General features: G+C 37.2%; 2 protein-coding genes across 3 annotated transcripts; both read left to right on the top strand.

Annotated features, from left to right (window-relative positions):
- The first annotated feature begins 12,872 nt into the window (after positions 1–12,872).
- LOC112784471 (probable protein S-acyltransferase 22) lies at positions 12,873–21,378 on the top strand. Of its 2 annotated transcripts, XM_025827695.3 has the most exons (11): positions 12,873–13,264; positions 13,336–13,449; positions 14,673–14,954; positions 15,033–15,101; positions 15,180–15,251; positions 15,706–15,834; positions 16,139–16,219; positions 17,070–17,258; positions 18,280–18,852; positions 20,003–20,011; positions 21,134–21,378. In XM_025827695.3, the coding sequence occupies exons 1-11, from the start codon at positions 13,136–13,138 to the stop codon at positions 21,320–21,322; spliced, it is 1,836 nt and encodes a 611-aa protein (XP_025683480.1). In that variant the 5' UTR covers positions 12,873–13,135; the 3' UTR covers positions 21,323–21,378. The 2 variants fall into 2 exon arrangements, with proteins under 2 accessions (XP_025683480.1, XP_025683479.1); XM_025827694.3 differs by lacking the exons at positions 20,003–20,011; positions 21,134–21,378 and having other exon boundaries at positions 18,268–19,187.
- Positions 21,379–33,976: 12,598 nt separating this feature from the next.
- LOC112785499 (protein argonaute 7-like) lies at positions 33,977–38,525 on the top strand. Its single transcript, XM_072229257.1, is given in 4 exon segments — positions 33,977–34,430; positions 35,542–36,618; positions 36,621–36,777; positions 36,959–38,525. Coding segments are annotated over 3 exon segments (2,670 nt in total). The 5' UTR covers positions 33,977–34,430; positions 35,542–35,567; the 3' UTR covers positions 38,421–38,525.
- Positions 38,526–72,089: the final 33,564 nt, after the last annotated feature.

A 72,089-nucleotide genomic window follows, 5' to 3' on the forward strand; every position in this document is an offset into this window, starting at 1 on the left:
AAACCTAAGACGAGGAAGGCTAAGAAAGGTTCCACATCTCAGGCATTGGCAGTCCTCCCACTGTCACAGTCAGCTCCAACTGATAGTGTAAGATATTTGCTGAAGGAGTAATCTGTCTTATTTCTTTATTGTCAGGGATTTATGTGTCTTATTTCTTAGTGTTTAGCTATATCATGTGTCTGATTCCTGTATGCTAAGGACTGTTTGTGTCTATTTACTCTTCGGACAGGATGCTCCATCTAGTCAGGATCATAACATACCTAGTCAGCAACTTATTCCTGGTGTAAGTTATTGAATTTCAAAGTGAATTGTTGATTAATCAATGACTAATTTATCTAATCTTTATGACTATTTGAAATACATCTCAACCCAGGTCTCAAGTTCTGTCACCCCAGGTCCTTCTATCCCTGTGGCAGCAACACCAGTAGCATCCCAAGTCAGGCCAGGTCCAGTAACTAGAAGGACACCGTTTAGGCCTCCTCTCCAAGTTTTATCTACAACCCACCAAAAAGCTCAAGCAACTGCATCAAAGATGAGGCCCAAGCAAAAGATATTCAGGCCACCAGCTCCACAATGCCCCAGTCCACTCCCACCCCAAAGTCAGCCGAATCCACCTGGCCCACATCCACCTCAAGTCATCCCAGGACCAAGTGCAGTAGCTACCCAGGAGACATTAGCAGCAGCAAGCACGACCATAACTAGCCTATTCAAATTCATCCCTAATCCACCTTCCATCGTGCCAAAGAAGTGTAGAACTGTGTGACTTTGGGCATTCCACTATGCCTTGTAATAGCTTTTAGTAAACTTGGTTTTGCATTTTGGCTAATACTTATTTCTAGACATCCTCGAATTAGGATCTGTAATTTTGTGTTTGAGGCTGACTTTTGTCATGTTAAGCTTCATCAAACTCTGCACTTTAGGAGACTTGTTCATTTTGGGAAGCTTTAGGAAACTCTTTATGTTATCGAACATCAATTTTCATTGTTTATGTATGCTACTATTAAGCCTAGTTCTTCAGCATTTCCATGTTTATGTACATATTCAAAACATAATTTGAACATACTGATATTATAACCAGAGTTGCATTTAGATTACAGGATGCATAACTTGCCAAAATGACATGATTCAATACATAAGAAAAACCTAGAACATCCCATTCTCTATCATGATTTTTATAATTCATCTCTCAAGCAATAGATACATAAAAAGCAACAAAAACAGCACATATAATTACAGTAATACACCAAGCTAATGGGTTGTTCTTCTTCTCCAAAGCAATAATCTTCTCCTCCAAAATAGCCATTCTATGATTTAATTCCTCTTCCTCTTCTACAACTTCAACATGTTTTTCACCCAAATGTTTACTGTCACAGATGCAACAATTGCTTCCTATTCTGGCAAGATGCTCATCGACCCAAACAAAAAATTTGCAATGAGGTACCTTTCCCTGTCAAAATCTCTAAGATCAGATACTGTTTGCAACCATCTCAGATCAAACCAAAGACAAAAAATTTTAACTTACCTTATAGAATGGATAACCCAAGAAGATTCTGTTAGGGTTGCTAATGGTCTTCGACATATACATTATTGTATAAACTCCGCAGAAGCATCTTGGGGTGACGGCGTTATTTAGATCTCCAATATGAACAGCAAATGGAACTGAGCTTCAAGCAGATTTTTCTTGTCTAACTCCACTTACGCTTCTTCTTGAGGTTGATGATGCCCCCTTGGTAGCCATTGTTGAAATACGTAGAACTCTTCTCCTCACCACCAGCCACCACCCTAAACGAATAACCCAAATGAATTTGAAGATTAGGGCAGTGATCTAAACGATGTCGTTTTAAGCGACAGGGACTTCTTTGTCTATTTTCCAAAAGCTCCAATCTCCTAACGTGCCACGTGAGCAGTCGCCATGCCAGGTAAGTAGAAGGGGAGCCACGTCAGACTTTTCTGTTGGGTCTGACGGTGGCTTTTGGACGGAGGGACTGATCCGTCCAACTTTTAAGGACGTTAGGGACTTAAAAGTATTTTCCAATGGTCAGGAACAAAAATGTCCGCGGGATAAAAGTTCATGGACCAATTTGTCCTTTTCTTTTGAAAAAAAAAGTTAGGAAAAAATCCAAATACTGATTTGTTGAGTTAAGAAATTAACTAAATTAATTAGTGATGACAAATATTATTTAATTGGGCAAAATAAATAATTAAATATTGATTGTTTATAATTATATGAAGCTAATTATTTATTGTTGCAATACTGCAGCCCAAATGAAATGGAAAATGAAACAAGGCTGATGGGTTGACAACTCAAACGAAGCCCAAAAGAAAACAAAGAAAGGAACCAACGGGCCAAGCAAATCAAACCCGATCCAAGCCCGTGTCCACAAAGAAAGTTAGGTATTACTTGAAAAATTTGAACTGTGAGCTAACATTTTCCTGCAGGATTTATAATGACATTTTTTGTTGATCTTACTTATTATCCACCCTTGATGACAAAAGAGGGAGTAATAGGTGCAATAGCTGGAATGCTGAATGCTAAATTGATTAAAGTTGATTTTGATTACTATTTTTTGTGGATTTTATTTGACTGCTGCAGATTTTAATAATCTTGATTTGTAAATATTGTGAACTATTGGGAATGAGGTTGGAAAATTGCTTTTATGATATGTTGCTGTCTTGACCCTAACCCTGATGTGTTAATGCCCTATTTTAGCTATTAAAACTATCACTGTTTGCTGCATTTTTGGTTAGTATATAGCATCTGTTTGGTTTTATATAAGCATATGTAAACAGGAAAGAAGAGAAGAGCATAAATCCAGGGGGAGCTAATCTTGAAAAGAAAAGGGGGAGCAACATAAAAGCAAATGACAAAAATCAAAAGGAGTTTCTAAACCTTACTCAAACTCATTCCTTTTGCTTATTGCTTAAATTATATTTGTCATCAAGGGAGAGATTGTTGAGTTAAGAAATTAACTAAATTAATTAGTGATGACAAACATTATTTAATTGGACAAAATAAATAATTAAATGTTGATTGTTTATAATTATATGAAGCTAATTATTTCTTGTTACAATACTGCAGCCCAAATGAAATAGAAAATGAAACAAGGCTGATGGGTTGACAACTCAAACGAAGCCCAAAAGAAAACAAAGAAAGGAACCAACGGGACAAGCAAATCAAACCCGATCCAAGCCCGTGTCCATAAATCCAAGTTAATCCCACAAAGTTTCTCATACAAGATTGAAGTCTTCACTCTCCCTCTCACTTGCTTTCACCAAAGCAACGTTCTTCTCTCCTCTGTCTTAGTTAAATCACAAACTCAGAAAAGTGAGAAAGAGAAAGAGAAAGCTTCTTCCCTAAGGTGATCATCAAAGAAGCAAGAAAGAGAAAGTCCAAGCTTGAAACACAGAAGTCTAATCAGCAAATTCAAACCATATCAAGCTTAGGTTAAAGGTAACCCATTTCCTTTTACATGCAACACACTTTCTTCTCTTCATCTTCAACTCTCTATCACTCCGTTTTGAGCTATATGAAAAAGAGAATTTATGTTCTTCACTGCTGTAAATCCACGGTCTCAAACATGTCTTGGAGACTAAGTTGGTTTTCAAAGGCTCAGATCAAGTTGACCATTGGAAGACTCTTGTGGTTGCTGCTTTATGGCTTTCGGTCAAGATGGAGAAGTCAGAAGCAAAGTTTCTACTCGTTTAATGAGAAAATGTGAGTTTGTGGGTTTGTGAAGCTCAAGGCTCAAGAAGTTGACCTAGGAAGATGAACCCAGCAACATGCAAGGAGATAAAAGAGGTTTGTTATTCATTCAGAAGCCAAGGAGAGATAACCCAGTGTATTGAGGTTTTGTTCTGTGAAGTTGCTCTCTGAAGAAATTCATCTACTTGGACAGTGCTTTCTTTCAAAGAAGCATTTCGCCAAAAATAAAGAACTGAATCAGAGACATGATTAACTGGTTTATCACATAGCAAAGAGGCTGTTGATGAAGTCAATCTCCTTCATGTTTTACAGATTGTAATGTACTTTTCTATGTTTATCTTTCTGTAATTTCTTGTGAGAAAAGGCATTGTGAGAAAGCTCAAGTAAAAGCCATGAGTAGAAAAAGGCTGAGTGATACACTTGAGAGAAAAACCTAGAGTTATTTTCTGATTTCTTTAGGTATGTCTATGTCTTGTATCTTGTACCTATGAGGTATCCCTTTCTTAGTTGGGTTAGCACTAAGAGTGAATAGTTAGGTATTAACATACCCAATGTCAAGTTAGGTTAGAACTTGAGTGTGAAAGGATTGGGTCAATCCTGTGAAATTGGTATATGTAATACTGTTAACTATAGTGAAAATTCTTCCATAGTTGTGGAGGAGACTGGACGTAGGTTGCATAGCACAAGGCAACCGAACCAGGATACATGCTGGTGTTAGCTTTTCTCTTCTCTACTGTGTTCTGTTTTCTGATATTCATGAGACAAAAATAAATTATCTCATAAATTTTCGCTGCTGAGTACAAATAGAATCAGAATTGAAAGTTTGTTTTAAAGGGTCATAACAGCAACTTAAAAAGAAGACATAGATTCAACCCCCCTTCTCTAAACCTACCACAACCTTCATGATTATTTTAAAAGATTTATTTATGTAAAAAGTGGTCTTTCTTTCGATAAGGAAAGTCATTTTTTGCTAAAATAAGCTGAAGCTTATAAATTCATGATAAAGATTGAGTCCATGGATCAAGTGATTAAACACTTATTTTATTTAAATGAAGTCTCTGGGTGAAGAGCTTTACCAATGCCTCAGAAGTGTTATTGAGTTTTCCTTCCCTGTGGCTGATCCATACCTCAGAAGGTCAATAAGGATAGAAACCAATGCTCTGCTGTTCCTTATCTCTTGTAGCCCTTGAGAGCAACCAAGAAGAGAAGCAAGCACAGCCAATGCATCATCAGTGATACCGGCCTTATCATCCATCAGCAACTCAATCAGCTCTATATTGCAAATTTATTTTGTTTTAATTTTTCAGTTAAAATTGTACTTATTTATTTATATGTTTATTTTAATAAGCTGCATTTCATTGCATTGTGGAGTGTTATTTATTTATTTATTTTTTGGTGCTAGAATGGGAGTCTCAGTGTAAAATAGATTCTTTATTTATTTATTTTAAATTTAATTTTCTTGTGAAGCTAGCTGATTCTATTACATTCTATTTTGATTTTTTTTAAAATAACTATTTGCACTCCACTATTATATTACCTCTTTCGTGGTGTTTAAATCCAAAATTTCCATTAAAAAACATGTTATCTGATGAGTGGGATTATTTGCTCTTAGGGACCACTCACATCAAGATGCACAAAACAACTTTTTTTAAAGATTATGCATGAGAATGTGACAAGTGTCCTCACTTGTATTTTGGTTTATTTGAACCGGTTATTATAAAAAAAAACTAAATTTTATAACTAAACCTTATAGATAGAATCGATTCGTTTGGATCATTTTAACCGATTTTTTTACTTTTACATTAAAAATAAAATTTTTGGACAAATACAATTTTGGGCTTGGACAGTTTATGTTAAAAACACAATGAAAAGAGCCAAAAATTGATCCTTACATCTCACAAAAAAAAATCCATTACAAATTATGCATTAGTTTGCAGGTTCCTATTATTTTTCAGTTTGAAGGTGCTGCAAAGTCTCTTGCTGCTGGTGTTGGTAAATCTATGGAATGTCACAAAGGTTGCTGCTTCTATTGGTTATGCATTGGATATGCCAGCTGATGAAAGAAAAAAATGGCATTACAGAACAAAGCAAATTATGATGAAATCGGTAATTGCAGCATAGCAGAGCTTCCTGGAGAAGATGAAATCAGTAGCAGCAGCAAGGAAGAAGAATCGGCACAGAAGAGGAGGAATTATGATGCCGCTGAGAAATTGAGTGTTAACTAGACTCCAAAAACGGTGATGAACCTCGGACAAAACAGCATCACCGCCGGCGAAGATCCAGGCAAAGGCGAGGAAGCAGGCTAACGGAGGCATCAATTGGATGGGAAATGGCGAGGAGGCAAGTCGCATATTAGGAAATGGAGTTCTCTCATCGCATCGCTGGGTCCCTCATCCAAATCGCTGCGTCGCCGGAGCACCAACACGGACAGACCCGTGGGAAGAAGACGAACTGAACTAAGCAAGAGAAGGAGAAGTGGCGCTACAGAAAGGAGGAATGGGACTTGAGACGACCGTTTGGGACACGAGGAGCTGCAAGAGAGTAGAAGTTGGATGGAATCTGCGATAAGGGAGAAGAACCAATCAACGAAACCAGACAACCAGCACCTCTGGCTCGAGGAAGAAGGAGATCGATGCAGATCTTCTGGGTTGGGTTGGGTGGGGCTCAGGAGGATTTTTCGGTTGGTAAAAAAAATTAAGCATGCCAAGGACTGGTTTATTTAAACCGAATGGCGTTGAATTTGGTTTAAAAAATCGAGTTTGGAGAATAATAATTAATCGGTTATTAAAAATTTACTAATCACAGTGTGACACGTTACTAACTTTAAAAAAAGTTGTTTCATGCATCTTGATGTGAGTCTCCCCCTTGCTCTTATTAGAGACATTATTGTTAGACTTTGTTATCTGTATTTGATTCCAACACCTTGGCTTTGTGTCATGTTGAAGTTACTCGCATTGAAGCAAGGAGTGAAAGGTTTGACATGTTTAAGCACCTCGACATCAATTCTGAGTTATATCCATTAAAGGTTGGTCAGAAATTCGCGCTCTTGCTTGTTCCACGCTTAATCCGGATGGAACACCAGACACTGGGTATTATGTTCAGGTAAATTGTTGTCATGTCTAATCTTCTTGTTTAGGTAAATGGTTTGTTCCAAGTTCCAACGCTTATTCATCTGTTTTCTTTGTTCTCATGCTAGTTTTTTTTTTATCTCCCATTATCGGATCTATGTGTTCTATCTTAATTGAAGTCAAATTACAACATAGAACGGAACCCAAAGTTCAAAGTAGTTGTGAATAATTTCTGGTGGAATAATTTATCTGGATAAACCCTAGGATTGTGATTTAATTGGAGGTAAGTTTTTTCTTCTTCAAGCTTTTAATGAATAATATGTTTATTTATGTAATTTTTGGGTTTCTTTTTTTTAATTTACGGTGTATTTGATGGAGTAAATTTAAAAAACAAACTTAAAGTATTCATTTTGCAATGAAAAAATCTAAAAAAAAAATTCTATTTTACCTTACTAACAAATTTATAGACAGATTTTCTGTCTGTATTTAGAGTTTGGAATTATTTTTCAAGGCTCCAATTACCGACGAAAAATCTGTCGAAAAATCTGACGCTAGTTGCCGATAGAAAATCCGTCGAAAAATCTGTCTCTAATTATCGACGAAAAATCTGTCGAAAATCTGTCTCTAATTACCGACGAAAATCCATCAGAAAGTTTGACGTTTTAGGGAAATGGAGGGGAGAATTTATCGAGGGAAAATATGTCGGTAACTGATAAAAATCTGTCGGTAAATTACCGACGAAAAAAATCTATCGATAAATGATTTCCAACGAGACTTTTACAGAGGGACAAAATTCGTTGGTAACAAAAAATTCATCTGTAATAAAGACCAAACCTGTCTGTAAATCTGTCTGTATTAAGCAATTTTCTAGTTGTGACTTAGTGCCACCAAACTAGTAATTCTTGCTAATCACACATAAAAATATTTGATAGATTAAACTATTAAAATGGTACCTGAAAGTTCACATTACTGACAAAAAAAACATAAAAAAGATGCTAACGACAAATGAGTTCTCGAAAGATTTAAAGACGTGATAAAAAGAACTAGATATTAAATATATATTCTAAAAAAAAGATTTTAGAGATCGAATTTTGATGTAAATTTTTGCAATCATTATTAGCGAAATAAAATCTTTTCATCCTTAAATTTTGGTAATTTTATGTCAAGTGATTCTTTTTAAAAGAAAATTGTGAATGATTACATACTTTTGAAAAATAAAAAGAAAAATCTAGAGATCAAATTATGCTTTGAATTTTTTTGTTCCCTTTCTAAATATTTATTCAAATATTGTCACAAAAAATTAGATCAAATGGATAAGTCGTTTGCTAAATATATAAAAATTATTTTGTCACTTACAAAAATATATATATAATATTTATTAATTATTTTTTTTATATTTTAAAATTATTTAGGAGCTGTTTTGTCGATAACATTATTTTTTAAGAACTTTTTATTAGCACCTAAATCTTTCGAGTACCAAATTAGTAGTTAACTTATATTTGATATTATGAAACATGGAAGAACTAAATTTTGTGTGAAAATAAATTTATTTTTTATGGGTATAATAAAGTAGAGTTAGAAATGACAAAAAAAATCCAAATCTACGGTATTCGTAGAAATTATTTGACGGAAGACTAGTAGAGACCTGCAAAATCTTCACGGGGCTCGTCCCTGCAAATAAATGGGAACTGAAGCATGGATTGATGTACCTGCTCCATGGAGACCCCAAAATTTTTGCAAAAAAAATTTACGTCATGCCCGTTTATATATATATATATATATATATATAATAGTTACGGTGACTATAAAGTATTATTAAAACTAAAGTTACACATTTTTTTACATTTTGGTAACACTTTTTTAGCAACACCTTTTAAAAAGTATTGCTAAATAATAAAAAAAATTATTTTAATTTTAGCAATACTTTTAAAACACCATAACTACCGTAACATAGCTCCAATTCATTCAATCTAATCCAAATCGAAAATCGATTAAAATAGCACTAATTTAGATTTGATTGGATTATATTTTTGGCAAATCACATGGATTAAATTAAATTTTAGATTTACTTCTCAAAACCGGTCTAATCCAATCCAAATCGCATGATATGATATAATATTATTTTTTATGATTATATTTAAAATTTTATCTATAATATATTCAATTTGTTATATGTTTTTTATCCTATTCATGTATTATTATTTAGCGAATATTTTATGAATTTAAAAAAATATTTATTTATTTATTTATTTTAATTAATCTATAATTTTATTTCTATTATTATGTTATATTGTTAGTTTTTCAATATACCATTGATACTTGTTATACCATTTTTAGTTATTTAAGATTTGATTTTAAAACTTGTTATGTATATTTTATTTTTTAATCCAAATTCCTTAAAATTGGATTTGATTGGATCGAACTGTCTAGAAAAAAAATCACCCAATCTAAATCGCATGATGTATGAGCATTTTTTAGTAGTTTCCTTAGTTAATTCTCTTAATGAAGTTAGTAGTTTCTCTCTAAATATATTGCATTTTAGTCAAGATACTTTGAGTGCTTTGCTTTCTATGTTTTGTAGAAGATTATTGAAGATTTAGAGAGGAAGCCAACTCAAGAAGGAAGCAAAGTCAGAAAAGTAAAAACAGAAAATAGGCAAAAACAGAAAGGGGGTAAGCAAAGGCATGGCATGTCACTTTCTCACACGCCACCTACACACACTAAGGCTCGAATGCAATGGCGTGCCATGCCATCTACACGCCCAAGTAAGAAAGCACTCCCATGGGCAACCAAGTTCCAGAGGGCCAAATTCAAGCACCCATCGAAGGCATCCCATGCTCAGACACGCCCAAATCACTATGCATTGGCGTGCCATGCCCAACCATTGGTGTATATGCCGGGCCAAACTCCAAGAGACCAAGATGGTGCAACTTTTGAAGGCGTGCCACACCGTGAAATGCTCTCTACACGCCAAGCAAAGTAGCACTCTCAAAGAACACTAAAGAGCTTGGCATGCCACACCCTCTATATGTCTATGCAATCTTGTTCTGGGCCAACTTCCAGTGATCTAAAAAGAGTCTTGGCATGCCACTTCTCCTTCACCAAGTGTCACACCAGTTCACTCAAGTCTAAGATTAAGTTGCAAGCCCATAATTTCAATGAGAAAAACACACCCAACTTTGAATTTCAAGAATGAAGTGAAAATCATCTTTAATTAAGATTATTTATGAAATATTTTATTTTGATTTTATTTTAAATTTGAAAGTAGGTTTAAATTAGAATATAAATAAGTCCAAAGAATTTTTCGGAGGACAGCTTAGCTTATCTGCATTATTTGAAATCCTTATTTTTGTTCTGTACTATGAGTCACTAATCTCCTCTATCAAGGTTAGGAGGTCTGTTCATTATGATGGACTAATGTTATTACTTTTTTACTTTTGATTAATGCATTGATATTTTTCTCAAGAAGCAAATTTTCGTTCTTCATTACAAGGGTTTAAAATTATTGAAAAATAATTCTAATCTGATTGAATTCTGTTATCATCTAGCAAAAGTTGGTTATTGGAATTGAGTTGAAACTTCTTCTCATAATTCTTTAAGTTTCTAAAATTAATTTTGATAAGTGACATAAAATCAATTAGGATTAATATTTAAGAATTGTGTCGCTTGAATCAGAGATTGTGCCTAATCTCTTGTCATAATTAATTGATCAAGAAATTGACAGTTTATTAGGTTAAGAGAAATTGAATTACTGAGGAATTGAAATTTGGTTAATTATGGTTTGCCATGGATACATTTTTACATAATCAAAGTAGATAATAAGAAGCATTTTTTCTGAAATCTAAATATCTCCAAAGCCTTAATATTTTTAATCATATTACTCTCTCTGATCATTATTGCTTGCTTTCTTTTAAATTCTCTGTTTGGATGCTGAATACCTCTTAAACCAAACTTTCAATTTGTCTAATTAAAAAATTAATTAACCATCGCTTTCTCAATCCATTAATCCTCGTAAAAACGATAATTCATTCTCTATGGTATTACTTAATACGATTCGGTGCACTTGCCGAATTTTAAAAATCATCCATAAAATTTTTAGCACTGTTGTCAGGAATTAATAGAGATTGACAATATACCAGTTGATTGATTCTCTAAATTAGACCTTTTTTCTTTTTGTTTTTACCTCACTTAAAATTCCTTTCACTCTAACGTTGAAAATTCTAAATTTCCTTGTTGTTTATGTGTTATATGCAGAGCAATAAGGACAAGGAGCCTCTTTAGCTCGATCCTGAAATAGAGCTAACTCTTTAACGGTTGAGAAAGAAAAATAGAAACTAGAAGGTTGTGGAAGAAGTGGAAGCCATGGCAGTAGAAGCAAAAAATCCTAGGACTTTGGGTGACTACACCACACCCACTTTCAGAAGTTGTAGAAGTAGCATAATGAGGCCTATTATTGAAGCAAACAACTTTGAATTGAAGTCCGCGCTTATTTAATTGGTGCAACAAAATCAATTCAGAAATGGCACATAGCTAGTTTTTTATTGATATGTGACATTGTCAAGAGCAACGAAGTCTCTCCCGACGCCTACAAACTAAGGCTATTCCCATTTTTTATGAGGGATAGAGCCAAGAAGTAGCTCCAAACTCAACCACTGAAAAGTATTTTAACGTGAGAGGATTTGGTCAATAAGTTCTTAACTAAATTTTTTTCACTACAGAAGTTGGCAAAGTTGAGACATGACATTCAAACCTTCACTCAGAAGGATGGAGAGTCTCTATATGAAATCTGGAAGAGATACAAGGTTCATTTGTGAATTAATTGATATTCACTTGATGCTGCTGATAAGTATTGACCAAATTTTTTATTACTTAAGTAATTTTGATTTATTTCTTAGTTTAATTGATGTTCATTTGAATCTAGAAATAAATTGTATATGTTTTTGTTGATGATTTAGTCTTTTGACTGCTTGTTCAAAATTGAACTAATTTCGGTTCATTTGTGTGTTAATTGAAATTCACTTGATGCTGCTGATAAGTATTGACAAAATTTTTTATTCTTTAAGTAATTTCGGTTCATTTCTTAGTTTATTTGAGGTTCATTTGGATCCAGAAATGAATTCGATGTGTTTATATTAATTGAGGTTTATTTGATGCTACTGATAAATAATGACCAAATTTTTTAGTAAAGAATAATGAAATTATTCATTATCACTTTATTCAATTGCATTAAATTCCACTCTATTCCATTTAATTAGTTCGGATTTGAACAAGCAGTAAAAATAACTCAATTATCAACAAAACACACATCAAATTCATTTCTGGATCCAAATGAACCTCAATTAAACTAAGAAATAAACCGAAATTACTTAAGGAATAAAAAATTTGGTTAATACTTATCACCAGTATCAAGAGAACCTCAATTAGCACACAAATGAACCGAAATCAGTTCAAATTTAAACAAATAGTAAAAAAGACTCAATCATTAACAAAAACATATAGAATTTATTTCTGGATCCAAATGAACCTCAATTAAACTAAGAAATGAACTGAAATTACTTAAGGAATAAAAAATTTGGTCAATACTTATCAGCAGCATCAAGTGAACCTTAATTAATACACAAATGAATCGAAATAAATTAAGAAATGAAACAAAATTATTTAATGATAACATCAGAGAAAATCAAAACTAATAAAGATGTTTGTAAAATGTTGGTATTATTGGTTATGACAATAATAAAAGAAGAAAAGAAAAAAAAGAAGACGCAATATTGGAGAAGAAGAAAAAGAATCTGCATACGCGAATTTAGAAGAAAGAGGAGGTAATGTAAAAAGTTGTTATAATAACTTGGTTAGACTTAGTTAAATATTTTATTTGGATGTAGAATTTTATTGTTAGAATTATAGATTATTTTTCTATTATTTGAACTAGTTCATCAGCTATCATCGAGCCAAACTTAAACTTACAAAATAGACTCAATTATTAATAAACTGAGCCATAAACTAAATTTTTGTGAGCTAAACTTAAACTTGGTCTAATTCAACTCGACTCAACTCATTTCCGCCCTCCCCTTTAACCTTAGCCTTTCTCTTCGATGAATGGTGTTAAGATTTGTTTGTCTTTAAGTGAACCAAACAAACCTTGCTTCACTGTATACTCTTCTCAATAACAAGACCTCTCTCTCTCTCTCTCTCTGATCTCTCTCTCTCTCTCTCTCTCTCCCTGTTACATCTTTTTCTGCCAGCATTTCCCTTTGGTTCCTACCAACATGCCACTCCAACAAGTTAAAGTTCTTTTGTTGGTTCCGGAGTAAATCAGTAACTTTTCACTCCTTGGCTACTTGAAAACAAACTTAACGCGAAGCGAATGATAACAGTGCTCTATAGTTCTTTTTGTTTTCTGCATTTTGTGCTCTACATTTCTACATTCTTCATTTTCTTTAAAGAAGAAAAAATGAGGAAGCATGGATGGCAGCTACCTTATCATCCCCTCCAGGTAATCCTAAAGTTTTGATTTTCACTCTTTCTTTTGAAGAATCAATTCATGGTGTGTTTCTAAATGTGAAGGTGGTGGCTGTTGCTGTGTTTTTGGCTCTGGGGTTTGCATTCTATGTGTTCTTTGCACCTTTTGTTGGGAAGAAGATGTATCAGTATATTATTATGGGACTCTACACGCCACTGGTATATTTCAAATCTTTTCAACTTTAACTCCGTGGAAGTGATGAGATCTGTGATTACTGTTGCTGATTAATGTATCTGTGATATTGTCTACAATCTGGTTATTTTCATCATGATGCTGCCATGGACCTGTCTCCTGTCTCTATTCTTAATGGTTAATGGACGGCCTTTTTTGGTTGCTTGACTTCCCCCCCCCCCCCCCCCAAACAGAAATCAATTATCCTCACCCGATTATTAATTTGTTATTTATTACTATAACTTTCTTTTATTATTTATAATTTGAGTTGATCTGACTAGTTGCTTGTGAATCTTGTACTGTGTTTTTGTAAGAACTATGTTGGTGTTCGTATATGTTGGCAAACCTAGCAAAGTAGATATATATGTAAGGAAACTTCAAGATCAAATTAAACATTGTCTGAATTGTGCTTATCATATTCTTCTTTTTTGAATATTGATAATGCTAGCAACCCCACCCATTTTGGTGGGATATTGATGTCCTTTGTTGAAGTGATGTGCCTTAGTGGAAGCTACCTTGAAACTGCAATTTAAAGAAGGTGATGTTAAATTTCCTATAGCGTCATCATTCTGGTCAAATCTACAACTATTTAGTTTCTAAATCTGGACAACAACTCAAAACTTGGTTGACTGCTTGATGTCTGCAACTTGAGCAACTATGGATGATAGCGAAAACTCGATATCTTAGTTGTTACACAAGTTATTACTAATTCTTTAGGATTTTCTTGGACTTCTTTAGGGCTCAATGGTGTCGTTTGATCCCATCTAGTGGGATGAGGCTTTGTTATTGTAGTATTCTTTTTCAATATTTTAGAAGACATGGGAATCAGAAAGACTGAAATGGTTTAAATTATCAATAGTGCTATTTCTTCTGAAACTTAGCATTGACAGCTGCATCTTGCAAATGCTTTTGCTTGGAGGTGGTTGTAGATAATGTATAGGGTGCTCTCTTGGGGGTGTTCGGCATTGGCTTTCTAATATCAGAGGGCAGCTTGTATTGGAGTTCCATGAACATGGCAAACTAATAGAGCTAATTAGTTATAAAGATGTTTGGGGAAACTGATTCCATAATTAATATATATATATATATATATATATATTTGTAGAGCTTCTTGGTTTATCGAATTCTCCTCGAAACATGACTTTTATTGTCTTGTTTAAAATGCATGAAGGGCACTAACATTTTTCAGTAAAATATCATATCTTGCCAGATTACTTGTGTCTTTGGACTGTACACTTGGTGCACAGCAGCTGATCCAGCAGATCCAGGGGTATTTAGATCGAAAAGGTATCTTAAAATAGGAGGGGAATTGACTACGTCAATGCAGGACGCAAATGCTTCAATAGTTATTTCGGAACAGAAGGATGCATCATCACCTTCCTCGTCCTGTATCCTGTTGCTTTACTCTCCTTGTGCTTTTGTCTGCGGTTGCACTTCTGATCAACAAGCAAGTGAGGATGGAATATTCTATTGCAGTTTATGTGAAGTTGAGGTTTGTACAAGCATTTTAATTTTAATAAAAGCCTTGTTCCTCGAAGATTATTGATAATTCGCGAATAATGTTGTGCAGGTCTTCAAGTACAGCAAGCATTGCAGAGTTTGTGACAAATGTGTCGATCGCTTTGATCATCATTGCCGAGTACGATAATCTGATTTCTCTTTTCTTTGCACATCAGCTGATGTATTTCTGAAAATCCCTTGTTTTTGGATTTTGCAGTGGCTTAACAACTGCATTGGGAAAAGGAACTACAGAAAATTCTTCACCCTTATGGTTGCTGCTCTCCTCTTGGTATGAAATATCGTTCAGTCCCCTGCTATCATTTGCATGTTTAAACCTTGCATTATCATCATATAAGCTCCACTACTACTTACTAATCCAACTGCATTCAAATATGATTCTAACAAAGCACTTTAGTCCCTTGTTATTGAAGCTCAAACAGGAGATGTAATGTTAGTAAGCGTCACCACCAGATGAGTCTAACAAAGCACTTTGTATTTCTTGGAAACCAAGGAATTTGCCAACTGAGCTATATATTTGGTTTTGCCAGTTTCCTTTCACATCATTGTTCTCCCTATGTCAAAAGTTGAAATGTCCTGAGTCACTTAGTAATTGTAGGAAACAGCATGCCAGAACTTAAAAGAGAAACTGAAATCTAGCTTTTTTAGTTCCTAGTTATTTTCATTTTGATTAACTATTGACAGGCATATACATGGTTTGTGCTACCTTGGGGTTGAGATTGCAGCTTATTCTTCAGTGGTTGACGGGGATACTTGTGCTTATCTGCTCTTTTGTTGAGAAGAAGAAATTTTCAGTTGATATATCTTTGAAGTTGGGAAGCAGTTTCTCTCTTGTTCCCTTTGTTATTGTGGTGGTAAGCATTCTGCTTCAACCAGTTTTATACTGGTTTATGCATCTTTTGAATGCTGAATAACGGCTTGATTGGTCTCTGTTTTCATTTTGGGATTTTGTAAAGGAAAATATTCAGTATTTTTACTGTTTCCTTCTCAGAATCCTAAAACAAGATTCGCAGAAAAATGAAAACAGAAACCAATCAGCTCTTATAAGTTATTTGAATTCTTCCTTTCTTTGTCCCTTTATATTAGTGAATCTATGGAGCAAATGAACTTGATAAACGGCTGTGATTCTTACGCATGGTGAACTTCCACTTTTCACAGGCTGTTTGCACCATGTTGGCCATGACTGCTACCTTGCCTCTTGCTCAACTTTTCTTTTTTCATATTCTTCTCATAAAAAAGGTAAGCCTGACATTTGTTTGCCACGTGAGAATTCGTTTACGTTTTGCGTGAACCATTTATTTAATTTAAGTTGATAGGGGAGGTAAGATGCCTTCACATGCTATGCATCCCATTAGAGGCTTGAAGCTTGAAAAATACATGTCTATTTTTCACTGTGTTGGAATTAACTTTTATTTACAAGAGTGATGAAAGAAGGATCAAACTCTAGGCCATTCGCTAAAAGAGAATTTCGTACCAATCATGAATTATTTCCGCCCAAAACTTATCATCATTCTTATAATGGGCAGCTTGCATTATAAGGGAAAATAAATTGAAATGAAGATACGAGAAAGAGAGATCTAGATAGGAAATATAGGGGTACCAAGGGAGATTGATAGAACCAGCACTAGCAGAACTTGTAGATTTTATTGCTGCACAGGGATTGCCAATTAGCACTCCCTAGAAGATTCTACACAGTTGGAACTACCAACTCAGGGAGAGGAATTCTCTCCAGTTTCTAACAGAATTCACAGCAGAAAATGCCTAGTAAACTAAGCTAACTATAACCTAGCTATTTATAGGCAGTGAGGAATATGTCCAAATAAACTATCAGCCAGCTGGACCATGCTAACAACTCCTAAAACTGCCACTTAACTGCTACTTACCTCTCTTTTTGTAACACAGCTCAAACCTATTAGTAGTAGGCGCCTCTCTATCAGAGATCAATATATGGTTTTAGAAATAGAGGTGAATCTTGTTGAAATTCACCAAATCTGATGTGACCTGAGTGTGATTTGCCCTAAAATTATACTCCCTGAGCTCAGCGACTTTTATGTATTCTGAATTTTATGATTATTGTGATACAACTCAGGGAATTAGCACATACGATTACATCATAGCTTTGAGGGAGCATGAGCACGAGCAGCAAGGAGTTGGGGAACAGCGTAGTCCCCAAATGTCACCTGTTAGCTCGCTTACTGGACTGAGCAGTGCCAGCTCCTTTACTACTTTCCATCGAGGTGCATGGTGCACACCCCCACAGATGTTCCTTGAAGATCAGGTAACCTTTTTTCCCCACTATATCCCTTTAGTCCTGCTTTATATGTTACTCTATTTTCAAATTATGGTCCATTGTCAAAAACATTTTTCCACAAGTGTGTCTCTATGTAGAAAGTTGAAGGGGAGAGTGAGGAGTAGTGTATTGCAAGGGAGAGAATAAGTGGGAAAGTTGACTAAAGGTAATTTTGTAAAATACGATTTATTTTTGTAACTTCAATATTTCTCCATCATTTTCTTAAGAGTAAAGTATTATTTCCGTTCTCAACGTTTGGGCAAAATCCTAATTTGGTCCCTAACGTTTTAAACGTCCTAGTTCGGTCCCAAAAAATTTTAAATGGATTCAATGTTGTCTCACAGTTAAATTTGACATGAACAATTAGCATATTTAATAGTTAATATAATGTTCAATTTCAGTACGTAAATAAAATCGACCTACCAATAATCACTAATGTAAAAGCTTTTTCATTAATTATTCGAGTCAAATTTAACGGTGGGAAAATCATTTGAAATTTTTCGGTCCTGAAATAGGACGTTTGAAATGTTAGGGATTAAATTAGGATTTGGTTCAAACGTTGATAACCAAAATAATATTTTATCCTTTTCTTAATCTATGTGAACAGTAAAAATTGGATATAACTGAGGGTGCAAATAATTTTCTTTCTGTTTTTTTTTTTTTTTCCAGTAGGACCTCTGTAAAATGCCTTCAGATACTGGTGCTTAGGTATAATGTATGGTTTTGATGTGAAAATTTTGAATGGCATCATCTCACTGAACTTAGTTCTCGAAACTTTATTCTGAAAAAAAAACATCGCATTATAGTGACAAGTGATCAAGGGAAATAAAAAATATTAAAAGAACATGTAATAATACTATGCCAATTTTCGGTTGTTCATGATCAAGATCTGTATAGTTGAAAGCGAGATTCCTTTGATATTTGATTTTGATCAATATTATGTATTGGGAATAGTATAATTTATCGACTTCTCAAAATATATTATGGCATGTGATAGTGTGTTATGCAGTTTGATGTAGTGCCCCCAGAAACAGCTTCTGTAAGTTCACTTGGAAAGAAGACAATCAGAGAAGAGCCGGTTAAGAAAAAGAATCCTGGAGCAGTCAAGATTAGTCCGTGGACATTAGCACGATTAAATAGAGAGGAGGTAACTAAGGCTGCAGCTGAAGCAAGAAAGAAATCGAAAATTCTACAGGCAGTGGCAAGACACAATGACGCATTCAGGCTAGCATCCGACCGCAGTTTTGGTAGCAGTGGGCGACGAATGGTCCCCAGGATCGAGAACAATAGAAGGCGGCCAGGTAAACGGCTCCGCCTTCCGGCTGACTTGCCTTTGGAAGCCCTACCGAAAATCCCTGCCAATAGCATTGATAATGGCTTCAGTGGAACATCTAGTCTGGCGCCGCAGTTTGAAGCCTGGAGCATGTTTCAAGCAAGTCATGCAGTGTCGAGTTCAGCTGGGGTTGTTGCTTCTTCTCCTGAAAGCAGTTTAGACTCGCCTGATATTCACCCCTTTCGAGTGTCTGCATCTAGAGCTGAAGAAGCAAGCTGGACAGGCGGTCTTTCAGCCGCTGCTGCTGCTGTTAGGATTTGGTTGAATTAGTCCCACATTGCTCAGGATAGCAAATGGAGTGGGTGGCCTAGGCTATAAATATGAGGCTAAGTTCTCCATTTGTTTTTGCACCAGTCAGAAACACTTTAAGCTTGTATCTGATTTTTCTTTTCCTCTGTACTTTTTATTAGAGAGTGTTGTGAGGTGTAGTTAGATATTTGCTTTGAGAGAGTGTTGGTGTACTGGGGTGCCGGTGAGAGAAAGAAGTCTATGTGTTGTAACAATTTTCACATAGTGATATTCTCTGGTTGTCATTTGACAACGGCCGTGGTTTTTTCTCCGGTAATTGGAGTTTCCACGTTAAATTCTTGTGTTGTGATTGTGTTTATTTTATTTCTCTGTCAAAGGTGTTTTCTCAAGGGGGAATGGTGTATTATTCCCAACAAGTGGTATCAGAGCTTCGGTTCGGTGGGATTTATTCTTAGTATGCTCTGTGGTTGCAGCCTAGTCTGACCTTCCACATCAGAAAAGAATTTTGTCCTGTGGCTTGAGGTTGATCTTTGGTTGCTGTTGTTGTTGCTGGAAGGCAGTGTGACACTGTGAGAGTGCTGTTTGGAAAGGTTCTGGCTAAGGAAAGACTTGGTATTTAAGTGTGTCCATTGTGACCCACCTCTCTTTCCTGGGGACCCTTCCTAGTGCACGGTTGAGTTATACTATTCCAGTATACGGTTGCAACAATGTCAGGATATTCAAGTGCTGTGAAGCTTGAAATAGAGAAATTTGATGGAAGAATCAATTTTGGCTTGTGGCAAATACAAGTCAAGGATGTGTTGATACAATCAGGTTTGCACAAGGCGTTGAAGGAGAGGATCTCTGGTATGAAGGATGAAGAATGGGAGGAACTAGATTTGAGAGCTGCAAGTGCTATTCGCCTGTGTTTGGCTAAGAATGTTCTTGCAAATGTGCAAGGAATAAAAACAGCCAAGGAACTTTGGGATAAACTCGAAGGGTTGTATCAGTCAAAGGGCATCTCAAATCGGTTGTTATTGAAGGAGCAGTTCCATAATCTACGCATGGATCACAATGTGAAAATCTCCGACCATCTTAGTGCTATCAATGGTATTGTCTCTGAATTAGAGGCAATTGGAGTGAAAATTGATGATGAAGATAAGGCACTAAGGCTCATATTGTCTCTTCCCTCTTCCTATGAGTATATCAAACCTGTTTTAATGTATGGGAAGGAAACTCTGAATTTTGAAGAAGTTGCCAGTAAGCTCATTGCTGAAGAAAGAAGAATGAAAAATGAGGGTAGCACTTCATCAGATTTGGCGCTTGTAGCTAGAAGTGACAATTATGGAAAAGGAAATCGTGGAAGGAGTGTAACATGCTGGAAATGTGGAAAGTCTGGGCATGTAAAGAGAAATTGTCCAGGTAATGCGGTTTCAGAAAAAGACTCTCAATCTGATACTTGTAATATTGCTCTCTCTATGAGAGAAGATGATGTTCTCTAGAAGACAAGAAGTATCCTCATGGTATTACCGCACTGCCATGGATAAGGATAAGTTGTGGCAAGCGGGTCCACAATTGCACACGGGCATTGGTTGGCGTTGAGATGCAAGGTGTGTGGCGGAGTTAGGTCGATGGCTGAAGAACTTCCAGGAAAAGCCAATTTGGAAGTTGCACCATGAATTTTCAGCAAGGTTTCGATCTGTACCAAGGTGAAATGCTTGGAGTGGTCTAATTCCAAGTGAGTATACTTTCATGGTGGAGTATGATAGTTCTCTGAACTATGATTGTCGGTATAGACAATGGCAGCAAAGAATTGTCGGTGTTGACAATGGAAGCTGAAGATGTGTGACTATTTCAATCAAGGTGGAGATTGTTAGGATTTGGTTGAATTAGTCCCACATTGCTCAGGATAGCAAATGGAGTGGGTGGCCTAGGCTATAAATATGAGGCTAAGTTCTCCATTTGTTTTTGCACCAGTCAGAAACACTTTAAGCTTGTATCTGATTTTTCTTTTCCTCTGTACTTTTTATTAGAGAGTGTTGTGAGGTGTAGTTAGATATTTGCTTTGAGAGAGTGTTGGTGTACTGGGGTGCCGGTGAGAGAAAGAAGTCTATGTGTTGTAACAATTTTCACATAGTGATATTCTCTGGTTGTCATTTGACAACGGCCGTGGTTTTTTCTCCGGTAATTGGAGTTTCCACGTTAAATTCTTGTGTTGTGATTGTGTTTATTTTATTTCTCTGTCAAAGGTGTTTTCTCAAGGGGGAATGGTGTATTATTCCCAACAGCTGCTAATCTGAAGGAAATCCCATTCTCAAGGTCAACTAGTGATGGGTACGAGGCATCCGGTGGCGAAGATAGTGACCGAGTTCCCACGAGGTTTGTTCAGAGATCTGCAAATTGGACTAATCTTGTCTGCAGGGCCGATCAAGATGAGAAACCTTTTGAGCTGAAATCCTCATCCACTTTGGTTCATAATAGAAAATTGTGATCAATTTGGATGATACTTGGACAAATATATTGTTTTGATTAATTTGAATGTGAACTGTTCATTTTTTGATTTGTGAGCCCAAAAAGAAAATGTACTAAAATTGAACATCCCTTAAAATTCCTCACTTGAGTTTGAGTTTGTTACCCCTCAATTAAAAAGTTTTGGAGGTGGGCTTTGATGCTGGAGATCAACTCCAGGATCTTTGTACAAAGTTTTAGGTCATAGTAAATTATTGAGGTTGAGCTTCCTATAAAATATTGTTGGTTGTGCTCTTTATTTTTCCCTTGACAAAAGTTCTTAGCACCTGAATTGGTTTGAAGGGAAATGATTTCTGCATCCTCATTTCCAACTTGGGTAGAAACATATACATGTACATACTGAATGTGTCCAATTGCTGACTCAACAGTGGCTGAATGTACATACTAACCGGATTGCATAAATATGAACTAAGCAACTAGTTTGTCAGATCAATATTCTTAAAGTTGGAGAAAAAATGTTAATGATTCCCAACTTGTTTATCAAATTCTTGAACTAGGTAGGTTGTATCGGCTTAGTTAAGACATACTTAATGTGTTGATTTCACATGCACCAATTTCACCGTCCCATCTTGCACCTTTAACGAGAAAACTGGTAATCCATTTCAATATATTTTATGCGGTCGTGGAAAGTAGGATTCTCGGCAATGTGAATGGATGTGTTTCTGTCACAAAAAATTAAGGAAGGATCCACCAGTACCTTAAAATCAGTCAGCAGCCTCATACTCCAAACTACTTTAGCAGTGACAATGGCAGGAGCTCCGTATTCAGCCTCAGTCGTGGATTTGGACACTGTATCCTGCTTCTTCAACTTCCAAGAAATCAAGGAATCTCCAAGAAAAAATGCAGTAAACTATGGTGGAACACCGCGTTTCTGCATAGCTTCCCCAATCAGTATCACCATGTTGCCTTCAAGGACAGGGAAGATGAGGTAGAAAATAATAAGCCTTGTTTAGGTGCACCTTTCAAATACCTCAAGACATGATGGACAACATCCAAATGAGGAGTTCTAGGTGCTAACATATACTGGCTTAATTTGTTCACAACAAAGCATATCAGGTCTAGAGATTGTAAGGTAGAGTAATCTACCAATCAACCTTCGATACTACCCTGAATCTTCAAGTAAATTACCATCAGAAGCATTGAGTTTCACATTCGAGTTTGATAAATCCCTATTTTATGGAAATTTTTTGCTTGAAAAGAGTGGATTTTATCAACTTATCTTGCACTTATTCATTAAAAATGCATAATTTTATAAATTTCTCCTAATTATGGTTGATGGTGAGAAACATGCTTTTATGCTTGAAAATTGCTAAATTTAATTCATTTTTATCCCATTCGATTCCTTGATGTGTTTGTTTGAGTGATTGAAGGTTTACAAGGCAAGAATGATTTGAAGAAATGGAGAAAAAGGCATGCAAAAGTGGAGAATTCATGAAAAAATGAAAATTGGAGATTTTCATAGTTGTGCGTATGCATGGTAGATGCGTACGCATGACCCCAATCTCGTGCCTCATTTAAAATGGCATGTGACTTGCGATTTTGGGCCCAATTTTGGCGCAATCTAACTCATTTCTGATGCATATGGAGGCAAGAATGCAAGGGGATCAATCAAGTAGTGTAGGAAGTAGAGTAGGAAGTTTTTTAGAATCATGTTTTAGGTAGAATTCTAGAGAGAGAAGAATTCTTGTTTAGGATTTAGGATTTTTAGTTAGTTTCTTCTTAGATTTAGGTAGGGTGTACATGGCTCGGCCCGTCCCAAAGACCCGGCCCGGGCTTGAACACTTTAGGGGCTAGTTTAGTGTGACTTCATCGGGTTTAGGGTCGAGTAAGGGTCTCAAAAATAGATCCGGTCATTATTTCGGGTCAGGTCCGAGCCATAGCTCGGGTCACCCGAATTCGGCCCGGTGGCCTGATCATCATAGACAATTAATATTTTGTGTTATTAGTGATAGATTATGGCTATTCTTATGTGGAATTTAAATATTATAAACCTTAATATTTTGTATTATTAGTCATTATAAGATTATAAGTTAATGTTTTATGTTTAAAATGCATAAGACTTTAGACTAATGCATAATATTGTGTTATTTGTATTGATTTAAATACTTAGTGTTATTAGACAATATTAGTATTGATTATGGTTATACTTTAATTTTAGAGAAGGGTTGGTTCTTGTTATATTTTTTTAAGTGAATTTCACTATGTGAATTGTGAAATAATGGTTAGAGATTAGGTGATTTTTACATGCTAAAGACCCGGTTTTCACCCGGTTTTCCCCCAGCCCGAAGGTGCATAGGTTTCATCGGGTCTAGGATCGGGTTAGGGTCTAAAAATTAGGCCTGGTCTATATTTCGAGCCGGGTCTGGGTAAAACCGAACCCGGTGTGGCCCGGCCATGTACACCCCTAGATTTAGGTTTTAATTCTTGTTTTAGTGTAGTTTGCTTTATATTTTCATGTTCTAAAATCTTAATTTGCCTAGTTTTACTTGTTAGTTTCTTTAATTTTGTTAATTTTGGTTTATGAACACTTGTTGAATTCCAATTTCCTTTTAATGCAATTTGATGTTTTTATATTTATTGATATTTGCTTAACTTGTTATTATTGCTTTCTTGCTTTGATTAGTTATATATCTGTATTATTTTTTGTAATTTACCATGTTTTACTTTTATGTCTTCCAAGTGTTTGCCAAAATGCCTTCCATAGTTTTAGAATAGAATTTTGCATTCTTGGCTTGGAATGGAGGACTTAGATGACCTTGGGTCATTGATGTCCAATATGGATTGGTAATTTAGGTTGTTAGTTGGTTTTGTTTCCACTGACGCTAGTCTTTCACTAAGTTTAATTAGTGAGTTGGCTAAGACTTGTGAATTAAGATCAATTATGCTTATTTGATTTTCTCCCGATGTTTGGGGATGACGAAGTGGGATTAACTCTTCTTAATTACCATGTTTGTGGTCAAGGACTATGATAGGAAACTTGACTCTCAATTCTTGCCAAGATGCCCTTTTAGCACTTGAATTTCTTTGTTTGCTCTTCACTTTCTTGCCATTTAATTTTTTGTCAATTGCTTTTAAAACTTCTTTTTCAATGATATGCACACCTCACTGCAATTCCTTTGAGAGATGACCCGGGATTGGAAACTCCAAATTTTTATTGATTTGAATTCGTGACAAATAACTAAACTCTGATACAGGTCATTTGTTAGTTTGGAACTATACTGTTGACGAAGTAATTCTTTTTCTGAGAAATTCTGAACCGATGTTTAGCTTGCGTCAACATCCAATGGCAATGATGCAGGTTTACAATCTGAGAATCTGATATCCTCAAGCAAAGATAAAGCTTAATTTCTCTGAGATAAGCAGATTCCATCCTTGGATTTTGCAATCACCAAGAAAATATTTGAGAGGTCCTATCACCTTGAGCTTGAACAGATTCTGCAGTGTCTGCTGAGTATGTGTTATGGCAACATCAAGCTTACTTGCCACTATTATGTCGTCAACATAAACTAGAACCATAACAAGGCTATCACCATTGCCTTTGTGAAACAAAGAATAATATGATTTTGACTGAATAAAACCTACACCAGTCAAGGCAGTGAAAAATGTAGTGAACCATTTCCTTGATGCTTGTCGTAGGCCATAGATAGACCTATTCAATTTGCAAACCAGCTTTCCTTCTTGCTCTCCCTTGCTGTGATAACCCTGAGGCAACTTCATATACACGTCTTCATCGAGATTGTCCAGCTTCAACAGCTTCCAATTTTTCACTACAGCAATAGCAAGAAGCAGTTGCACAGTGGTGAGCTTGGCAACCGGCAAGAACATATCTTTGTAGTCCACTCCAGCTTGTTGAGTAGTTTCACGTGCAACTAAACAGGCCTTACATCTATCCACAGAGCCATCTTTCTTCCTCTTTACCTTGTAAACCCATCTTCAAATGATGAAGTGTTTATCTTTAAGGAGTGGAACCATATCCCAAGTATTGTTATTTTCCATGGCCTACAGCTTCTCGGCCATGGCCTGCTACCATTGGGGATATCTATGCTGGTTGGTTTGGCAAGTGCACCAAATCGCTTCAAGTAATACAACGATAAGTGGATATCATTCCCACGAGTATTAAAAGGTTGGGAAAAAATGTTTAATTGAACCTCTAATTAGACTAACAAAACTATTGCAAGGAGTAGGAACTGAACGTAAAGCAATAATAATAATGTATGCAAAACTTACGAATAATGAGAGAAATAGATAATTAATGGAGATGTTAAGGTTTTAAAGATATTTAAACAATAACGAAACTAGAATCGATGTCTATTAACATTGTTAATCAGGTAGCTTGTGCCTTTATTCATTGGGCCCCAACTAAGTGCAACTAGTTTTCTATCTGTTATGTCATTTAGATGTACTCTGATATATTCTCTGAACTAATGTGAAAAATTATTCAATGATGTATTAAGATTTGTTTCTTGGAATAACCTATGATACAATAGGATAAATAAGGAAATTTCAGTATACTGAAGTTTTGATTAGATGAAGAAGCTATTATCTTACTAATTGGAATATTTACAAAGACTTAAAAAACTCACCTCAGATAGGGTGAAACTTGGTCACAGTTAAACAACACATGCAGATGTTCGACATTGATTTTCTTTTTCTCTAACCAATATTCACTACCCATGCCCATTGTAACTCCTTCCATAATAAATATTGGATAGGTTGATCCACTTGATGAGGATTCTCCCCTCTCATCATTCCTTCCAATTCTTGTTCTACATGACTTAACATGAGGCTCAAAATAAAAGAAGCAAAATGTGGATGTTTCTTTTGCTAGGAATGCTTTACAGCTCGATCCGAGCTCTATTTTTCATGATATGCTTGAATGATCCAATTATCCTCTCAAAAGAGTACATCCACCTAAATTGGACTGACCAACATATTCTTGCTTTGTATGGTAGATGGATTGCTAAGTGTTCCATAATATCAAAAAAATCTTGGAGTGAATATCCTCTCTAACTTACAAAGTATGATGAGAATGCTATTCTTCAAGACTGTGAGATCATTAATGCTAAATTTCGCAGCACATAACTCCCAAAAGAACTCACTTATTTCTGTGTGAGATTTTCAAATATTGGTAGGAAGTTCTTTGAACGTGACAAGAGCGTCCTACCTTGTGAAACATTTGCACACTTACCTAAGTTAGAGTTGTAATCATCAGGAAACCTCAATCCCCTAATCCACTTATAAATATTTTGTCTTTGGTCTTTCGTTAGAGAGAACATCACCTTTGGTTTAGCCTGCTGGCCATTCTCAAGTCTCTTTAAGTTCAGATATGGCCACCTGCAAATGTCTACCAAGTCTAACATTTCCTTATCGTTATCTTTTGTTTGCTCATCGTCCATTACCGTGTGCATGATATTATCAAACACGTTTTTTCAATGTGCATCACGTTAAGATAATGACGAACTAAGTTGTCTTTCTAATAATACAACTCCTAAAATATACTCTGTTTTGTCCAATTATGCTTCTTGCCATATCCCGGAGGTCTCAACCTTATCCCGTTATTGACGATCCTTGAGATTCTACTAACACGATGCCAAACTTGCAAATCACTCAATCTCATGGGTGCCTCTTCTTGTTCAGTTTTATTCTTCCTAAACGAGTCCTTATGGTACCGAAAAGGATGATCAATACCGAGGAACATTCGATGACAATCAAACCACGAATTCTTATCCATATTCGTCAGCCAAAATGCCTTTGTATCCTCCATACAAATGGGACGCGATATTCGACTCTGAGTGGACCAACCTGATAACATCTCTTATGCAGGAAAGTCATTAATGGTCCATATTAACGCAACATACAATTGGAAGTTTGTCTTCGTTGAAATATTACACTTTTCTACACCATGAATCCACAACTTCATCAACTCATCCACCAAGTTAAGGGTTGCAAAAAGACATCATTTTGTCCTTTGGGTTTCTTGGACCAGGTATGATACAAGTTAGGAACATGTATGGGTCTTTCATGCACATTTTGGGAAGTAAGTTATAAGGAGTCACCACAACGGGCTAACAAGAGTACGTGTTACAAAAAATTAGAGCTCGGTACAAACTCGTCAGAGCACAAAGCTAATCTAACGTTTCTAGGCTCGCTCGCAAATGTAGGGTGGACCTGATCAAAGTGCTTCCAAGCATCTCTGTCTGACGGGTGCGTCATAAAACCATCATCTCTCTTGTTATTACTATGTTAGGTCGTGCGAGAGGCTGAACTCCTTGATGCATTTAATTGTTTTAGCCTAGGGATTAGGAATAAGTAGTGCATCCATTTATTTGAAACTCTCTTTACTCGTCGTTTACCAATTCGTTCTCTCTCAACTTGAAATCTCAGTGCATCACAAAATCTACAAGCAATTTGGTCTATGTCCCCTTTGCGATATAGCATACAACTATTCAAACAACAATCAATTTTCACCGAATTTAGACCTAATTTTGAAACTAACTTCTTTGCTTTGTAGTGGCTTCGGGAGATGTTAGTAGTCTTGACAGATACTAATTCATTGCAAAGGGTAGTCCACTTATCAAAAGACTCTTGGGTATGATTTGAGTTAGACTTAATATTCATCATTCTAACACATGTAGAAAATTTTGAAGGAACGCACCCCTCAAACAAAGATTTTGCGACAGATGCTAACAGATGATAAAATCTCTTTTCTGCCAGGTTAGGCTCTTGTTCAACATCTTCCATATCGGTAACACCAATTGCATCAAACACCATCTCGTTGTATCTCTCTTGGTTAACTTCCCAATTTATTTTTTCTATGTTTAGTTCTCTATGCACCCGAACTCTCGTTGATCAACCCTCAGACCTATTGGAATTCGAGACAGACCAGTTAAACCCCTACTCATCCACTTATTCGTTTTTGTCCACATCCAATACCTATCCTTGAACCCATTACAGTAGAGGAGAGTGTTATATCCGAAGAACCTAATCACTTAGTCAGCCGACACTTATAGCATGGACACCTAAATACCCCTTGAGACCTAAATGCTTGCATGTTGAAGGCATATGCAACAAAATCGTCAACTCCCATAAAGAACTCAGGTTTTAAACACTCCCGTAACCGTTATCCCTATCATTCATCCACAGACGATGACTTGGAATAATTTTACAACAAACACCCTAGAATTCAACCAACAATACAAATTATTAAAATTTTTAAAAAATTCGACAAAGTTTCTTCTATAGTTAGAATCTCCCACCAAATTCAATTATCATTTTCTCATGAACCAAAATTGTTTTAAACAATTTAAACAAAAATTTGACAGAACTTCTCCTTAATTCAGAGACATCCACCGAATAAATTTATCGCATTTCACATAGGAAACAGCTGCAAGCATAAATTAGAACAAACACGCATCCAATGAAATATCAAATCCTATAACTCCACATTTTTCAACAAACAAGGATTTCGAGAAAGTGCCACTACGCTTTTCCCATTTCTGTCATAAAACTCTATCCTAGAAAAAGTAAGTCTGATATTAAATTTAAACAATTCATTATATTCAAAGATATAGAAACCAACCTAGAATATGACTGCACAGACTACGAAAGAAGTGAACTCCAATTGATCTCAGAGAGAATAACACTGTCCTAATAAAAAAGATAACTTATTAAATTCACAAGGTGAAACTAATTCAAAACTATTTTAAAAGGAATAAGTAAAACTCAATATTGCAATTAATTAAAACCTAATTCTAATTTCACCAAATTAACAGCAAACATAACAAAAATAAACGATATAAATTCAATACAATTGAAAGAAACTCATTCGCTAAACTTAAATAAAATCTTCCAACAGCTCAAGCACTCTTAATATTCAAATAAAATCTTCTAATAGCACAAGCACTCTTAATTTCATCCTACTTAACCTATTGTAATATTATTTAATTTCTAATTACACTAAATTAATATAACAAGTCCTAATCACACTCTTTAATCAATAATTTAATAAAGTACCTAGCAAAATCGTAAACTCACAAAAAAATCTGGAAAAATAAAAAACTATAGAAAAAAAATCCTCTGATGGTGGCTATAAGATAGTGAAAGCGTGGTGGTGATAGGAGGTGGCTGATGAATGGATTTTTGACGGTTTAGAATTTCACAAATGAAATCTCGTTGAAGTATAGTCTCTAAACCAACAATAATCCTTTCATGCAAAAATTTGTTTGTCACAAGTACAAACCCCTAAAATCTATAAACCGAAGTATTTAAACCTCGGGTCGTCTCTCAAAGGACTTGCAAGGTAGTGTTCTTGTTATTGGTTATGGACTTGTTTATTTTGGGGTTTTGGATGAGGAATGTGAATAGTAAATGGTAGGAAAACTTTATTCACAAAATGGTCTTGGCAAGGTTTGGTTGTCAAGGGTCTTCATCATTATCACTAGCCACAAGTATGGTAGTTGCAAGGATTAATCCCACTTAGTCATCCTTAAATCGATTAACAAAGGAAAGTCAAGTGAGTTATATCAATCCTAGTCCATAAGTCCTAGCTTTCCACTAATTGGATTAATGAAGGCTAGAGTTAACGGCTATCAACTATCAATCAATTGGACACTAGTGACTCAAGAAATCCTAAGTTACCTTCTCAAGCCAAGAACATAAAATTCTAGTCTAAAATTCTTCCAAGCATTTAATCAAACACTTGGAAGGCACAAAAGAAAAGTATAGTCAATCACAACAAGAATGAATTCTAACTACAATTGAATGTAAAGAATTAACAACAACAATCAAGGAAATCACAATTATCATGAATTACCTCAAATTGCATTATTGAAAGAAAATAAAGAGAACAAGAGTATCATGATTACAAAACCTAGAAACAAAATAAGAGAAATTACAACAAGAGAATAGAGATAGAGAGAAGAACCAAAGTGTAGCAATCATCAATTGAAGGTAGAAGTAGAAGGAGACTTGAATTAAACCTAGAACTATGAGATCCTAATCTAACCCTAATTCCTAATCCTAATTCTAGAGAGAAGAGAGAGCTTCTCTCTCTAACTCTAACTACTTCTAAAACTAAACTATGACTAATGATTAAAAGTAAAAGTAAAGTATGAAAAGTATGTTGATTCCCCTTCAATCCTTGGCTTAAATAGCATCAGAAATGAGTTGGATTGGGCCCACAAGGCTTCTAAAATCGCTGGCCACGTTTGCATTAAGTGGGTCATGTGCCACCATCGGCGCGTCCGTGTACCGTGCGCGTGCGCGCCCCTATGCGCGATGCAACTATGGCAAATCTTATATCGTTTCGAAGCCCCGGATGTTAGCTTTCCAACCCAACTGGAACCGCATCATTTGGACCTCTGTAGCTCAAGTTATGGTCAATTAAGTGCGAAGAGGTCAGGCTTGACAGCTTTTTGGTTCCATCATTTCTTCATGAGTTCTCAAACTTTACATGCTTTTTCTTCATTCCCTTAATCCAATCTTTGCCTCCTAAATCTGAAATCACTTAACAAACATATCGAGGCATCTAATAGAATCAAGGTGGATTAAATTTAGCTATTTTAAGTCCTAAAAAGCATGTTTTCACTCTTAAGCACAATTAAGGGAGAAGTTATAAAATCATGCTATTTCATTGAATAAATGTGGGTAAAAGTTGATAAAATCCCCAAAAATCAATACAAGATAAACCCTACAAATGGAGTTTGTCAGTGGCAGTGATGGCGACAAGGTGACAAACTCCGATGGCAACGGATACCAACAGTGGCAACGACGGTGATAGCTCCAGCAGCAGTGAAGACGACATGCAGCGGCGGCGACGAAGGCAGTGGTGGCTCCGGGTGATGACGATTGGCGGCAGCTTCAATGGAGCAGCGACAGAGAGATGAGAGACAGAGAGACGAGAGACAGAAGCAGAGAAGAGAGAGAGAGAGAGAGTTCACAGAAGTGGAGGGGGAAGAATTTCGCGTTTGAATTTTACCCCAATTTTATTGTCGGATTTATCGACAGAAACATCCGTCGGTAAAGTATACGTCGTTGCCTAAATGCCGTATCTCACTAAACCCTGTTACCGGCAGAAATTTTTAACAAAAAATTCGACGCTAAATGTGGCGCTAATAAAATAAATTTTCGCGCCTCTAATTACCATCGAATTTAGTGACAGAATTTCTAATCCGATGGTAACTTATTAGAGGGATGAATTTTTACTCATAACCATCGGAAAAATCCGACCCTAAATTCATCGATAACGGTCGTCGCTAAATCCAACAGTATCTGGCTTTTTTCTTGTAGTGAAAAAGGTATGCTTAAAAACGAAGTAAGAATGCTATTTGTACTTTTACTATGTACCTAGAGCAAGTAGTGTTGGTTTAGAGAACTTGTTATCTGAAGAGGGAGAGCTATTGAGTTTGCATGGAGGTTTCTGAAAATAGGGCTTTGGCTTGATGCAATGGTTTTGAGAAAAAGGTGGAGTGAAGGGTAGTTGTTGAAGGGGTATCAGAGTAGAGGAACAAGTGTTGGGTAGTATCTTTGAAAATACCTGTTGTTGTTGTTGTTGAGGAATCCAAGGTGAATTGAGTAGTGTAGAAGATGATGATACTGTAGCTGCTAATGGTAGTTATAGTGATGGTGGTGGTGATAATGATGATGGTGATGGTGGTGTTCATGAGAGTTTGGTCCATTCCTGAAGGTTCTTCTTTTGGAGTAGAGTTTTTGGTTAGCATTGATGGTGGAATCTTCTGTCTCTTCTATGGCTTTTGATTCAAAAAATAGAGAAATGAAAGTTTGCTTTGTGTGTGTCTGTGTGTTTTTTTCTTTTTCCCGAGGTTATATAAAAGAGAGAAAGAGAAACGGTTCCGCTAGAGAACCAACTAGGGAGAAGCCAACTTGAACCAATTAGTTGAAAAACAGGTCTGTTACAAAACAAAACAAAAAATCTACCTACTACCCTAATTTTCAAATTTCAAAATTGGAAATAAAAGGAGGTTGGCTTAATTGGCTTATAATGGAGTTGACTTCTTAGATTTTTTCAGAGAGAAATAATAAGTGTGGTGAGAGCAATGTTCTAAAAGCTGGACCCGCCGCTGGTCGAACCGGTTCAACCGGGAACCGGAGAAAAAAATGGTCCGATCCTCCTCCTTAAACTGCCATTTACAAAACTGCCTAAAAACTGCTGCCAGTCGATTGGACCGGACCGAAAACTGACCGGTTCATATGAAACGTCGTCGTTTTGGTTAATTTAAAAAAAAAACAAAAACCACACCCCCACGCGAGTTAACCCCCCCACCCCACCAAACCTCCTTCGAAAGAGAAAGACACCCAACAAGCCCTAGCTCCTACCCAAACGGCCACACCTTCCCTTCCCCTGAACGGAATCGTCACTGCCGTCCGTGGTTGTTGGCGTCTCTGCGGCCTCCTCCTTCCCCTGTCCCAATCCCATATGGCCAACCTTCTGTTCTAGCTCTACGTCATCCATTCCCTAGGTGGTGTTGAGGCCTCCAGCTGCTGCGCCGTGGTGTCACCGTCGCGTCTTCGTCGTCTCGCCGTCGTCTTCCTACCGTCAGTGGAAGGTAAGCAACACTGTGCTTTATTGATTTCTGTCGAGTGTTACTCTGTTTCACTTTCAGGGTTTTAAGGTTGATTTTGTGATTATGCTGCCGCTGTTGTTGAGGGTCTTGTTATGTTGTTGTTGTTGTTGTTGTTAGGTTGCTATTATGCTATTGTTGTTGTTGTTGTTAGGTACTTTGGTTGCTATTTTGAATTAATTTATAAGTAATTAATTAATTATTTGTAATGCTACTATTTGGAATTAATTCAGGAGTTATTAGTTGTTAATTTGTTATGCTGCTGTTGTTGTTATGGCACTGTAATCTTGTGATTTCTGAATCTATAATCTGTAATTTTGTTATGCTGATGTTTTGTTATTTGTTATGTTGCTCTTTTGAATTAATTTAGGGGTGATTATAATTTATTGATTTCAGTTATGGACGGAGGTAGTAATCAAGAAGCAGTTGCTGATAACAATGCATCTGTTAGTAATAATTCGCCTGCCAATCCTCCTAATTCGAATGATACTGCTAATCCTAATCCTCCTAGTTCTAACAACAGTCAGTCGCAAGGTTCTTCTAATTTACAGGGAAAAACAAATTTAGCTTGGAAATATGTTGCTTTACAAGTAGTGAATGGAAGACCACAATTATTTAAGATTTATATTAGACTATAATTATATTTTATGATGTTTATTTATAATTTATTTATTATTTTATTCTGAAACGGTTTTTCCGGTTGAACCACCAGTTGGACCAGTAAACTAGTAGTTAGATCAGTTTGATGATCGGTCCAGTTTTCTGAACCTTGGGTGAGAGTGAGCATAGTTGTCAAAATCGGACCGATTCAGATGATTAGACCAAAAAACTAGTGAAACCGGTAATAGAATCGGTTCGAATGATACATACGACCGGACAAGAAAGAAAACCGGTCGAAACTAGTTTGAACGGGACGGTTTAGTGGAAAACTGGCGAACCGGCCTGGTTTTAAAGTCCGAACCGGTGCAAATGTAAAGAAAAAACCCATTCCCAAACGACGTCCCGCAAAAAAAAAAAAAGAAACCCTAGCTCTACTCGCCTATTCTCGGTCTCTCCCCTTTCTACTTCCCTTCAGAGTTGAGAGAGACTGAGGGACTCTCCCCCATCCTTGTCTTCTTCACGCTTCAGCTTCACGTTGCTACTCTCCCCCATTCTCCTTCGTCATTTCGTCCTTCCTGGCCTCCTGAAGAACCGAACTGCTGAACCACCTTCCAAAACGGCAGCCACCCCAGCTTTGTCTCTGCCACCTCGGTTCACTGCTACGGCGCCACCGCACGCTCACATCAGTCCCCGCGCCTCTTGCCGGATCCACCAGCTCTCCTACGCTCGCGTCTCGCGTCTCCGCCTGCGTCTGTCTCTGTCTCTATCTCTGTCTCTGTCTCGAGCTGTGCTTCCTGCAGCCGTGAGCTGTGCTTCCCTGGTGTGCTCCACTGCTTCCCTGCCGTGAGCTCTCTTCGTGGTGTTCTCCACTGCTCCACTCTCTTCCCTGCCGTGAGCATTTACTTGTTTTTTCAGTTTTTTTTTTCCGGGAAATTTCTTGTGTTATTGCTGTGACTTTTATTGTTGATTGGTTTATGAGCTGATTAGAAATAAATATGGCAGTGGTTGAATTGAAATGTTGAATTGGTTTTGAATTGCTGAATTAGTTGAATTGGTTTTGAATCAGTTCTGAATTAGTTTATGAATTTCTGAATTGCTGAATTATTCCTTGGATATAATTCATGAATTGTTACTCTTTTGTGTTAAAATTAAGATACTATTGTAGTAGTACTTACTAATTGAGACTTGATAGTTGTTAAATTATGATACTATTGTAGCTAACTAATTCAAATTTTAATATTGACTATTTTATATTTTTTATTTACGCAAAACCAAGTTGCCGGTTCAACCCGTGATCCACCGATTGAAACAGTGAACCGGTGAACTAGTAGTCTGGCCGGTTTGATCACTGGTTCAGTTCTGACAACTATGCATATTGGTTAAATATTAGAATTTATTTAGACTTTGCAAAAAAAAGGAGGTTTTGCTTGGAGGCCACTGTTTCATAAAACAAAGTCAAGACCTAATTAATTATCAGCCTAGTTATCTTATGTCTTCAATTACTTTATAATCATTCATCCAATTCTTTTGAAGCATAGATTGCTAGAGGGAGGGAGTCCTACTACTAATTATATTTTCAAATTGATAATAACAAAATTAGAATTTGATTACCTGCTATATCATAGTGTATACACTTATATTGGAGATTTGGATTTGCTTTAATTAACATTTGTCTGTGCTGTTGTAATTACTAAAATTATCAAATAAATAGTTACCTTTAATGTTTAAAAGTGGTCCTGGTAAATTTGTATCTAATCTAAACAGATGTATTCTGTAACAATAAAGTTCTTAGAAAATTTTATGTACTGAACTCCATTTTCTTGGGTTCACTTTATGATGTAGTGGAAGTTACTAGAAAGTTTATTTTCTCGAGTCTTGAAGCAAAAGGGACTCTTCATGGGAAATAATGTTATGTTGTTTTAGCTTACTAATTGGTTTACACTTTACACAACAGAGAGAATTGGAAAAATGATGCACCCTCTTGTTTCTCATGCTATTTCAGCTCCAAAGGAACTTGAACAGCAAACTATGGCATCTTTCAAAGAAGATCATGGGAAGACACTCATTCCTTCAAGGAAGCCTCAGACAGTGATTGTTGCAAGGAGGCCGGATTCCGGTGGGAAAGAAGGTTCTGTCATCTCTCTTCTAGCCAACCACTTTTTGGTGCAGTTCGATTCATCGCAGAAGATATATCATTACAATGTTGAGATCACTCCGCATCCCTCCAAGGAAGTTGCAAGAGCAATCAAACAGAATTTGGTAGATAGAAATTCTGATCTACTCTCCGGTGCTTTGCCGGCATATGATGGAAGGAAGAACCTGTATAGTCCGGTCGAGTTCCAAAACGATAAGCTTGAATTCTACATAAGCCTTCCAATTCCCACAAGCAAATTGTCATCAAATTATGGAGATGTGTATGACTCGAAAGAGAAGCATGAAAAACTCAAATTGTTTAGGATCAATGTCAAACTAGTCTCCAAGATCAATGGGAAGGAGCTAAGTAGTTACTTGAGCAAAGAGGGTGATGATTGGATTCCCCTTCCACAGGATTATCTCCATGCTTTAGATGTGGTTCTGAGGGAAAGTCCGACCGAGAAATGCATACCTGTAGGAAGGTCTTTCTACTCGAATTCGATGGGAAGAAGCAAAGATATTGGTGGTGGAGCTGTTGGACTGAGAGGTTTCTTTCAGAGTCTTAGACCAACCCAACAAGGACTTGCTCTAAATGTAGATTTCTCAGTAACTGCTTTCCATGAAAGCATAGGAGTGATACCATACTTGCAGAAACGGCTCGAGTTTCTCCGAGACCTTTCTCAAAAGAAGACAGCACAATTAACTGCTGAAGAGAGGAAGGAAGTGGAAAAGGCATTGAAGAACATCAGGATCTTTGTTTGCCATAGAGAAACAGTTCAAAGGTACCGAGTCTATGGCTTAACTGAGGACATTACTGAAAATCTCTGGTTTGCAGACAGAGATGGAAGGAATCTGAGGCTTTTGACTTACTTCAAAGATCACTATAACTATGATATACAATTTAGGAAACTTCCATGCTTGCAAATTAGCAGGAGTAAGCCTTGTTATCTCCTATGGAGCTTTGTGTGATCTGTGAAGGCCAGAAGTTCCTCGGAAAACTCTCCGATGATCAAACAGCAAGAATTCTCAAGATGGGGTGCCAAAGACCAGGGGAAAGGAAAACCATCATTGAAGGAGTCATGCGAGGGCAAGTTGGACCCACCAGGTAAACCACTTGAAGAAGCTACATCTTTTTGTTTATTGAATATTGATTATGATTCTTTTGAAAAATGATTTATCCTAAAAGGCTCAATCATTACTTGAGTCTTATGTATTTGTGGATCCTTTTGTGTTGATTACACATTTGTGTTAGTTTCTAATGTCTTGAAGGTTAATCCTTTTGACAGTGGAGACCAGGAAAGAGAATTCAAACTCAACGTCTCAAGAGAAATGACAAGATTAACTGGGAGAATTCTCCACCCTCCAAAGCTGAAGCTAGGAGAGGGAGGTCATGTGAGGAACCTCACTCCTTCGCGGCATGATCGGCAGTGGAACCTGCTCGATGGCCATGTTTTTGAAGGGACTAAAATCGAAAGGTGGGCGCTCATGAGTTTTGGTGGTACCTCCGAGCAGAAGTCCAATATCCCCAGATTCATAAACCAGTTAACTCAAAGATGTGAACAACTGGGAATTTATCTCAACAAGAACACCGTTATTAGCCCCCAATTTGAATCAAGCCAGGTTCTCAACAATCCCCTCCTTCTGGAATCAAAGCTCAAGAAAATACAGAGGAGCGCCTCAAACAACCTCCAGCTTCTGATCTGCATAATGGAGAGAAAACACAAAGGGTATGCTTTCTTGAAGAGAATAGCCGAGACGAGTGTTGGCGTTGTAAGCCAGTGCTGCCTGTATCCGAATCTGAGCAAGTTAAGTTCACAGTTCTTGGCAAATTTGGCCCTCAAAATCAATGCCAAAGTTGGTGGATGCACGGTTGCTCTCTACAACTCGCTGCCTTCTCAGATACCTCGCCTCTTCCAGATTGACGAGCCGGCAATTTTTATGGGAGCCGACGTAACACATCCTCACCCTCTTGATGATTTTAGTCCATCCGTTGCAGCTGTTGTTGGCAGCATGAATTGGCCAACAGCAAACAAGTACATTTCAAGAATACGGTCTCAAACACACAGACAAGAAATCATCCAGGATCTTGGCGCAATGGTTGGTGAGTTGCTGGAAGATTTCTACCAGGAAGTAGAGAAACTCCCCGGTCGTATAATCTTCTTTCGTGACGGTGTCAGTGAGACTCAATTCTACAAAGTGCTGCAAGAGGAACTACAATCCATCAGAACAGCATGTTCAAGGTTCCAGGATTACAAACCTCTCATTACTTTTGCCGTCGTGCAGAAGAGGCACCACACAAGGTTGTTTCCCTTTGAACTTGACCAATCCTCAACTCAGAACCATTTCTTGTATGAAAACATCCCTCCAGGGACCGTGGTAGATTCCGTGATCACTCATCCGAAGGAATTCGATTTCTACCTATGCAGCCATTGGGGTGTTAAAGGAACGAGCAGGCCAACACATTACCATGTTTTGTGGGATGAAAACCAATTCACCTCAGATGAACTTCAGAAGCTAGTTTACAATTTGTGCTACACCTTTGTTAGGTGCACCAAACCAATTTCTTTGGTTCCTCCTGCATATTATGCACATTTAGCTGCATATAGAGGAAGACTCTACCTTGAGAGATCTTCAGAATCATTAGGTTTGTTCAAAGGTTCATCAACATTATCAAGAGCTGCTCCTCCAAAAACAGCACCATTACCTAAACTTAGTGAAAATATCAAGAAGCTAATGTTCTATTGCTAGTGAGATATTATTTGGTTTAGGATACAGTTAATGCTGACTAATATGCGGTGATAAAAATGTAATATTCTAATTATAATATTAATAGCTAACCCAAAAGTTCTCAAATTTAAAGGGTTGTCTTTAAGAGTTTAATGTTTCAATCAAGAGTATGCAACTGTATATTTCTTTTATTAACTAGCTTGCCTGTTACATGCATAGGGATGGCAATGGGTAGGAGGTAAGGGCAGGCTTTTGTACTAGCCTTCTACCATACAATAACTTGCATAGAATTTGTTTTTCTTTTAAAATTATTAAAATTATTAAATAAAATTAAATTTAAAATTTATATAATCATCAAATATTATTAGTTATTTTATTAATTTTTCTATATATATTATATGAAAATTATATATATTTATGTATATATCGGGACGAGTATTAGGAGAAATTTTGTGCACAATTTAATAGACTAATAAAGATTAGTTTAGTAAAATTTTTTGAAGAAGTATTTGTGTCTTTCAAAAATATAAGTTTCTTATTTTGCATTTGGTAAATAAAAAAGACCAAAATTGCCACATATTATTCAAGCAATATTGTTATCCAAGTCCAACCAAATAGACCCAACACTAACAAAAATCACTCATTTAAAAGAGCGTAATTACACGCGAATATACTATTTACGTTATCGTCGTCGTCTTCTTCTTCGTGTTCTTTCTCCTTCTTCTCCTCTTCTTGCTATTTCTCCTTCTCCTTTTCCTTCTCTTTTTTCTTTTTCTTTTTCTTCTTCTTCTTCTTTCACGTGTTTTTTTCTCATCATCATTCTTTTGTTACTGCTGTTAATCTGTTATTGCAGTAGAAAGTGAAGGAGGAAGAGGAGAAAGAGTTTTGAATTGTGTAGGAGAACGAGTCCAAATACACCTTAATTCACTCAAAAATGAACCGAAATTACATAACAATTGCGACACAATTAACTCAGAAATGAATCGAAATTTATCATAATGATTGCGATACATAAATTCAGTTCGAAAATAAGTGTACAAACAAGACTGAATCATGAACAAAAACACATCCAAAATCAATTTTGGATCAGACAACACAACGTCATTAATATGTTTCTTCTTTTTTGTTTGATATTTTCTTCTCTTTTTTTGGTTTTATTCCTCCTAAGAGGGTGAAACAAGAAGAACTATAAGAAAATGAAAAAAAAAAAGAGAAGATGAAGAAAACAGAAGAAGACGAAGAAGCAGCAGCAAAAGATGAGGAGGAAGAGGAAAATGAGTTTTGAATTGTGCAAGAGAACGAGTCCAAATGCACCTTAATTCACTCAGAAATGAAGCGAAATTTACCATAATAATTCCGACACATAAACTCAGTTCGAAAATAAGCACACAAACAAGACTGAATCATGACCAAAAACACATCCAAAATCAATTTTGGATAAGACAATGTCATTAATATATTTTTTCTTCTTTTTTGTTTGATATTTTCTTCTCTTTTTCTTGGTTTTATACTTTTATTCCTTTTAAGAGAGTAAATAAAAAATAATTTTGAGAAAATAAAAGAGTTAATAGTCAAAATAGTTTCTGAAAGATACATCGATCTCCATTTTTGTCTCTGAAAAAATAAATTAATCGAATTCATCCCCGAAAGATAACTAATTTGGTCACGTTCATCCTTCCGTTAGTTTCTTTACTAACGGTGCTAACAGAGAATGACGTGGCAGTTACATTTTTTTTTTGGGTTAAAGCTGGAACTAAGCAAGCCCAAACCCGGAAAAATGAACCCTAACCACTACCCGACTCGATCGTCTTCTCCTAATCATCTTCTCACTGATCGTCTTCTCCTGCTCCCTCACTGATCGTCTTCTCCTGCTCCTTCATGGTGGAACACTGCACCAATCCTCCATAGCAACGGCTCTGCCGCCACTGCCTCGGTTACGATTGATCCTGACGCCACCGATGACTCTACTTTCGTTGCCTCCACCCATGTCTCTGCTCCCGCTACCGACGCCTCTGCTCGTGCTGCTGCTGCTGACACCTCTGCTGCCTCCGCTGACTCCGCTTCTGCCGCCGATGATTCCGCTGCTGCCGCCAATGATGCCGGTGTGACCTCTGAAGTTGGCCCTCCATCTCCGTTTCACTTCTGCTGTCACACTCACACAGTAGCTGTGCTTCGAGCTCCTCCATGCGAAGAAGGAAGAACGATGAGGCAAGTGTCTTGTGAAATATCCCAGATGGAGATGACACCATTGTCTTGGCCAGAGACGACGGATTCGAATTGAACATTGAAGCTACCCAAGGGGGTGGTGTGAGCCAATTCGAGAAGCCAGATTTTTATTATCACTGCTTGTCTTGTTCTCTTCTGGTTCTGCCTAACTCCACTTCTTCATCCATATATCCACTTTCCATTGATAAATCAAGAGAAGAGAGGGGCAATTTCCCAATTGATGAAACATAATTCTTGTTGTTGGCATCATTAATTTCATGATCCATTGTTGTGTTTGACCAAGCATCCATGAAAACCTTCAGTTTATCAGATTGGAAAGTTTCCATAGGAACCAGAACAGGGTTAATGGAAGTTTGAGAGCGCTTGTTGTGTTGTTGATGCACATTCCAAGCTCCAGAATGGACACACTAACAATGCTCTATGACTACTCTAATGGTTGCAGTTGATATGGTGATCTTCTTTGTCTTGGTGATGGTAGATCATGGGTTAGGAAAGCAGAGAGTGAGAGCGAAGAAGAATCTCAGATTGTTTTAAGGGTAAAACGACGTCGTTTAGCAAGTTGTGCTATCCCTTCACATTTCAAGTTAGCAAACCGTTAATGGCAGCGTCAAGAAACTAACGGAAGGATGAATGCGATCAAGTTGATTATCTTTCGGGGACGAATTTGAGTAATTTATTTTTTCGGGGACGAAAATAGAGATCAAAGTATCTTTGAGGGACTATTTTGACTATTAACTCAAGAAGAGGAGAAAGACGAGAAAGAGTTTTGAATTGTGCAGGACAACGAGTTCAAATGCACCTTAATTCAATCAGAAATAAACCGAAATTATATAATGGATTGCGACACATAAACTTAGGTCGAAAATAGGCACATAAAGAAGACTAAATCGTGAACAGAAACACATCTAAAATCAATTTTGGATCAGACAACATCATCAACATGACAAAAATTTAATAATAACAATAACAATAACAATAACGACGATATGTATAACAAATTTGAACCTGTATATGCGAATTTGAAAGAAGAAGAAGAAGAACGCATGCGTAAATTTAAAATAACAACAAGAATTAGAAGGAGCAGCGCGAGGAGAGAAGAAAACGGAAAAAAGAAGCGCGTGATCTAAAATTGTTTGGATGAACTTGGATGTTAAAATTACTTAAATGTGGAGAATAATATGTATTTGTATTTGTAGTTTTTAAAATATAAGAGTACTTTTTTTTTGGTGACATATAAGAGTACTTTTGAAAACACTTGAGGTAGAGTTTTTAAAAAATAGACTTGTATTTATCAAAATTAAAAAATTTAATATAATCTTGTATATTAATTGATATTTAAATTTAATTCTTACATTAATATATATTATAGTACTTTTAAATTTTAAAAATTATTCTACCAAATATACTTGTTGTTTGTGCTTGAAAATCTTTTTTAATTTAATATATCAAATATAGATACTACAAATTTTAAAAAAATTATATTTTAAAAGTTTTTTTTTAAAATTAATTTTTATAAATTACTTTTAAAATTTTACCAAATTAACTCTACGTATGCTTGTCTTTGGATTACTAAATTTTATTTATTTATTATTTTTCGACTCACGAAAAAGGGAGAAAAGGGTTTTGATATATCATCAAATATCGGAATATCCAATTAAAACACAATAAGATGTTTTTTAGTTTGGATTCTACGTAAACATTTTTTTTTCCATGTTGCAGTTTCCCCTGAACTATAAGAAACTTATTGCTACATTCAAATAACGTAGTTCTAGAATTATTGAGCTTAAATATTAATATAACATGCGTATAAAAATTTACTGTCGTTAAACCATAACTAATAATCAAGAGTCAAGACCACAAAATTAAAATAAAAAAAAAACTTAACTTAGAAATAATTATAACTATTTAAATTTTAAATTTTAGAAATAAAAACAAGTAGTTATAATTATAATTATTCTTATAATAAACACTAATAATTTCTACGAAAAGATACTGTGGAAAATACTATTAGAATAGTAAAATATTCCTTGCTTGTAAAAGGTTCAAACGTCTTAATTTTCAATAAATAAAAGGAAGGCATAGACTATTACTAATTCTTGGGGGTATCCCATAGTTGTCAGCTCAAACTTGAAGCCAGTAGATTCTTGTTTCTTGAATCCTCAAATTTTGAGGTACGAATTTGGCCAATGTGGGAAAGTGGCTTGTTCTTCTTCATGTTATCGTTCTTGTGCATTGATGTCATTTAACTTGTGGAATTAATCAAGTGTGTGAATGCCCTGTCACCTAAGCTACCCTAGTAGCTAGTACTAATCAAACGTCTTTGCATAACTGTAAAGATGGCTTCACCTCATTTTCACAAGAGTAATGGGAAAAATAAATAAATAAATATATATATATATATATATACACTAACATTTATTAAGAATTTAAAAAGATGTGGTGTTATTTAGGCTGAAAAATTTAGATATGGACACTTTTTTTATGTTGTTTATCTACATGGATACAAACTAGAGTTAAATTTTAAAGTGGTCCCGACATTCACGATTTACACCAATTTAGTCCCTAACTTACTAATAGTACTGTTTATGTCCCCGACTTTGTAAAAATTGCACTAGGGTTGTCCCTCCCCACATCTTCCGGCAAATTAACTATCGCTGGCAGTAACATGGCACTAAGATGCCATGCTGGCGTAGATAACGGCTAGCTTAGATGGTAATTGAAACTATTTGACCCAATGTGGTCCCTGTACCCAGTTTTAACCTTAATTTCTAGGATGACATTGTTATCCCTCTTTATCTTCTTGTCTCTGCCCAACAACGTTCTTCTCCTGCTTCGTTGTTGTTACTCGTTGAACTGAAATGAAAACCATGATTGGGTGTGCGAGACAAGGTCAAGGAAGCTCTACACGATCAATGACGAGAACGCAGAGTCGGACCAGACCGTCGCGGGTGCTAGAGCGCTGTGGGTGCGGCTGCCGGCCCGTGCTTCGTTGGTCTGGAACAAATACCAACCCAGATAAGCCCTTCTTCGGTTGTCCAAATTACAATGTGAGTTTTTGGTAAGAAAAATTGTTTAGTGATTTTCTGTTCTTTACTTCTTATCATATCTCATATTCAGACTAGGGGCAAAACATGGTGTGGATTTTTTCTCTGGGTTGATGATGTAGAAGAAGAGGAACATGAAGAAAGAGTAGATACAATTGCAATTGACAATGAGCAAGTGAGAGTCAATTTAGCCTGGAGGATTGGAAAATTGGAAGCTGAAGTGAGGACCCAAAAATGTATGATACAATTCTTAGACATAGTGGTGTTTTTCACTGTAGTTGTTGTATTGGTTATGACTTTGAAGTTCTGACAATGTTGTATGTAATGTGTTAATGGATAAATGAAAGTAAGAGTTAGTTTTTTATCTTCAATTATATGCCCTGTTTTTGATAGACTAGTTATCATAAAGAAAAATAATTACAGATCATCTGACATCATAATAGCATAATGCATAATGCATAATTACAAAAGTAGCAAAGATAAAGATATTTGAGTAGCAAACATTAACATGTTTGAGTTGCAAATATTAAAGGAACAAAAGAAGTGCCATAGCTAAGATATCAAGGCTAGCAATACAAAAGTTTTGACAATTATCCTAAACAAAGCTACTATCAATTAACTGCCTTTAACAAAACAAAGAAGTATTGTCCTAAACATCCTGATGTCAAAGTCATCAATTGTTCTTTTTTTTTGGTGCTTTGAAACTGGGAGTTGGAACAAACTTCATAAAACTGGTCAATCTGAAAGACGTTGCCATATTGGCTCCTTGCATTGGATTCACACCAATGGATTGAGGTGGTGGTGAGCTCTTCCTTTTAGTGGACAACTTCTCTGGTCTTGATGGTGCAGGTGCAGCAAATCCTGCTATGTCCTACATCAGAAAAATAGTTCAACACATCAGCCCAGATAACAAAAAAAATATATTTTGTTATGTTGTGACGTCAAGAAGTGTATTACCTGTGATCCTTCGTAGTTTGGTTGTGATATCTCAATCTCCACAGCAGGAGGTTTATCAACTGGTGCAGCAGAAGTATGAGGTTGAGGGCCAGCCTCAGAAGCAGAAGCAACAGCATTTGATTTGGCTTTATCTGCAGCAACCTTTGCAGCTGCAACAGCAACAGCTACTTCATCCAGTCTCTTCTTTGAGCACCCTCTCTTAGTATGTCCTTTTACCCCACAATACCTACATATGAATGGCTTCAAATGCCTTTTCAAACTTTCACTTGGTTTGGCTTTCTTGTTACCACTGTTGCCCTCATCAGCATCTTTTCTCCTTTTCTTTATCAGAGCTCCAGGCCTCCTCCTAATGTTAGGGGCCTGTGGCTGAGTGTACATGGATTTCTCCCACAATAATTGGCCAGGAAGAGGGTTAATGTGATGGGTATAAGTCTTGTTATATGCCTCCATAGTACACAGTTGGTGACAAAAGTCTTCCGGCCTCTTGTTTACCCTTGCAAGGACAGCATAGGCATGAACACATAGAATGTCTACAGTTAGTAACACAAATGTAGAGTAAGACAATCACAGTCATCAGAGTACACAAATATTAATAATTAAGTTAAAAGAGATTGATAAAGGTCACCGGTCAGCATCCAGAATTGGCAAGTGCATAGTCTTTTTCCAAGATCCACCACCATGTTTGTTGGATGGCCATGAACCTCAAATTTTTCATAGTCTTCATCACCGGTCCAGATAGGCATCCAGTTCTTTGATTCTTTTCTAATTTTATCTAGGCGACTTTGAATTACAAGGGGGAGTATGCTAACATGATTTGCCAGTTTTACCTTATTCTTCACAATAGTTCTCGTCACAAATATTCTCACCTCCTCAAGTAATGTGATAATGGGTTTGCTTCTGGCCTCTTTGATTCTTGCGTTGAAAACCTCACATGCGTTGTTGTAAATATTGTCCAGTTTTGGCTTATGGCTGAACTGAGACTTTGTCCATGACTCTCTAGGCCATTTGTTGAGATATGCCCAAGCCTCCTCGTTCACCCTCTTAATCTTGTTTAGATTGTCAATGAAATTCTGAAATGTTGTTGATCTGGCACATTCCCAAAGCAATCCCCTCAACTCAAGGTCCTTTCATTGTTTGTTGAAGTTCCTCTAGAGGTGCCAAACGTAGAAACTGTGGTGAACTCTTGGCATCATCTCCTAGACAGCATGAATTAAACCCTGCAAGACAATATTACACTATGTATCTGAACCAAAAAATGATGTACACACTTTTATTGTGCCATAGAAAAGTCCCTGAGTTTACATTAATGACCCTAATATAGTCCCTGACTTTTGTATTTTAATACAATTTAGTCCCTTAATTTAGGTGTAAAATGCACGATTCATCCCTTGTGCTATTTGGACATAACTAACTGTGCATATCGACAACCAACCTCATGCATACAAAATCAAGAGGACATATATAAGATACAAATTTAACAACCATTATTCCAAGACAATTCACTTACATCCAGAGACTCATAGATTTTTAAAAATACATGAAAGGTAACATTACCTTCTGCATATCAGAAATAAAGAACCATCTGTTAGTCTTGTAGTCTCCAAGATCAGCATGAAGCAGCTCCAGGAACCATTTTCAAGTGTTTGTATTCTCTATTTCAACTATAGCCTAGGCAATCACGTAAATGTGATGATTGTCATCTTGTACCACAGCAGCCAAGATCTGACCTCCAAATTGTGTCTTCAGAAATGCCCCATCAAGTCCAATCAAGGGGGCGACAACCTGCCTTGAATCCCATCTTGCAACCATGCAAACAGACGTACATCTTATCAAATATGACCTCTCCATCTGATTGAGGTTCGACACAGATCTGAACCGTAGATCCAGGATTCATCTTCAGTAAAGTTTCAGCATAGTCCCTTAGCTTCGCATATTGTGCCTTCTCATCCCCGTATACTATGTAACACTTTAACTATCAAAGCTTACGATTCTGGCTGTGCTACTCTGATAGCTCTGGTGTTATGACAACTCTGAAAGTATTTAATACTAAAATATGAGCCGGTTAAAAACTTTAAACCGTATAACTGATGAGCGGATAATTTCTACGCTTTTTAGCATTGTTTTTACATAGTTTTTAGTATGTTTTAGTTACTTTTTATTATATTTTTATTAGTTTTTATTCAAAAATCACATTTCTGGACTTTACTATGAGTTTGTGTATTTTTCTATGATTTCAAGTAATTTCAGGCTGAAATTGAGGGACCTGAGCAAAAATCTGATTCAGAGCCTGAAAAAGGACTGCAGATGCTGTTGGATTCTGACCTCCCTGCACTCGAAGTGGATTTTCTGGAGCTACAGAAGCCCATATGGCGCGCTCTCAATTGCCTTGGAAAGTAGACATCCTGGGCTTTCCAGAAATATATAATAGTCCATACTTTGCTTGAGATTTGATGGCCTAAACTGGCGTTCAAAGTCATCCTAAAATTTCTTGCGTAAAACGCCCAAACTGGCACCAGAATAGGAGTTAAACACCCAAACTGGCACCAAAGCTGGCGTTTAACTCCATGAACAGCCTATGCACGTGAAAGCTTCAATGCTCAGCCCAAACACACACCAAGTGGGCCCCGGAAGTGGATTTCTGCATCATTTACTTATTTCTGTAAACCCTAGGCTACTAGTTCATTATAAATATGACCTTTTACTATTGTATTTTCATCCATCTTCAAATCATTTTTGAGACTATCTTTGTATCATTTTTGATCTCTTGATCACGTTTAGGGGGCTAGCCATTCGGCCATGCCTGGACCTTCATCACTTATGTATTTTCAACGGTGGAGTTTCTACACCGCATAGATTAAAGTGTGAAACTCTGCTGTTCTTCATGAATTAATGCGAAGTACTATTATTTTTCTATTCAATTCAAGCTTATTCTTATTCCAAGATATTCATTCGCACTTCAACCTGATGAATGTGATAATCCGTGACACTCATCATCATTCTCACTTATGAACGCGTGCCTGACAAACACTTCCGTTCTATCTGCAATAGCTTGAGTGTGTATCTCTTAGCCTCCTGGTCCATGACGCATGGTTGCCTCTCCTGACAACAGAGCCTTCCATTTCGTGAGATCAGAGTCTTCGTGGTATAGGCTAGAATTATTGGCAGCTATTCTTGGGATCCGGAAAGTCTAAACCTTGTCTGTGGTATTCCGAGTAGGATCTGGGATAGGATGACTGTGACGAGCTTCAAACCTGCGAATGTGGGGCGCAAATGACAGTGCACAAAAGGAAAATGGTCCTATTCCGACGTTAGCGGGAACCGACAGATGATTAGCCGTGCGGTGACAGCGCACATGGATTTGTTTTCATCCGAGAGGATCATACAGCTTGCCATAGAAGTAGGTAACACATGGTTGGAAGAAGGAAATAAGACAGCAGAGGTTCAGAAGCAATAAAGCACTCCATACGTTTATCTAAAATCCCACCAATGAATTACATAAGTATTTCTATCTTATTTTCTGTTTTAATTGTATTTTAATTATCAAAACCTCAAAACCATTTGAATTCGCCTGACTGAGATTTACAAGGATGACCATAGCTTGCTTCAAGCCGACAATCTCTGTGGGATCGACCCTTACTCACGTAAGGTATTACTTGGACGACCCAGTGCACCTGCTGGTTAGTTGTGCAGAATTGTAAAAAAGTGTTGAGATTACGATTGTGCGTACCAAGTTGTTGGCGCCATTGAGATCACAATTTCGTGCACCAAGTTTTTGGCGCCGTTGCCAGGGATTGTTCGAGTTTGGACAACTGACGGTTCATCTTGTTGCTCAGATTAGGTAATTTTATTTTATTTTTAAGGCTTTTTATTTTCGAAAAATTTTCAAAAAAAAAAAATTATTCTATGACTTTAGAATTTTTAAGAATGAATTCTAGAGTTTCAGGTGATGCTTTTATCATCACAGGAGCTAATTGAATCCCATCAATTTGGCTATTGTATGTAATGTCCTGCTGAAGCTTTAGACTAACATTGCATGATTCCTGGAATTCTTATTAAAAATTTTGAAATCATTATTTTTCTTTTTCCAAAAATTTTTCGAAAAATACAAAAAAATTTAATAAAACTATGAAAATAAAAAATAATTTGTGTTTCTTGTTTGAGTTTAGTGTCACATTTTAAGTTTGGTGTTTTGCATATTTTTAATTTTCTTGCATTATGTTCTTCATTGATCTTCAAGTTGTTCTTGATGATTTTATTGGGTTTGATCTCTAAATTCTCTTGTTTTGTGTCTTTTGTTATTTCTCATGTGCATTCTCAATTTGTTAGTATTTCTAATATGAAAATTTCTAAGTTTGGTGTCTTGCATGTCTTTCTTTTCTTAAAAAAAATAGGTAATATGATTGTTCATCTTGACATTCAAATTGTTCTTGCATGCATTGTTTATTTGATCTTAGTTTTTCATGATTAGTTTCATTTTGTTGTTGTTCTATCTCATCATTAAAAATTCAAAAAAATAATTTCAAAATATATCTTTTTCAAGTCAATAATACAGAGAATTGAAGATTCAGAACATTCAGCAGAGGAATTACAGAGAAAAAGCTGGGCATTCAAAACGCCCAGTAAGGAAGGAAATTTGGCATTTAAACGCTAGCCAGGGTACCTGGCTGGGCGTTAAACGCCCAAAAGGGTAGTATTTTCGGCGTTAAACGCCAGAATGGATACCATTCTGGGCGTTTAACTCCAGGATAACACAAAGGAGGTAAGTTAGTTTTTAATTCAAATCTTTTTCAAATCTTCATAATTTTTCAAAATCAAATCTTTTTCAAATCATATCTTTTTCAAAATCAAATCTTTTTCCATTTTTCTCTCACTATTTTCGAAAATCCTTGCTACCAATTAATGATTTGATTAAAAAATTTTAAGTTTGTTACTTCCTTGTTAAGAAAGGTTCAATATTTGAATTTTAGAATCATATCTTTGAAATTTCTTGTTAGCCAAGTCATTAATTTCCAATCATATCTTCTCAATCATATCATTAATTTAAATTTTTTTAAATTGTTTTTCAATCATATTTTCTCAATCATATCATTAATTTAAATTTTTTTAAATTATTTTTCAATCATATCTTCTCAATCATATTCTCTCAACCACATCTTTTTCAAAATAACTTTCAATCATATCTTTTTGATTACTGATTTCAAAATCTTCTTCAAAATCACCTAACCACTTTTTCACTTTTAATTTTCGAAAAACCATCAACCACTTTTTCAAAATTTTTTTTAATTATTTAAAATTTTTTTTGTTTTATTTAAAAGTTTGTTTTCAAAATTTTTTCCCCCTCCTCACCTTCTTCTATTTAAGGACTAACATTCCTCCTCAATTAGCAATTCGGACTCTCTCTCCTTCTTCATACGTTCGAATTTTTATCTACCTACCTCATCCCTCTATTCCTGTTTTTCTCTGATACCTCAAGGAATCTCTATACTGTGACATAGAGGATTCCATACTTTCTTGTTCTCTTCTCTTTCTTATGAGCAGGAACAAGGACAAAGGCATTCTTGTTGAAGCTGATCCTGAACCTGAAAGGACCTTGAAGAGGAAGCTAAGAGAAGCTAAAGCACAACTCTCTGGAGAGAACCTAACAGAAATTTTTGAAAAAGAAGAAGACATGGCAGCTGAAAATAACAACAATGCCAACAATACAAGGAAGATGCTTGGTGACTTCATTGCACCCTCTTTTGACTTCTGTGGAAGGAGCATCTCAATTCCTGCAATTGGAGCAAACAAACTTTGAGCTTAAGCCTCAATTAGTTTCTCTAATGCAGCAGAATTGCAAGTATCATGGACTTCCATTGGAAGATCCTCATCAGTTTTTAGCTGAATTCTTGCAAATCTGTGACACTGTTAAGACCCATGGGGTTGACCCTGAGGTCTACAGACTTATGCTTTTTCCCTTTGCTGTAAGAGACAGAGCTAGGACATGGTTGGACTCACAACCTAAAGAAAGCTTGAACTCTTGGGAAAAGCTGGTCAATGCCTTCTTGGCAAAGTTCTTTTCACCTCAAAAATTGAGTAAGCTTAGAGTGGAAGTCCAGACCTTCAGACAGAAGGAAGGCAAATCCCTCTATGAAGGTTGGGAAAGATACAAGCAATTGATCAGAAGGTGCCCTTCTGGCATGCTTTCAGAATGGAGCATCATATGCATATTTTATGATGGTCTGTCTGAACTGTCCAAGATGTCATTGGACAACTCTGCTGGTGGATCTCTTCATCTGAAGAAGACGCCTGAAGAAGCCCAGGAACTCATTGAAATGGTTGCAAATAACCAGTTCATGTACACTTCTGAAAAAATCCTGTGAACAATGGGACAACTCAGAAGAAAGGAGTTCTTGAGATTGATACTCTGAATGCCATATTGGCTCAGAATAAAATATTGACTCAACAAGTCAATATGATTTCTCAGAGTCTGACTGGAATGCAAGCTGCATCCAGCAGTAATAAAGAAGCATCTTCTGAAGAAGAGGCTTATGATCCTGAGAACCCTGCAATGGAAAAGGTGAATTACATGGGAGAACCCTGTGGAAACACCTATAATCCTTCATGGAGAAATCATCCAAATCTCTCATGGAAGGATCAACAGAAGCCTCAACAAGGCTTCAACAATAATAATGGTGGAAGAAATAGGTTTAGCAATAGCAAACCTTTTCCATCATCTTCTCAGTAACAGACAGAGAACTCTGAGCAGAGTCGTTCTAGCCTAGTTACCATAGTCTCTGATCTATCTAAGACCACACTAAATTTCATGAATGAAACAAGATCCTCCATTAGAAATTTGGAGGCACAAGTGGGTCAGCTGAGTAAGAGAATTACTGAAACTCCTTCTAGCACTCTCCCAAGCAATACAGAAGAAAATCCCAAGAGAGAGTGCAAGGCCATAACCATGACTAACATGGCCGAACCTGGAGAGAGTAAGGAGGACGTGATTCCCAGTGAGAAAAACCTCATGGGATGTCCTCTGAACGAAAAGAAGTTCCCCTTTGAGGAACCAATGGAATCTGAGGCTCATACAGAGACCATAGAGATTCCATTGAATCCACTTCTGCCATTCATGAGCTCTGATGAGTATTCTTCCTCTGAAGAGGATGAAGATATCACTGAAGAGCAATTTGCTAAGTACCTGGGAGCAATCATGAAGCTGAATGCTAAGTTATTTGGTAATGAGACTCGGGAGGATGAACCCCCCTTGCTCACCAATGAACTGAATGACTTGATTAGGCAGACATTACCTCAGAAGAAACCAGATCCTAGAAAGTTCTTAATACCTTGTACCATAGGCACCATGACCTTTGAGAAAGCTCTGTGTGATCTAGGGTCAAGTATAAACCTCATGCTCCTCTCTGTAATGGAGAAACTAGGGATCCTTGAGGTGCAAGCTGCAAGAATCTCACTAGAGATGACAGACAATTTAAGGAAACAGGCTTATGGACTTGTAGAGGATGTCTTGGTAAAGGTTGAAGGCCTTTATATCCCTGCTGACTTCATAATCCTGGACACTGGAATAATAAGGATGAATCCATCATCCTTGGCAGACCCTTCCTAGCCACAGCAAAAGCTGTGATTGATGTGGACAGAGGAGAGCTAGTCCTTCAAGTGAATGAGGATTACCTTGTGTTTAAAGCTAAAGAATCTCCTTTTGTACACATGGAGAAGAAGCATGACAAGCCTCTCTCAATGCAGAGTCAAACAGAGCCCCCACATTCAAACTCTAAGTTTGGTGTTGGGAGGCCATCATCATGCTCTGAGTATCTGTGAGGCTCCATGAGAGCCCACTGTCAAGCTATTGACATTAAAGAAGTGTTTGTTGGGAGGCAACCCAATTTTTACTTATCTATGTTAAATCTCTATTGTTATTTTATGTTTTTCTTAGGTTGATGATCATAAGGAGTCACAAAAACAACTGCAAAAATCAAAGCAAAATAAAAAATAGCCTTAAAAATAGCACACCCTGGAGGAGGAGCTTACTGGCGTTTAAACGCCAGTAAGGGTAGCAGAATGGGCGTTAAATGCCCAGTCTGGCACCATTCTGGGCGTTTAACGCCAGAAAAGGGCACCAGACTGGCGTTTAACGCCAGAAAAGGGCATCAAGCTGGCGTTTAACGCCAGAAAGGGAAGAAAAGCTGGCGTTAAACGCCAGAAATGGGCAGCAACCTGGCGTTTACACGCCAAAATGGTGCAAGGATGAGAAATCTTTGACACCTCAGGATCTGTGGACCCCACAGGATCCCCACCTACCTCAACTCTCTCTCTCTTCTTCACACCTTCCCTCCCAAACCCAACCCCTACTACACCAACCCTACCCCTCTCTCCAATCCTATATAAACCCCTCATCCTTCCTTCATTTTCACACATCATAAACACTTCTCCCTCCTTGGCCGAACCACTCACACCTCTCCATCTCCTCCATTTTCTTCTTCTACTCCCTTCTTTCTTCTTTTACTCGAGGACGAGGAAACCTTCTAAGTTTGGTGTGGTAAAAGTATTGCTTTTTGTTTTTCCATAACCATTTATGGCACCTAAGGCCGGAGAAACCTCTAGAAAGAGGAAAGGAAAGGCAAAAGCTTCCACCTCCGAGTCATGGAGATGGAGAGATTCATCTCAAAGGTCCATCAAGACCACTTCTATGAAGTTGTGGCCAAGAAGAAGGTGATCCCTGAGGTCCCTTTCATGCTCAAAAGGAATGAGTATCCGGAGATCCGACATGAGATTCGAAAAAGAGGTTGGGAAGTTCTCACCAACCCCATTCAACAAGTCAGAATCTTAATGGTTCAAGAGTTCTATGCTAATGCATAGGTCACCAAAAACCATGATCAAAGTGTGAACCCGAACCCAAAGAATTGGCTTACAATGGTTCGGGAGAAATACTTAGATTTCAGTCCGGAAAATGTAAGGTTGGCATTCAACTTGCCAATGATGCAAGGAGATGCACGCCCATACACTAGAAGGGTCAACTTTGATCAAAGGTTGGACCAAGTCCTCATGGACATATGTGTGGAAGGAGCTCAGTGGAAAAGAGACTCAAGAGGCAAGCCGGTTCAAATAAGAAGGCTTGACCTCAAACTCGTGGCTAGAGGATGGTTGGAATTCATTCAACGCTCCATCATTCCTACTAGCAACCGATCCGAAGTGACTATAGATCGGGCTATCATGATCCATAGAATCATGATTGGAGAGGAAGTAGAAGTTCATGAGGTCATATCTCTAGAGCTCTACAAAGTGGCTGACAAAACCTCCACTTTGGCAAGGTTAGCCTTCCCTCATCTCATCTGTCACCTATGCAATTTAGCCAGAATTGTCATAGGAGAAGACATCCTCATTGAAGAGGACAAGCCCATCACTAAAAAGAGGATGGAGCAAATAAGAGAGCCCACTTATGGACCTCAACAAGAGCATGAGGAAGTCCCTCATCAAGAAATCCCTGAGATGCCTCAAGGGATGTATTTTCCTCCACACAACTATTGGGAGCAAATCAACACCTCCTTAGGAGATTTGAGTTCCAATATGGAGCAACTAAAAATGGAGCACCAAGAGCACTCCATTATTCTCCATGAAATTAGAGAGGATCAAATAGCCATGAGGGAAGAGCAACAAAGGCAAGGAAGAGACATAGAGGAGCTCAAGCGTTCCATAAGATCTTCAAGAGGAGGAACTAGCCGCCATTACTAAGGTGGACCCGTTCTTTAATTTCCTTGCTCTTTATTTTCTGTTTTTTGTTTACTATGCTTTATGTTTTATTTATGTTTGTGTCTTTATTACATGATCATTAGTGTCTAGTGTCTATGTCTTAAAGCTATGAATGTCCTATGAATCCTTCACCTTTCTTAAATGAAAAATGTTTTTAATTGCAAAAGAACTAGAAATGCATGATTTCAAATTCTATCTTGAAATTAGTTTAATTATTTTGATGTGGTGGCAATACCTTTTGTTTTCTGAATAAATGCTTGAACAGTGCATATTTTTGAATTTGTTGTTTATGAATGGTAAAATTGTTGGCTCTTGAAAGAATGATGAAAAAGGAGAAATGTTATTTGATAATCTGAAAAATCATAAAATTGATTCTTGAAGCAAGAAAAAGCAGTGAAAAGCTTACAGAAAAAAAAGAAGGCGAAAAATAAGAAAAAAAAGAAAAAAAAAAGAAAAAGCAAGCAGAAAAAGCCAATAGCCCTTTAAACCAAAAGGCAAGGGTAAAATAAAAAGGATCCAAGGCTTTGAGCATCAATGGATAGGAGGGCCTAAAGGAATAAAATCCTGGCCTAAGCGGCTAAACCAAGCTGTCCCTAACCATGTGCTTGTGGTGTGAAGGTGTCAAGTGAAAAGCTTGAGACTGAGCGGTTAAAGTCGTGGTCCAAAGAAAAAAAAGTGTGCTTAAGAGCTCTGGACACCTCTAACTGGGGACTCTAGCAAAGCTGAGTCACAATCTGAAAAGGTTCACCCAGTCATGTGTTTGTGGCATTTATGTATCCGGTGGTAATACTGGAAAACAAAATGCTTAGGGTCACTGAGGCCAAGACTCATAAAGTAACTGTGTTCAAGAATCAACATACTGAACTAGGAGAATCAATAACACTATCTGAATTCTGAGTTCCTATAGATGCCAATCATTCTGAACTTCAAAGGATAAAGTGAGATGCCAAAACTGTTCAGAAGCAAAAAGCTAATAACCCCGCTCATCTAATTAAGACTAATCTTCATAGATGTTTTCAGAATTCATTGTATATTCTCTTCTTTTTATCCTATTTTATTTTTAGTTGCTTGGGGACAAGCAACAATTTAAGTTTGGTGTTGTGATGAGCGGATAATTTATACGCTTTTTAGCATTGTTTTTATATAGTTTTTAGTATGTTTTAGTTACTTTTTATTATATTTTTATTAGTTTTTATTCAAAAATCACATTTCTGGACTTTACTATGAGTTTGTGTATTTTTCTGTGATTTCAGGTAATTTCAGGCTGAAATTGAGGGACCTGAGCAAAAATCTGATTCAGAGGCTGAAAAAGGACTGCAGATGCTGTTGGATTCTGACCTCCCTGCACTCGAAGTGGATTTTCTGGAGCTATAGAAGCCCATATGGCGCGCTCTCAATTGCGTTGGAAAGTAGACATCCTGGGCTTTTCAGCAATATATAATAGTCCATACTTTGCTTGAGATTTGATGGCCCAAACGGGCGTTCAATGTCAGCCTAAAATTTCTGGCGTAAAACGCCCAAACTGGCTCCATAATTGGAGTTAAACGCCCAAACTGGCACCAAAGCTGGCGTTTAACTCCATGAACAGCCTATGCACGTGAAAGCTTCAATGCTCAGCCCAAGCACACACCAAGTGGGCCCCGGAAGTGGATTTCTGTATCATTTACTTATTTCTGTAAACCCTAGGCTACTAGTTCATTATAAATAGGACATTTTACTATTGTATTTTCATCCATCGTCAGATCATTTTTGAGACTATCTTTGTATCACTTTTGATCTCTTGATCACGTTTAGGGGGCTGGCCATTCGGCCATGCCTGGACCTTCATCACTTATGTATTTTCAACGGTGGAGTTTCTACACCGCATAGATTAAGGTGTGAAGCTCTGCTGTTCTTCATGAATTAATGCAATTACTACTGTTCTTCTATTCAATTTACGCCTACTTCTTATTCTAAGATATTCATTCGCACTTCAACCTGATGAATGTGATGATCCGTGACACTCATCATCATTCTCACTTATGAACGCGTGCCTGACAAACACTTCCGTTCTATCTGCAATAGCTTGAGTGTGTATCTCTTAGCCTCCTGGTCCACGACGCATGGTTGCCTCTCCTGACAACAGAGCCTTCCATTCCGTGAGATCAGAGTCTTCGTGGTATAGGCTAGAATTATTGGCAGCCATTCTTGGGATCCGGAAAGTCTAAACCTTGTCTGTGGTATTCCGAGTAGGATCTGGGATGGGATGACTGTGACGAGCTTCAAACCTGCGAATGTGGGGCGCAAATGACAGTGCACAAAAGGAAAATAGTCCTATTCCGACGCTAGCGGGAACCGACAGATGATTAGCCGTGCGGTGACAGCGCATATGGATTTGTTTTCATCCGAGAGGATCATACAACTTGCCATGGAAGGAGGTAACACATGATTGGAAGAAGGCAGTAGGAAAACAGAGGTTCAGAAGCAACAAAGCATCTCCATATGCTTATCTGAAATCCCACCAATGAATTACATAAGTATTTCTATCTTATTTTCTGTTTTAATTATCAAAACCTCAAAACCATTTGAATTCGCCTGACTGAGATTTACAAGGATGACCATAGCTTGCTTCAAGCTGACAATCTCCGTGGGATCGACCCTTACTCACGTAAGGTATTACTTGGACGACCCAGTGCACTTGCTGGTTAGTTGTGCGGAATTGTGAAAAAGAGTTGAGATTACGATTGTGCGTACCAAGTTGTTGGCGCCATTGAGATCACAATTTTGTGCACCAATAACCGCTCTAAAATACTTTTTGATACGTATCATACATCCATACATACAATATAACTTACAAAACTCACAAAGAATATATGTATATATATATATATATATATATATATATATATATATAATTTTGCAAGCATTAACTAATACAATTCCTATCCCTCTTACAGAATGTATAAAGATAAAGGCGAGGGAACAATAATTAATAACTAAATCAATACGAAACATCACGACAACAACAACTAAGTAAACTCTTCGTGACTTCTGCGTCCATATCTTGAAAAGAAAAATTTGTAGGGGGGGTGAGAACATCATCCTCGAAAGGGTTCTCAGTAGAGAGTTTTTGAGAATTACTATAATAGGATACGTGAAGGTAAAACCGTTACAGTGATTAATAACCGTCTTATGCATCTTTTCAAAACCAAAGGGTTAATATCAAAATCTAAAATCCTCTCTGAAAGAGAAAGCTGTTAATACCTCAATAAAATAAACCAAAAGCCTTTGTGAAAGTTTTTTCTTACATAGTATGAATGACCAAGCTGTTCCAAGCATAGGTTCATTAAGTCTATGCTGAACCAGTTTAGTTTTTTTTTTCATACTTTTCTAAACCAAAACACAAAACCAAACACAACCTTCGGCCCATCCCATAATCAATCACGGTCCTAGGCCCAAACAATCAAAACAGCAGCCAATCCACCACAATCCAACAGAGTTTCAGTCACAAACACAAGTAGGAAAGCTCATGCACAAACAAGCAGTTACATCAAGTAGAACAATTAACAGTTAAACACAAATAATCACATAGGCAAACCAAGTACAATATGCACATCCAAACAATGTCACATAGATGCAAATGATGAATGCCTGTCCTAGTAGATGATGAGTCTCATCTGTTGGTTATAAAGCCAACCCGACAAGTCCTGGTAGCTAACCATTGGACGGTCCCTCTGTCGTGCATCCCCAACTCGAGTTATTCACAATCATAATCATAATCACACAACACCCACACTGGTGTTTATCCACGGGGGCGAGCTCATCCGGAACTTTCACAGTGTCTGGCCACACTTACGACATAGGGTCAGCAGAGTATCGAGTCTCAACCTGGAGCACGCGGTGGCTAGCCACTGCTTCTACCCAGGAAAACTCGTATATCAGATAATTGGAAGTGCAACAATCACTTTATCAACTCAATAATCATCCATATTCATACTCAGCCATCCGGCTCATAACATATTCCATAATCAGCCATAATTCATTATTATATACAGCCATTTCGGCTCATAACATATTTCACAATCAGCCATAATTCATTATCATATACAGCCATTCCGGCTCATAAAATAATAGCACTTCCACCATCCAACATCATAAAACTCATAAAATCATCATTTAAGCCATAAATTACTTTTTCTCAATTCACTTTACTTTGAAATCAAAAATCAATTCTTTTCTGCCTTGGCTTTACAATTCCCATTCCTCAAATCATTTCAGGCTCATAAGCCACTTTTACTCAAAGTAGGTTCCCTTTTCAAAACAAAGCCACCCTCGGCATCCTCTTTCCAAAACTTCTAAAAACATGGCAAATTAAAGATCTCTTCTGAAATATTCAAAATCATCCATCCAAAAATAGGATTTTGTAACAAAATACCTCGGCAGAGTCTCAAGTCTTTAGGGGAGAATAACATAATTCATTTCCTCAAATTCTTTTAAAATCTGTAAAACCTTAATTTTCTTGATTTGAATAAATAAAAATAAGAATAGAATTTAGGCCAAACCAAGTCGTGTAATCAGTTACTCCAACCACATTTTCAAAATCCTTTTTTTTACTTAAACTGAAACTAATTTCAATCCCATGCTAAAAATCTGAAACGTTTCCAACGGCTCGAAAATCACTTTAGTTTTTCTAAACCCGAACTTTAAATGATACTTTAAACTTTTCCTAAAACATTGTAAAAATAAGGTTTATCCATCAAGATTCAAGTTCTTTCAAAACCACTGAATTTTTTCCAATTGAACTTCTCAAGTTAATTTCAAAGACATAAACCTTTTCACCCTTAAAACAGCTTAAGACATAAGCTCCTTCTAAATGTCTTCCACCCAAAGGTAAAAATACTTTTCTTAAGAAACAGAGCTGAATCATAGTTCTCTTTTCAATAATTCATTTCGAAACACAATTCTTCACCTTTGTAAATAGTTCAAGTAAAATAGTACAAGTCTTAGATTCATAACTCTCCAAATAACACTTCGAATAGAATCTCAGATTTTTGCAAAAATTTCGGCAGCACCTCTCCTAAAACATGGACTCTGCCACCCTTTTCGGGTCCCATCCAAACTATTCCATAACCCTCTTTAAAGGGTTCAAAACCAAATCAGCTCAAAATCCAACTGAATCCAAAGGTGCATTTCCATTTTCATATTTCAAGAAAACCAAATCAAACTCAAATCAATTTCTAACGGATTAAACTTGATTTCAAATCTTTAAAGAAGCGACTTTAAAGAAACACTTCAAAACTGTCCGTTTCACAAAACCAAATAATAATCGAATCAACCAGGCATTCATATTCATCCAAGACAACCAACATTACATAAGACTTATACAATCACTCAAAGATACATTTTTACCATATAATATCCATATATAATAATTCCAATTTATAAAATATGCTTTTCTAAAAAGTCCCCTACCTCGATACGTGAAACCATAGCCCAAACGCCTCACAGAGGTCCTTTCGCCTCAACCTGAATTGACGGCAACCAAAACTTCGGCTTCGCTTGCTCTCTCTCAAAAGCAGAAATAGCTTTAAATGCCACAAGAAAACTCGGATTTTAACTCCTAAGACCATTAACATCGCAAATACTTTATTACATGGAATAGAACACTAACGCAGGGCTTTCAAAACAGAAATACTTACTGAACTAGCGAAACGAAACAGTGGCTGGCTCTGAACCAGTTTGGCAGCCCCCCTGGCAGGCACCTCAAGCGGCAGCGGTGACCGGACTCCGGCGATGGTGACTGCAACCCACATACAGAGACGATAAAGTTTCCAGAATCTTAAACAAATAAAAACCAAACTCAAAACCCTCATCAACAGAGTTTTCCGACGACGGCAGCGGGTTTTCGGGCGGCAGAAGCGGCCAGAAGCTTCGACGGTGGTTTCAGCAGCCACAACGACTCCCCCGGCGACCATACACAGCGGACCACAACCACTGCAGCAGCTAGGAGGCCGACGGAACAACCCACCACCATCGCATCTCACCCTCTCTGCAAGCTCCCTCGTGCGCATGCTTCCTCTGTTCGCGCCTCCAATGGCATCGATGAGGGCGGCTTCTGTGGTGACGGCAAGGAGGCTCGGCGACGGTGACACATGCAACGGTGGCACAGGCGATGATGGCTTCCCCTGTCGCACTCTCTCTCTACTGTGCAAACTCCTATCTCTCTCTCTCTCTCTCTCTCTCTCTTCGTGCTCGCCGGCAGTGGCAAAAGTGGCAGCGACAAACCCTAGCAGTGGCGGCGGCGGCTCAACAAGGACGAGCTCCTCGGCTCGTGTGCAGCAGCGTCGTTGGGAGACACGGAAGCAGCGGCGGCCGAACACGAACGCGACGAGGCTGACCACGGCCCTTCCTCCTTCGCGCGTCAATCTCCCTTCAGCTGGCAGCGATGAAGACGAACGGCACCGGTGACGGGCTCGACGGCGGCCAGCTCGCAGCGGCTGCGTCGCTCTCCTCTCCTACTTTTCTCGATTGCAGATCTCTTCCTCTCTTCCTGCAGATCTCTCTCTCTTTTCCTTTTCTGCTTCTTTTTCTTCCTTTCATGGTGAAGAGAACTATGTGTGGCGGCGCTGAGAAGAGAGTGAAGAAGGGGCTGGGGCTGCGCAGTATGAGGGAAAATGGAAGGGGATGGGTGTGGCAAAAATTAGGGTTAGGAGCAATTTAGTAATTTTAATAAAATTAGGATAATAGAGAAATTGAAAACCAAATTTTAATCCAACAATAATATCTATAACAATACTATTTAATTATTAATTTACAAATTTATTTTCAAATAGATATTCTAACTCCATAACTACAGATAATTAAATTAGTTTCCTTTAGATCACAAAATAAAATTCAAAATCTAATTATTCAAACTAAAGCAGATAAAACTCATTATTTTTCAATCACTAAAGTTTTAAATCAATAATAAGAAAATACTCGATTAATATATAAATTTCTGGAAATTATATTCTCTAGTAAATAAAATAAATCATTAAATAACAATATTTAGTTTCTGAAAATTCGGGGTCTTACATACTACATTCCTTGCATCTGCCAGTGCCCTTGCAATGGAATTCCTATTCAGCATAAGGTCACTCTTTGTCCTGAAGTACACAGCAGCCTCGCATTGCTTGAAATTGGGGTATTTCCTTACCTTTTTCACTAATTTACTAGCAACCCAAGCCCTATTAGCAGCCCTGTTGGTGTTTTTCCTTGCACAAGTATGATCGTCGTTTAAAGTTTTTATTTGCAAACATGAGTCGTCACAGTCTCTTGAGGCATACACAACCCAGGCACACCCTTTCACCTTGCACACAGTCCTGCATCTAATATTGTCATTTTTCTTGAACTTAATTCTCCTCCCCTCTTGGATAGTATACTCTCTTATAGCCTCTCTGAACTCATACTTGGTGTTGAATTTCATACCCACTTATAGTTGTAGCTCACCGAATCTTGCCCCATTTCTAAAGATTGGGAATTCATCTGAGTCCTCATCAGATTGCAACTCATCCTCAGAATTAGAAGGAGTCTTCATCTCCTCTGAGTGCCAAGAATTAGCACCATCAGAGTCTGCACCTGGGTCAAGTGCTTCATACACGTCAACAATCCCTGGAGTTCCCACAAACCCCAAGTCCACCTCTCCATCTGACACATCCTCAACCAATGCATCATTTGGTTGCATTATGTTCTCTTTTGTCTTAGCAGCAGCATATGCACCTCTCTTGATGTCTTTCAGTTTCTTATTTCTTGGTTTGGACATACTTGCATTGTCTTCACTGCTAGAGCTGTCTTCTTGGATTGGCTTAAAGGAACTATCCTCTGAACTATCATCATTACTGGAGTCATCATTTATAGTTAAGTCAACATAAAGAGCTTCCTTGCCCTTATTAGCACACCTTCTATATGTTCCAACAGCCTGAGTCTTGTAATTCTCCTAGGTAAGAACTGAGGTTTGGACTTCATTTTTTATTTGCCTTTACCTTTTGCTGTGGAGCATGCCTTGGTAGTCTCTCTCAGCTTGGTTTTCAGGCTTGAATTGGGCTGCTGAATGGGCTTTTCAGTTAGTTTGGGTTTGGAGATGGATGTTGGGTTGGGCTTTGACTTAGTCTTGGGCTTTGGATTAGAATTGGGCTTCAGAATGGGTTTGTCATGAGCCCTAGCAGAATTTGGATTAGGAGTTGTGTTATCATCAATGGGTTTTCGAATAGTGACATGGTTGGTTTCAGGGGGGTTGGAATAAGATTGTTTATGGGGCTTGGGTTTGCATTTGGGATAGGATTCGGTTCTGTAGTTGGGTTCGACATGTTACCATCAGCTTTGGGACCCTCACTTGTGTTCTTCTTGCTCACTAAGTCTCCCTCACAAGTATCATCAAGCCATACTACAACTTCCTTCCCTGCAATCACCTCTGGTGTGGACACCCCATGCTCAAAGTGCACATCAACAATTCTATCATTCTTCTGTGCAGCAAAACACATCTCTCTTAACTCACCATCACATGTAAGAGCCCTCAGTCCACCATCTAAGCTCCTCCCCGGAGGCAGCCACCAACACTGAAGTATGTTGTCATACCCAAGCTCCTTGTAATAGTTCCTTACGAAGAACACATCCAACATGTCCTCATCTAAATCTCCTAAGCAAGTTCTGTTATCTGGTGAGTACACTAGTATTTCATCATCATTTTTTTAAATGTTCCCCCATGATGGAACATGATATCCATCAAAGTCTCCATCTGCATTATGCAAAAAACCAAATTGAGGAATCAAACAATCAGATTCACACATGCAAAAGCAAACATTGACATTCAACCACATACAAAACACCAGAAACACTCATCAACCAACCCAACTAAGATTGCATTAAAAATAGAGCATGGAAAAAATTTCTCCACTACCCACAAAAACCCTAACAGATAATGAAAAACTTTAAATTTTGATCAACCAAAATCAAATTTTCAACAAACACAGACATTGATGCATATCTTTTTGTTGAAAAGCATTATTTTTTGTGAGTTCAGACGTACCTTCGTATGCTCGCGATGAACTCCTTCTCCTTCTGTCAGCGACAACGATCGTACAAAACTATCACAGTGGCAGCGAACTCCATGGAGCCAAACGTTTTCAACCTTCAAACCCTATACAGTGGCCAGAGCTCAGGATTTCATGGTGCGTTGTTTTGGTTTTCAGAAGACGAAAAGGAAGATGAAGTGATCACAGACGTTGGGTTATTTGGGTTTTGTTTCTAAACATATCTTAAATGATGCAGTTCCATCCATCCATATTTTTAGCGCCAAAATTTATACTCCAGCATGGCACCCAGTGTGGCATCTCAGCGCTATGTCACTACCGGTGGCAGTTAATTTGTCTGGAAATGTGGAAAGAGACGATCCTGGTGCAATTTTAATAAAGTTGGGGACATAAACGGTGCAATTGATAAGTCCGAAACTAAATTAGTGCAAATCGTGAATTTCAGGGACCACTTTGAAATTTAACTTATACAAACTATAAAGACCATTATTGAGTGTTGTATTCCATGTGAACGAGCTTTTTTTTTTTATTATTTTTTAAGTAACATATATATTGTTTATAATATATGTACAGTACGTAAGATATATTTCATCAACCTTAATAATAATTATATATGTAATTAATGTTAAGCTTATTAATTGTAATACTATATTTATTAATAATATATTTATTTACGTATCCTACATATTTTATTTAACAACTTATACTGAATATTAATACAATAATATTTGCATATATAAAATATTCTAATGTTAACATGAATATGAATACTAATATAATATTGATTTAATATATGAATATTAATATATAATATTTAGCATTAATACAATAATATTCTATATAAAATAACTTTTATATTTGATAATAATTTACTAAATTAAAAATATGAATATGAATATGAATAATAATATATAATATTTATTTAAAATATATACTAACATTCAACTTTCTCTAAATTAATATTAATGTCATATTTTTAAATTAATAATGATTTATAATTTTTAGATTATTACGCAAGACATGTCATATTTTAAAATTTAATAATAATATATAATTTTTAAATCATTACACATTTATATTACTATAGATAACAATCAACAATAATAAAAATAAAAGATGTGCTCTCTTTCTTTAATTTCTAGTTGTCCACGAGAAATAAATTTGTAGGAGAAGCAGCTTTGCAGCCGGCCGTTGGACGCATGTCGCCTCCTCTGCTTCTCGCCATCGTCGAGAAAGAAATATCAGAATCTTGCGGAGTGTGAAAAGTTTTTGTTAACAAAAAAGAGGAGCCCAATAAATGGTTCATATATTTTTTTTTGCAGTTATATAGAATGTTTAGCTTGAGAGGAACGGACGAATATTTAATAACAAGGAAGTCGTTGAATAAAAAGTGTTTCACAAATCTTTAACCAATTATAGAGAATGGAGTAGTGCGGATCTCTTTTGTTGTTGATAGCAATGTCGAAAATAACAATAGAAATTGTGTTCAGGTTGTTTTGTTGCTTTGTTATCTGAATTCTTTGTTTCTATCGCTCCACTTTATTGTGTTGAGTTCGTTTGTTAAAAAAAAAAATTAATTTATGTTATTTTACGAATAAAATACTTAGTTGGCAACTACAAATATGTAATACCTACGATGAGTTTGATTCACTAAAACATTCTTAATCCAAAATTTGTCCCACCACTCGCTTGCTCCCAAAACAAATCTTTTTCCAAAATATAAATTCCCTCCAAATCTTTTCCAAAATATAAATTCCCTCCAAATCGCTTCGCTCCAAAATCATTCATCCACACCAAAATTATCACGGAAAAAATACCCCATAAGTAACAGGCTTTTTTTTAATAAATAAAAAAAAACTATATGTGCGTTTTTAGTTAAAATTTAATTTTTTTACCATTTTAGGTATTATTTTATTATTTTGCAGTAAAATACTATAATGCAGTCAAAGACTGTGCTATTGTGGAAGAGCACTACAGCGCATTCGCTGCCGAGCGCTATAACAAATGTGGAAGAACATATTTTATTCTAAATACCAACGTAACTGAAGAAGAATATTTGTTGGGTTAAGTACGAATTTGGTCCCTAACGTAGAGGCCGAAAATTTATTTCGTCCTCAGCCTTTTTTTCGCTACAAAATGGTTCCGAAGGTTTCAGTTTGTTTTAAAATCGTCTTTTTCACCAAATTTTTTATTTTTATTACCATTTTACCCTTAAATAATATAAAAAAAAAAAAGAAAAAAAGGGAACGAAGTGGGTGGGGGGAAAGAGAATGGGGAGAGGGAACGAAGGGAGTTGGGGAGAAAGAGAAGGCGGGTGGGGAAGACAGTCAGGGGTGAGGGTGGGAAAGGTGGCCATCACGCCGCCGCCTATGATGGAGAGCATGTCGCCGCTGCCACCGCTGTTTTCTCACCGCTGCTTCCTCGCTGTTCTCGTTGCAATTCGCGGCGTCGCCACCACGCGATCTGCCATCACCACCGCATCTCTCATCTCTCCGCGATTCGCAGTTCACCGCCGGAACCCCTCTTCTTCCATCACCGCCCCAACCCTTTTTTCTTTAATTTTTTTTGTTTTTGCTTCTGCTTCTGGTTTTGCTTTTGTTGTTGCTTTGATTTCATTATCCATTGTTGTTGTTGGTGTTGTTCTTCTAGTTGTTATTGTTTCACTGGTTCTGCTTCTGCATTCTTCTTCTACATGTTGCTTCTGCATTCTGCTGCTGTTTCTACATTTGGAGAAGATGGAGGAAGGGCATTTTTGTCCGAAGGATGATTTTTAAACAAACTGAAACCTTGAGGACCATTTTGTAGCAAAAAAAAAAGGACAGGGACAAAATAAATTTTTGGCCTCTACGTTAGGGACCAAAATCATACTTAACCCATATTTGTTACTGAAAGGTTACTGCTTTTTTCTAATGAGCACTTCTAAAATGAATGGCAAAAATAACAATTTCTTAATCAATCATCGAAAGAGAGTCCATACACATTGAGACTGATAAATTTATTCAACATGGATTTACTTAGTCTCATTTTCACTCGTTAAATTTACATTTATTTGTTATTATATTTTTTAACTCAGTCAATCATCGAAGGAAATGCTATAAGGATTTACTAAGACTGAAAAATTGATCAAATATCGATTTAAGTAGTTTGATTTTCACTCATTAATTTACATTTACGTGTTATTATACGCAAAATGTAAACAATGCCTCTCTTCTTTCTACTATGCCAGCTTGTTTCTCAATATTATAGGTGATAAAAATTAAATGTATAATAAATTATAAATGTAATTTTTTTTTTATCTTTTTAAGTATGGATTGACATGGATTGATATTAAACAAGTAACAACACATAGTATATAAATATATTGATATATTGATATTGATTGTGTTATCTTTTGTTTTATCTCTTATTCATTTAAACTGAGAAAGTATTTTATACTAGTGACTAATTTATTAACTCTTTTTGCACCATAAATTATATTTAAGAATTGATATTTGATTATTATTAATATATTTTTGAAAATATGTATTTAACTTTTAATTTTAATTTTATTTCTATAATGTTATATTTTTATTTAATTATGACTGGATCAACTGAATAAATCAATAACTCATTGGTTAAACTAATAATCCAATGACCCAATTATATGACCGGATCAATTACTGGTTCGGTTATGATAACTATGCCATAACACTACGCTAAAGTACTATCACAGTCATCGCCTGCGCAATAGCTGCCTGCAAAATAGTTACAGAATGTTTAAAGCAGTAAAAAAATTGAAAAATGGATTAAGAGTGTAGCTAAAAAATTTTAATATGGATTTTAGAAGTGTGTTTTACCTGAAAATGGAGGTTTTTGGTGAATATACAGGTGGATGGACGTTGCAGGCAGGTAATGTACTGGGTCAACACGCAACCAACGTGTTGGACACGTGGCACAATCGCACGCAACACGCAAGTAACGTGTTGCCACGTGGTGCACATCCGTTCAACACGCAGGTAACGTATTGCCACGTGGTGCACATCCATTCAACATGCAGGTAACGTGTTGGACTGCTTTTCTGACACTTTTACAACTTTGTAAAACACCCCCAAACACCCGTATTTAAACAAAACACCATTCTTTTCTCCATATCTAAAATAATTTCTGTGAAAGAGTAAATATAATTTTTTTATTTATTTAAAAAACCACTCAAGTAACACGGGTCGTGTGTGAGAGATAAAGAGCCAAAAATAAAAAAGAAGAATCACTCTCTTCTTTTATCCACCTCTCACTACAAGAAGTTCGCATAGTCGTCGCCCTTCATGTGTTCGTAGCCACCGTCGCCTTCCTCCTTTCGCAGTTGTCGTTGCCTTTTTCGCCGTTCTTAAGCCTCGACTCCAAACCTTAGCAACAATAGCAACTACTTCAACCATCGTATCTTTGTAAAAATGGATGAGTATCCTATCATCACTGAGCCCCAGATTCTTCAGCTATTTCTTTCTATCTTTGTTTATGATTTCACATGATCATAAAAAACTTGGAGGTCATGTGAGATTTCTTCAACAATGACCAAGATTGTTTGAATCATGGCTTAAATAAATTATTATAAATTTTCCTTTTGGTAGTTTCGGAAAACAAATATTTAAGTGAAGTTAGTCGAGTTAAACCCCAAAGTAGTCCCTGAGATTCACGAAATACACCGATTTGGTCTCTGACTTTCCAATTGCACTATTTATGTCCTCGAGATTGGAAAAAATGCACCTATTTGGTCCCTTCCCATTTTTCCGTTCAAACTGCTTCCCGACGGCAGTAATCTGGCAATGGATTGCCATGCTGGAGTGTCTAACGATTACATGACGTGGCAATTGAAAGTGTTTAACCCAATGTGGTCCCCGAGCCCCTTTTTAACCCTAACTGCAGAAGTAGTGCACCACTTCTTCTTCTTCCTGTTCATTTTCTTCGCTGTTGCTGTGCTGGTTGGGACGATGGTTTGACATGCAAATGAAGGAGATGGGAGTTTTATTCGATCAACGACAAGGATGCCAACTCGCAGCAGAGTCTCGCGAGTGCCAGAGTGGTGTGGAACGAATACCCATACAAACAAACCCTTCTTCAGATGCCCGAATTACAACGTGAGTTTGTCTTTAAGAATTGTTGTTGAGTTATTTTATGATAACTCTTAAATCCATAAATTTACTACTCATAGAGTAGTGGAAAAAGATGGTGTGGGTTTTTTTGATGGGCAGACGTTGTAGAAGATGATAATAAAAATTTTGAAGATGTTGCAGCATATAACAATGAAGAAGTGAGCGTGAGTCTTGCTTTGAGGATTGACAATTTGGAGGCTGAATTAAGGACCCAGAAAAATATAATACAAAAAATGTTAGGATTGTGATAAACCCCATTTTTTAGGGTTTATCTTGTGTTGAATGTAGAGGATTTTATCAACTTTTCCCACATTTATTCACTAAAATAGCATGATTTTGTAAATTCTCCTTAAACTGTGCATAAGAGTAAAAACATGCTTTTTAAGCCCAAAAATTGATAAATTTAATTCACTTTTGTTCGGTAGGTCGGGTACCGGACGGTTCGGGTTAGGACCCTGAGGTCAACGCTTAGGATGGTGGAGAGGCTCGTCTGGTCGTGGTTTCCTGGTCCCGGGTGTGCGAGGTCCCGAGCACTTCGTATGTAGAGGGGGGGGCCACCTGCAAAGACACTCCGATGCTCTTGTCAGAATATGTGCAGGCAGAAAGGAGGTGGTGTAAGAATGTGACGTACCTTGGGGGGAGAGTCAGTCTCCCCCTTATATACATGTCAGTAGTGGGCCCCTCCAGTGGTCAGGCCCATACCCTCAAGGGCGCTGTCCCACGACTGTGTGCAAGCCGTACGGGACGCGTGTCCGGGTCGGGTGGAGGGCGCGTTGTTGGGCCGGCGGGAACTCGGGTCGGGTTAACCCGCGTGAGTTTGGGCCAGGCCGTAACCACGTGGTCGTGGGTTCGATCCCCACAGACGGCGCCAATGTTCGGTAGGTCGGGTACCGGACGGTTCGGGTTAGGACCCTGAGGTCAACGCTTAGGATGGTGGAGAGGCTCGTCTGGTCGTGGTTTCCTGGTCCCGGGTGTGCGAGGTCCCGAGCACTTCGTATGTAGAGGGGGGGTGCCACCTGCAAAGACACTCCGATGCTCTTGTCAGAATATGTGCAGGCGGAAAGGAGATGGTGTAAAAATGTGACGTACCTTGGGGGGAGAGCCAGTCTCCCCCTTATATACATGTCAGTAGTGGGCCCCTCCAGTGGTCAGGCCCATACCCTCAAGGGCGCTGTCCCACGGCTGTGTGCAAGCCGTACGGGACGCGTGTCCGGGTCGGGTGGAGGGCGCGTTGTTGGGCCGGCGGGAACTCGGGTCGGGTTAACCCGCGTGAGTTTGGGCCAGGCCGTAACAACTTTAATTCCATTCGATACCTTGATATGTTTGTTAAGTGATTTCAGGTTTAGAAGGTAAAGATTGGATTGAAGGAATGAAGAAAAAGCACGTAAAAATGGAGAACTCATGAAGAAATGAAGGAATTGCTAAGCTGTCAATCCTGACCTCTTCGTACTAAATTGATCATAACTCGAGCTACAGAGGTCCGAATGAGGCGGTTCAAGTTGCGTTGGAAAGCTAACATTCAGGGCTTTAAAATAACATGCAATTTTCATAGTTTCTTTGCAGTTATATGACACGTACGAGTTGTCCATGCGTGCGCGTCGTAGGATCAGTGTGACTCCCTTAAAGGCAACACGTGACCAGCAATTTCTGAAGCATTTTGGGCCCAATCCAACCCATTTCTGATGCTATTGAACCAGGGATTGAAGGAAAAATGAACGAAGTAGTCATAGGAGAGTTTTTCATCATGTTTTAGGTTAGGTTTCTAGAGAGAGAAGAGAGCTTCTCTCTAGAATTTAGGTTAGATTTAAGTTAGATTTCTTCTTAGATTTAGACTTAATTCTTGTTATCATTTACTTTTCCTTGCAATTTATTGTTCTTACATCTTTGCTCTTCTAGTTTTACTTTTTATTTCCTTTATTTTGTCACTTTTATGTTCATAAACTATAGTTGATTTTGATTTCCATTTAATGCAATTTCATGTTTTGTTCCTTTATTATTTAATTGCTTTGTTATTGTTATTTCCTTACATTTGGTAGTGTTAGATTTTATATTTCTTGTCATTTTATTATGCTTTCCTTTTATGCCTTCCAAGTGTTTGATAAAATACTTGGTTGGATTTTAGAGTAGATTTTTGTAGTCTTGGCTTGGATTGAGTTATTGGAGACTCTTGAATTATCAAAATCTCTTGTTGATCGGTAATTGAAGGTTGCTAGTTGGCTTGAATACCATTAAAGCAAATATTTCCTTAGGAGTTGATTAGGACTTGTGTAATGTCCCAAGCTTTTTTTTTTTTCTATTATTACCTACCCTTTAATTTTATCAAAATTCCTACATTACCCTTATTCCTCCTACCCAACCCTAACCCTAAATTACTAAACAACTTCCACTCTTCCTCATCAACCACAGACCCCTTCTTTTCAAAACTCACACCATACACATACACCCACGCAAAAAAAAAAGAGAGAACGACAGAAAGGGGCTGCTGCCTCCACGCCTCGACGCCGAAGTTCTGCCGCTGCCAACTCGCCATCGATGTCAACCATAGAGAAAGAGGGAGTCTGCGAGTTGAAGGAAGCTGGAGGAGTGTCGCTGCCGTTAGCGTTTTGCCGTGCCGCCATCATGGTCGCCGAGAAGGAGGCGGACCCGCGAGGAAGAGAAGGACGCGGTCAGTCTCATCGTCATCAAAACCGTCTTTGCCGATGGAGACCCCGTCGCCGAGCTGCTGCACCGCCGCTGCCACCGTTGGGTTTCTGGGAAGAGGAGCTCGAACGGGAGAGAGAGAATGAGAGAGAGAGAGTTCGCAGAAAGAGAAACATCACCATACATGAACAGAGGGGGGAGGAGGAACTCGCCGGAGGAGAATGAGACTCGTCGCCGTGCCTCTAGTCGCCAGGAACGGTGCTACCGTCGCCGGAAAACACGCCGGAGCTTCCAAACTCATCGGCAACACTACCTTGCCACTGTTTTTGGTCTAGCTTCTTCCCTTAGTATGTTCTATTTTCACCTTATCTCTGCCGCCATTTCATTTTTCTACCTTGTTCTTGTTTTGATTTATTTTTGTCTTTGTTCTGTTTTGGATTTTCCAGAATTTTATCTGCCTTTGTCTCTGTATTCGATTTGAAATGACTGCCTGCTGTTGTGGTCATTGTCGCTGTCGTGAGACGCACTCTGGGTTTGGTCTCTTCGGTCTGTTAGGACCATGCTGTGAGTAGGCTTTACATTTATAACGGTTAAGCTTTTGGTTTATGCTATTATGAGTTTTAACTATATTTATAAAGCTATTATTGAAGAACTTTGATTTGATTAGAATAATTGATTTATTATAGCTGAATAATTATTTTTATAAGATTCATACTTTAGAAATTTTACATGAGACTATATATATGTTTGATAAAGCTTTATATTAATTTAGAATATTAATTTTATTCGAATATATACTTTTGAAATATTAAAGTATTTGTTGGCACTCACTTTTAAATTATGAAATGTGTTTTTATGATTGAGAAAATATGATTTGAAAAGATTTCTGATAAGAAAGTATTATATGAT

Source organism: Arachis hypogaea, chromosome 20 (genome assembly GCF_003086295.3).
Source record: "Arachis hypogaea cultivar Tifrunner chromosome 20, arahy.Tifrunner.gnm2.J5K5, whole genome shotgun sequence".
Lineage (NCBI taxonomy): Eukaryota > Viridiplantae > Streptophyta > Magnoliopsida > Fabales > Fabaceae > Arachis > Arachis hypogaea.

Bases quoted from the DNA above. Each gene is read 5' to 3' on its own strand.
- LOC112784471 (XM_025827695.3), top strand. From the start codon at position 13,136: ATGATAACAGTGCTCTATAGTTCTTTTTGTTTTCTGCATTTTGTGCTC. The intron at 15,102-15,179 runs GTACGATAATCT...TGGATTTTGCAG, and splicing joins GCTTTGATCATCATTGCCGA to TGGCTTAACAACTGCATTGG. The intron at 17,259-18,279 runs GTAACCTTTTTT...TGTGTTATGCAG, and splicing joins AGATGTTCCTTGAAGATCAG to TTTGATGTAGTGCCCCCAGA.